Source organism: Lygodium microphyllum, chromosome 25, assembly GCF_053477565.2.
Source record: "Lygodium microphyllum isolate KBCC chromosome 25, Lygodium_microphyllum_v1.1.10, whole genome shotgun sequence".
In the NCBI taxonomy this organism is placed as follows: Eukaryota; Viridiplantae; Streptophyta; class Polypodiopsida; order Schizaeales; family Lygodiaceae; genus Lygodium; species Lygodium microphyllum.
This window is the reverse complement of record NC_141159.1, coordinates 99,132,709-99,204,797: the sequence shown is the minus strand read 5'-3', so window position 1 is coordinate 99,204,797 and position 72,089 is coordinate 99,132,709.

Genomic DNA, 72,089 nt, shown 5'->3' with positions numbered 1-72,089 from the left:
TTAATGCTGTTAGGAAAAGTTATTACTGGCAAAAAATCAAGGGCGATGTACTTAAGTATGTCATTGAATGTCTAAATTTCCAAAGGGTAAAATATGAATGTGTCAAGTTACCAAGAAAACTCTAGCCACTTGACATTCCCCAGATGAAATGGAAATTTATTAGCATGAACTTTGTAGATGGGTTACCTTCTATATAAGGAGGATATAACTTAATAACGTTGATAGTAGACATGTTAACAAAGGTCGCTCATCTTATTTCAACAAAATCCAATTACAAAGCTTTAGATATTGCTAGAATTTTTGTAAAAGAGATTTTTAGGTTACATGGGTTACCTAAAAGGATCATCAAAGATAGTGATTCTCTTTTCACATCACACTTCTGGAATAGTTTATTTGAAGCCATTGGAACCCAACTTTGTTTCAGTACTGCCTATCATCCACAAACTGATGGGTAGGATGGAATGAGTTAATCAAGTAATTGAGGATATTCTGCATGCATATTGCAGCAAGGAACCTAAAGGTGGATTTAGTATCTATCCTTAGTGCAATTTTCCTATAATGCCTCCTATTATCGAAGTATTCAGATAACTCCATTTCAAGCACTATTCGATCAAGATTGCCGTATGGCACTTAATTTTTCCGATCCTACTCTAAGGGTAGAAGCCTCGAGAAAAATGTTAGAAGAAATGGATGATCAAATCAAGATTATTAGATAGGATATTCAAGCTGCCAAGGACTGACAAAAGGCGTATGCTGATTTAAAAAGGCAAGAACGAATCTTCAAAGAGGGATACATGGTCTTCATCCGTGTCCATCCAAAAAAGAGTTCTTTGTCTTTAGGAGAATTTAAGAAGCTAAGTCCAAGATATTGTGGACCCTATAAGATTCTCAAGTGCTTAGGACCAAGTGCTTACAAGATACAACTCCTTGAGAATATAAAAATCCACAATGTATTTCATATTAGCTTATTGAAAGAATATGTAGCTAATCCTAACCATATCCTTGATGATCAACAAGTTGTAATACCTAGTCAAGGAGTCCTTGAGCTACAACCTGACAGAGTAATTGATGTAAGGGAGAGAAAATTGAGGAGTAGAACCCTTAGAGAATACCTTGTCCAGTGGAAGGATTATCCTAAAGAAGACGCTTCATGGATAGATGAGGATGCTCTCATCAACAGTACCCACGGTTTCTCTCTAGATGCGGACATCTCGATTTCTCTAAGGGGAGGAGGATGCAATATTTCCAGGCAATAAAAGTTAGTTTGTTAGTTTAAAAGTTAGTTAGTCAATTAATAAGTTAGAAAGGTTACTAACTAAAGTAAAAAACTTAACTAATGTTAATAACTAACTAATATTATAAATAAATAAATAAATAAAATCGAGAGTCATAACTCGATATTTTTATGAATTAACAAGGACTGTAGCCACCCTTCACGAAAATTACAACGTGAACAAGAGAGATGAGCTATATTAATCACTAATGTTAATGTGTATAATAAGGATGGTCTAAAAATATTACATTTTTGGATAATACTAGAATATTTTAGATATTTTAGATATTATCCTTTAAAAAAAAAGAGATATGGATATTTCTAGAACTAGATGTCATTTAAAAGAAAAGACAAGTGATGTGTTAGTTAGTTTGAAGATTTTATTAAAAAAAGAAAAGAAAATATAAAAAGAGAGAGATTGGCAAAATCACGCGCCACGATCGCAGTCTACAGACAGAAAACAACACTTCGAATAGAGAAAAGAAGGAGTGAACTGAGAGCTTTCTAAGCAGGTGTTTTAGAGTTTTACCCCCCTTTCGAAGCCAATGGAACCATCAGATTTATGATCTGAGCATCAGGTCATTGGTCCAAGATCCCCCTCCACAAAGAGCTCATTTTCTCAGCCACAATCCTTCTTCTCCAATTCACTATAAGTAAGAGGCATGGGGGACAGTTAGGGAGACATAAGGAGACCCCGAGAGGCTACGAGAGAAAGGTAGCGAAAGAGAGGTAGAAGGATACCCCTTCAAGAGGCTGCGAGAAGAAGCTAGAGAGAGAGAGAGAGAGAGAGAAAGGAAGAGAGGAAGAGAGAGTTAGCTCAAATCCCTTGTCTCGATCTTTAACTAAGCCATATTCTCTTATGCTCTCTCATCTCAAATCTATTCCACCTTCCCTATCTCTCGAACCACTTGTGGATGATGGCTCCAAAGCGACGAAGTGGAAAAACCATGGGAACCAATGCAACCGGCGGGTATTTCCAATGATACGTGAGTGCCCGAGGTTGCGGGAGTTGCCACTACCAACGGAACATCGGGTGTGGCTAATGCAAGTGCAAGTAAAGACGAAATTCCTAATGTCATCATGCTGCCAAACCAGGTTATTCATTACTAGATTATTATTTTGATATATAAGATAATTACATAATATATTAGCTTCCATATTCTTCACTTACACAAATTGATAAGTCATCTAGAAAACATATTAGTACAAGCATAAACAATTATTCACTATGATTTGCAGCTAGATTAATTGAGATTCCAAGTCATAGAATCATGTTAGAATTAATTCCCAAAGGTTATTGTACATATGTCTTTATGCCCATTCGATGTAGTTATGTCAAATGTGACAAGGTTAATAGTTGACTAGAGATGGTTATAGAAACCGATTGTCTATTTAAGAGTCCTATAGGTCATCTCGTTGAGTTATTGGCACAATATATTTCTTTAAGGAATTTTTCTTACATTGGGTAAGATAGCCCAAACTGAAAATTCATGCCTTGCTTAACATGTTATAAGAGATGTACTCAACACTTCTTTATGGGGAGGAGAATCCTCATTAGAATGTAAGGTTACCTTAGGATAAGGTCTACCTTGGCTATGTGAAGCTGTGAAGTGCACGATGGGGTGATTGTCATTACATCATTTGATATACATTTGAAAGGACTGTTTATGTTTGCTAGAATCTAGATCTCTGATTGAAATTTTGTTAAACAGAATAAAAGGAACGATCGCGCTAGGCTACTCCCAAGCTAGCGGCGAGACCCTACTCCAAGGGGGTCATGATTATCGCTACGAGAGACTTGGACCGGCTCTGTAGTAGGCGAAAGGTCAGTCAATAGGGATAGTCTCAGAAAGTAGGAAATGTAGGTGCTAGAGGGGGCTTTGGCTTTAAATCTTGCATTGTTTCTAGAATCTGATGAGCCCCTTCATGACCTAGGATGGGACCTTGGAACCCTAAATACTAGTTATGAGGGTGGAATCTTGGTGGAAAAAATATCCTTATGGAATTCTGTGTATCTTCCACTGGGATGGAAAGATGCAAATTGTAATAAGCTTCCAATATAATAAATAAGTTTGCTTTACTATTTGAATTGTATGCGTGTCGATGAGATAAATTTTGTGAAGGAACATGTGACTTAATGGACTAATTAAGGAAGATGGTTGTATATGTTCTAATAAATATGTTGTAGGTAATTAAAAAACTAAAGATGACCCATCATCAAAGGAAAGTGGGTCGGTGTAACCCCCAACGGGTCTGTCTAATGGTAGGGTGGTCTTGGTTAGCTCAAATCGGCAATAGAAATAGGGAGACGGCAACTAGTCGTTAGGTAGAACCGCCTTGCATTGTTTTAGGGGATCGGAATGGGATTTTGCCTTATGGGCAGGAGGGTTGATGTGCTGCACTTCCCACCGTCTCCCATTCTCTTTGAAGCAAGTGCAATGGCAAGTCCGCTTCAGATCGAATAATCCTATAAAAGTGGGACTTGAAATTACTGATGCTAGCTGGCTGCTAGGAGACCCATCCGATTTTAGGAACCCAAAACTTTAGGTCAATCCTAGTGTGTTTGGACCGAACTCTCCTATTGCAAAGCAGACTCAGTAGGGCCTAAGTGACAAACCCCGTGATGTTCCAAGGGAGCACTGGGCGGCATCATTTTCAGAAAACCTACTGATGGACTACTAAAAGGTGTGCCATGGATTGAGACTAGGGGACACCTCATATGTATGTTGGGGCATTGCATAATCCAAAGTCATAATATGATATGCAAAGGTACCAAATATAGTGATAAATGTCATTTTCAACTTATCTTCCTTTGCAATATCCATTTGATTGTAACTAGTGAAGTACTCCATGAATGAATAGATATCCCTATCTACAAATTGATCTAGAATTTGGTCAATAAATGGTAGTAGATAGTAATCTTTAATCGTTTGTTAATCAAGCTCCCTAAAATCTATGCAAAGCTAGATTTGATTATTCTTCTTTTTATTGATAACTACTGGCAAGCAACACTCTATGTATTATACTGGAAATATCAAGCCAGCCTTATGCAATTTTTGTAGCTCCTGGCCCTTATCTTAAAAGGCTTATCTTAAAAGGCATATGCTTCTGTTTGTTCAAATAGGATGGCTATGTTCTTTTAGGGGAATAGTATACATGGCTAAACTAGGAGAAATATCCCTTAGCTTATCATAGTTCTAGGCAAAAATTTTCACAGAATTCTTAGATCAAGGACATGTAGTCCTTCCTCTCTTCTGAACTATCTAGCTCAATCACACCCGTATCTCTGATTCTATCTTGAGATTTTATCAACTAATTCAGAGTCACCTAGTAGACATCTTCTGTGGACCCCTCTCTTGATTCATCACTTAATGAAGCCTCACTGCCAGAAGGATCCTCGTGCATCTAATTCTATCAAAGATAAGAGTACTCTCTCACTTTGAGGAGACTCAAGATATGCATCCACTATTATTGTTTGGAACCTCTTCCAAAAATCAGATGACCAACAAGTATATCAACTTGATAGTTGGATTGCAAAATCCTTGGCCTTCCTAATAACACTTGATAGCCTGGCTGCCCTGCAAACCTAATAATCCTAAAGTCCAAAATGCATTCCACATTAGCAATAATCACATGGAATTTGGTAATACAACCTTCTAATTGCCTTTAAATTGTCATCAACCATCCAGAGAATTGTCGAGGCACCCTTTTGGATTTCCAATCCTAGTCTTTTCATGAATTTTGAGCTCATAATATTGATGAAGGATCACGTATCCAAAATGGCATGATCTAATAATATGGCATCAACATATATTGCCACCCTTGAGCAATGCTTTTTAGCATGTTCAAACCAGTTATCTCCCGCATGGGCTATTCCTGAGGGTTTTGACAATATCCCCAGTATGAAGGATCTTCTTAAGATTCTTATGCACTCTTGGAGATAACTTGATCAGCTACATGAGATTCATAATAGGCTTTAACTCCAAAGAGAACTCACTAAGTCAAATTCACAATCATTAGCAATGGTTCTCTTTTTTTGCCAAACCATTCATTCTCTTGGTCGTTGAACATGCTTAGGTGCCTCTTTCTTGGCTTTTACCTTTTTCTTTGACAATGCCTTATTGGAGTTAAACTTTACCATTAGCAAATTTTAGAGGATCGGATTCCACATTAGGGTTAAGGACTTGTGTCCCCTTATCATTCTATTTAGGGTTTGCCTAAATAAATAGGTTTACAATATCCCTATCACCTTCTTTAACCTTCTATCCTCTTGCAATGGCTCGTAAATTGAAAGCCTCATTGGTATTGACACACAACTTTGATAAGGCTAACACCACTACCACTCGAGAGATTTTCCTCTATGTAATATTTACTTTTTTCTCTCATCTTGTTCAAGGTAATTACCTTGTGCTCAATGATTAATCGGACCCAATTTCCTATCCCTTGTTAAAAAGAGATGATCTTACTCCAGTAAATACTAGCTAGATGGCCATACTTTCCACCTATGTCACATTTGATATTAGGATAGTTTCTCAAAAAGTGTTGACCACCACACCACTTAAAGCTAAATCTTTATGGACCACCCTCTTCAGGATGTCAACTTCCTATCAAGTTTTGTTGCTTCTTTAGGAAATTAACATCTACGGCTATTTGTCTATATTGTTTTTAAATCGTATTGGTATAATGGTTCATTATGTTCTTGACTTTGCCAAGAACATTTGATGCACTAGACTCATAACCGTGATCATCTATTTGCCATTCAACTAGCCTAATCACGTGATTAGGGCTCAACCATTGATTAGTCTGCATAACATTAGGGTTTATCATTTGGCTTCCATTATTTACTCAAACCATTTGGTTAGCCATTAGCATAGCAACATTAGGAGGAGCTAATAGCATGGGTACATTCTGCATTATGCTTCTTGTCTTGGGGACATAAAATAGGCTCGACACTAGCTCTAATGCACTACCTGGGCCTTTATGCTCAACCAAAACACCCCATGGCCTTGTGGCAGCTAGGAGTGTGTCCAAAGGTTACACACCGATCTAACTTCTAAATTAAATATTTACATTTGTATGACTCGTAATACAATGGATAACCCCTCCAAAACTCCTCATAGGGAGCCCCTACACGTGTTGGTGTTGTCCACCATGTAAAAGAGACACAAGGAGCACCCCTCAGCTAACTGCCACGGCCCCACTATGGCTCTCCTACACCTTAGGGATTGGCCTCGAGATGTGCCGTGAATACATAAAGCATGTACGATACATAATCCTCTCTTTTAAAAAATCATTCCATGAGATAAAATATAATCCTCACTGAACACTTCCCAAAAGAAACAAATATCTAGCCCTACGGCTTGGGACACCTCTTTTTCTCAACATGGGTCAATGTTTATGAAGACAATTGCCATGCATCTAAGATAATACCATGTGTTGAATACAATACAATTGTGAATGATTCATAGTTCTCAACCATTTTTATTAATTTAAAATGGCATTGTGACAATGTGAAATCATTTCTTTTCATGCTTTCATTCTAAGCGTAATTGTTGTGTTACATAGGGTCAACCGAGCATGCTCATGCTACTAAACCCTTTTGATTTTCAAAACACACATATCCTTTATGCAAAGTGCATTAGAAAAAATCAAATTCAGCATGTAATCAGGACTTATTGCACTCTCCTCTTCCTACCTTTAAAGTTGTGTATTCGATAGTAGGATTAGAGAGCATTTTAATGTTTTTTTTTTCATAAAGAGCAATAAATACTCTAACATAAAGATAGAGCTAAATTGAGGCTAAAACTCATGCTTCAGCCATATAATACATCCACATATTATTTTTTCCTATTTTCTAAACACAAAAAATCTATTTTTTATTTTCTCTATTTTTATTTATTTATTTATCAATAAATATTGACATTTCTTGATTTTTTTATGTGACTTGATTAGAATTGTTGAAATTTATTTTCATATCTCATTTCATCCCATGCAAGCACCATTATTACATCAAAAATCCCAAAATAAGAGATTTATCCTAAAATTCTAATTTTACACGTTTTGCCTATTTATAGAAAAATTAATAAATGACTAATTCTTTCTTATTTTCTTAATATTTCTCATAAAATCAATCATTGACTATTGAGAACAACCTTTTCCAACCTTTTGCAACCAAGATTTATCATAAAACGATAAAACTTATCACTTACTCATAAAACTGCACTTTATTCCACATGTATCTCACATTTGGAAAGCTGCTGATGCTTAATAATACCTGCTAATGCTCCTGCAAACATTGATCTACAGTCCATCATGTCTCAACATCATATCCCAATCGAAATCACTCAAATCAGCCCACTCTCTCTCACATAAATTGAGCCATGGGAACAAGGTGCAAAGAGGAGAGAGAGGGAGGAGAGAGAAATACCAAAATCAAAGATTTTAATTACTCACATCATATCGCCCGTGCATATAGTGAGATCAAAGCCCTCAATGTGTAGATTGGGAATATGTCTTCCATCTCTGATCAGTCGGCTTTGATTGAAAAGCCATCAACATTCCAATTGATGAGATGAAAAAAAAAGTGCCCCCTCTCTTCTCCATGCTAAAACAACGGTTTTTTATCAAGCCATTAGCTTAATCATTAACCTTATAAGTTAATTGATTCAATTTTTGCATGTTCATACTGCTCGATAAGTGGTTTCATCTTCGTTGAGGGTGTAAACGGCCTTGGAATCATACTCCGATTAGACCGTCAAACTAGCAAATGGGTGAGAAATTATTTGCACTATACAAACTACTAAGGTGGAATTTCTACTCGAAAAAGACTCTTCTTCTTCCTCCCTCTCTCTCTTCCTCTTCTTCTTCTTCTTCTTCTTCTTCTTCTTCTTCTTCTTCTTCTTCTCCTCTCTCTCTCTCTCCTTCTCCCTCTCTCTATCCCTCTTCTTCTTCTTCTTCTCTTCTTCTCTCCTCTCTCTCTCTCCCTCTCTCAATGGCAGGGGGGGGAAGAAGTGGTCCCTCCTTACACACTTAAGGAAGGGGGGGTGGGGGGAGAATAAGGTGGCCTCCTCACTCTCCTTTGGGGGGGTTTTATGGGGGGGCATGGTGGAGTGGTGGTAGTGGTGGTGTTTACTCCACCCACCACCTGTTAGCATGGCAGAAGGGATAGTGGGGAGGGGAGGGAGGTGGCACACGTGTGCCCCTCCTCCCCATCATCATTGTCGTCTTTTCCTTCATTGATGCTATTTGCCACTCCTTATCCCCTTCGTAGTTGTCATCTTCCTTGTTATCATCGCTTGCTCCCCCCTTGCCACGTCGTCTCCTACTTCCACCACGTCGAATGCAGCTCCCTCTCCCTCATCGTCATCATGTTGACTCCCCCTTGATGTCATCCTCCTTTTGCCATCACCGTCAAGTTCACCATCGTCTTTTTCCTCCCTTTCCTCCCACCTATTCGGTGGCGACTGGGGGGGAAATGATAATATTTTAAAAAATTCAAATATTTAAAAAATAGGGGGTTCCTGTAGGCCATGGGACATTACAGATAGTCTTGATAGTGAATTGGGCATATTGTCAGTTTATGACGCTTGGTATAAGGTAAAGCAGGTATGTGCCGCTTTATAAGAGGAAATTGCATAGTGAATTGTATCTAAGAAGATAAAAAAGGGCCAGGATACCAATTGATAGGCTAACATATAGTGGGTATTTAGCCAGACATTATGCATACATGGGGTACAAAGAGCCTACGAAGTTCAATGAAGCAATGGAGATAAAAGTTGGTATGCTGCCAGATGAAGAATACACAGCGTTGGATGAAATGACACATGGAAATTATTAGTCTACCTGAGGGAAAAATACCCATTGGCTATAAATGGGTGTAAAAAGTGAAGTGCAAGGTAGATGCTTCATTGGAAAGGTATAAAGCCTAGTTGGTTGCAAAGGAATATGCACAATAGTATGGCTTAGACTATGAGGAGACTTTTAGCCAAGTCACAAAGATAGTGACCATGAGAATAGCTATTGTATTAACATCTTTTAAGGGGGATGGAAGCTCTAGCAAATGGACATAAAGAATGCTTTTCTAAATGGTGACTTGATTAAGGAGATATACATGGAATAACCTAAGGGGTATGTATATCTTGACTATTTGAAGCATATATGTAGGTTGAAAAAGGCCATGTATGGATTGAAACATGCATCGAGAGTGTGGAATGCACACATTAGTACATATTTACAGCAGCTTGCTTTTCAGATGGGTCATGAAGACCATAGTTTGTTTACAAAGAAGACAGAGAAAGGCTATGTTTCCTAGTGATTTATGTGAATGATTTAATCATTATTGGAGATGATGATTGTGGGATTGCTAAAATTAAAGCAATGTTACAGGATGAATTTAAGGTGAAGAATATTGGAGAGCTGATATATTTCCTTAGGATTCCTGACTTGAGTTATGTAATGGGGCTAATTAGCTAGTTTCCCATAAGCCACATTCAAATGCTGCTAGGAAAATCATGTGGTACATGAAGGGTACTACTGACTATGGACTGTTTAGAGCATGGGAAATCACTTAACTTGATATGTTATATAGATGACTAGTTATGCCAATGAGACGAAAGATCAATTCGTGGTTATTCTTTTAGCCTAGGTAGCACTATGATAAGCTTGAGTCATAAGAAATAGCTGATTATTGATTTGTCTAGCATAGAGGTAGAATACAAGGGTGTAGCCTTAGTAGCATGCAAAGTAGTTTGGCTTGTGAAACTTGTATGTGACTTAGGTATATAAGTGGGCAGCAAGGTCACATTGCATTGTGACAATTTGAGTAGTGTGATATTGGCTAGTAACCACATCTATCATGCTAGATCCAAACACATAGAGGTTCATTACCATTTCATTAGGGAGATGGTACTTGCTAGATAGATTGATCTACTCCATGTGAAGACAAAGGACCAAGTAGCATACATATTTACTGAATCATTTGGTAGGATAAGTTTGTCCACTTTGGAGAGCTACTTGGATTTCAACAGTTAGCTTGAGCTTGAGGGTGAGTGTTGAGATTTGTTGTAGACCTATCTTTTACATGATTTGTTGTAGACTCAGTGGTGTGTTATAGATGAATGAATAATGAAGAAGTAGCATGAGAGTACTTTTCTCTTTAATCTTGCTCAATGTTTGTCTCTCTCTCCCTCTCCTTTTACAATATATATGCATATTGATAATGTATTGAGTGTCATTGCTCCTTACTTAGTTGCGTATTTGGAAGATCTTTACAGTTACTCTTGAGATTTTCCACATGCATGATGTGTATGCTTATGGGATGTACGGTTTGCTAATACTTTGAGTTCATGACAAACTTTGGTACCTGTGGTCTATGCTCAATCACTGCTAGTTGCATTCTTTGTATCCTAGTACCTGGATATCCTTGGTAGTGAGAGCTTGCTTTCTTGGTTATTTGCCCATAGTTGACATATACTACAATGTTTATTTCAGCATTGCTATTTTTAGCATTCTTTTGGAGAGCACATAGTCTACTTTGGTACTCTTTTGCTAGCAATTTGTAGACAACTTTAGTCTCATTTGTTCTTGTCCTTTTGACTATCCTTTTGGATTAGTTTTGTGGCTATTTTGTAGAATTTACATTAGTCTTGATACTCTTGTTATTTTCAGACATTTGTAGTCATTATGGTAGGTTCTTTAATCGATAGTGCTATTTTCAATATCAAAAAATTTGATGGGAATAACTTCCAATATTGGAATATGTAGATATAGAAAGTCTTGGTGCAAAAGAGGCAGGTTAAACCATTGAAGTTAGAGGGCATAAATCCTGAGCTTTATAATGCAGAGGATTAGGAAGAACTTGATGAGCTATGAAAATCTATTATCATTCTATCATTATCAAAGCAGTGTACTTTAATATAATTGACATTGAGGATAGTGCTTATGCATTATGAAAAAAGATTTGTAATCTTTATGATAAGAGCTCATGCATCTCAGTTGTACTAGCTAAAGAAGCTTGTGGACCTTCCCATGAAGGATGGTATGGCTATGTTTACTCATTTGAATAAGTTTCATTCCATTTTCAGCCATCTTGTATCGTAGCACATTCAGTTTGAAGATAATATCAAGTTTTTGTTCTTGCTTGTTACAATACTTGAATCATGGGACACATTTCGTGCTACTACAAGTGATCATCCCCTTGAGGGTGGTTTTAAATGTAATGATATAGAGAGTGCTCTATTCATAGAAGAAGTGAACATAAACAACATTGATACAATATCATTGCTATCACTAGCAACTACCGAGACCCCACGGGCTGCATATCAAGTCAATTGTTTCAAGTGAGTGGCAATGGCTACCTCTCACATAGCCATGTACATGCTCTTCCATAAGGATGTAGTGAGCTTACCATTGAATCTGATTGTTGTAGTCCTCTTCCTTGAATCCTTTGATGGCTCCATGATTCAAGGCACTAGCTCAAGCAAGCTTCATCTCCATGCTCCAAGCTTCAACCTCCATACCTGCATGCATGAGAAAAGAAAAGAGAAGAAGGAGAATAGGAGAAGAGGAGAGGAAGAGCTTCTCCATGGTCCCTCACTCTCACACCCTCACATTATCCCTCTCTCACACTCCCTCTCTCATGCACAAGCAAGAAGCAAGAAGCAAGAACAAGAACAAGAAGAGAGCTAGTTTGCACACACACCAAGAATGAGCCTATCCATTCACATTTTGGCTTTTATACATGCCCTTCTTCCCTTGGGAACCCAACCCATTTCTATGATCGGACGTATGGGCTTGGTTTTCTTTTCCTATATTTTCCTATTCTCATGGCTTCTTTACATGCGCCTTTTCATTTACAATGTGCATAGAGGGAGTCTAGGGCGAGGACTTAAATGCGCTTTATCCCTTGTGTGCCTTGTTCTTGCTCTTAAAAATTTTCATGTGCTTCTTGGTATTCTTTTTCCATCAGGATGTCTTCTTATGCTCCTTCTTAAGCCTTCGATTAGTCCCCTCCTACTTGAGCTCCAATTTAATGGCACTAGATGGTATGGATTGGAGTGGTTGAGGGTGGTTTGTGAAATGGTACTTGGGGCTTTTGGGAACTTGGTCATGTAGTATAAGCTTGTGACATGTGATTGGAGATTATTGGCTGTGCTGAAGATATGCTGACTGATCGAAAATGGCCTCCCTATCAAAGTCTACTTTGAATCTCCTTGGGTAGAGCATGTAGATCGGATTATCCCTTTCATATGGAAATGTGTTGCAAAAATCCATCCATGCATTCTTATTGTCATCCCATATATTCCTTCTTCACTTTACCTTTATGATTTAGCTATTCTAGGCTCATCCACACTTCATCCTCCTAGTATCTGGCTAGTCTCCTCTGCCACAATGTTGGTTGCCTTGCCCTTTCTTCTAGCTACCTTTTTCCCAGCCACATTGACAGCTTGATCACCTCCTCCACCACCCTTGGTGATAGTACTCAATCAAGAGATCGGGGGTAGAAGAAGATGAATTCAATTGAGTTGTTGTAGCTTTCATATTGCTCCCATAGGATCAGTTTTCATGCCTGGTTGACTGGAAAGCACTCTTCATGTTGAGGGGTAGGGGCTTCAGGTACACTGGTGGCTGAGGCTTGGTACTAAGCTTTCTTTGTGATGATAGATCCACCAATTCCCTTCTTTTGCACCTCATTTCCACAATTATCTCTGTCATGTGTCTCTGCTTGTGACTCTAAATATAGGAGTGGACTTGGCACATTAGGCTTCTCTTCCTCATCATTGTCTTGCTCAAAATCAGGCCCTTCTTTAAGATTTGGCTCTATAGGCTCATGAGAGTAGGGGGCTGTGCTCATTGCTCTTGTTCCCCAAATCCCAATAGTTCAAGCTCTTGCCTAGACAACCTTGTCTTGATTAGATGTTGCCTTTTCTCTTTCATACTTAGGCTAGTGTTGGCTCTGGGTGTCTTTTCATGGAGGCCTATCTTAATGCTCTCCTTGTGAGTTCTAATTTCCTTTTGAGCCCATCGATCATTTCTTCTTCTTCTTTCACCTAAGTGATATTGAGCATAGTGTTTAAGAAAGTCTCTTGATGTGCTAGCATCCCCGTCTTTATCGCTTCCACTTTTCCATCAACCACCATACACTCACTTTTTGATAGCGTTAGGTGCTCTACTAAATTCTTGATTCTAGTATTATTCCTTTCTGCCCATCCTTCAGCTTTTTTTTCATATGTTCGAGACTTTGGTTTTGGTTTTGTGAGAGGATGGTTACCAACTGCTCTTTCTCTTCCCATATTGCAAGCACCTTCTCTTTGTCTTGGCCTTAGCATTTCACCTACTCCTTTAGGATGCCATGCTCATTGAGTGCTACTTGCCTAGAGATTTAGTAGCTCACCCATCTTTTTCATAGCCTCTTCATCTCTTTTCATCTTTGTGGCCTACAGCTCTTGTCTCAATTACCATTTCAGCATTTTTTTCTAACTCTAGGTGTTTGTTTCCTTTGGAGTTAAAGGCACATAGTTGCTCTAATGCCATGCGTCGTTCCCTTTCTTCCTCGTATAGATCCAATAAATTCTCGTCACCCATCTTGATTTCAAGGCCTCTTTCAACACCGTTACTTCCATTGTGAGTATTGTCATTTGCCTTGTCTTTTCTAGTCGAAAGGCTGCAAAAGCATCCTTTTTCGCTTTTAGCTTGGCAAGTGTGGCTTTTCTCTCCTCATTCATTCTCTCACACCAACTCTAGAGCTCTTTCACTAGCTCATCATACTCCTTTGTGTTTCATAATACTGAGAGTACCAAAGTGGTTGATACCTCAAGGCATGGCATCTTAGGACCTTGGCAGGATTCTGTATTAGCTATTGTTGCTGGTCTCTTGGCTCCTATTATTGGGGCCCCTTCTAATGCTATTGGTGCCAGCTCATGCACTTTGCCTGATAGGTATTGCACCCATGCCATTATGTTACTTTCATTGACTACCACTTCTATGGATACATGTGTCAGGGTGGTTGTGGTAGCCATGACTAATGGTGTCGGGACCAAAAAATGAGTGTAACACTAGCTCTAAGGCTCTAGTCGAGACCCTATGCTCAACCAAAACACCCCATGGCCTTGCAGTCAAGAGCCTTTGGAGGCTAGATAAATCGATTTAACTTAGATACACATTGATATTGTTCATAGTCCAATGAGTCCCTTTCCAACTCCAAGAAATTGGAGTTCCTAAACAAATTGGTCTCTAGCACCTCATATCACATACACAGGGAGCACCCCCAGCAGACTGTTGCGGTCTTACTATAGCTCTCCTACACCACCTTGGGGAGTGGCCCCTAGATGCACCGTCTAAACATATAGCACATGAAAAATATAGTCCTCTCTTTATATTTGTTCTAGGAGATAATTCAATCCTTACCAAATTAGGCCGCAAAGGGAATGAACCTATTATCCTATAGCATGGGACTCTTTACTCTCTCAACGCGGGTCAATAATTGTAACAATAAAGTGCAACACACCTAGAATTTTTTTTTCTGACACCATATGTATATGTAATTTAATGCAAAGGTGAATGCTCTTAAGTGCATAAATATATAAACTTATAGATCAACCAATGTGAATTGTGCATAAATGATTCTTTTCATGATTTCACTCTAGCACAATGCATCATTGCTAAGGTAGCACTGAAGTAATTTAGGTTATTGCTAGCTTTTAAAGACTTTAGAAAAATGAATTCTATATGTCAAGATATGCATAAAATTAGATTTCAATGGATTCTTAACTCTCCACAACTGTTTTCCCCTATTGTTTATGGTTTTACATTCGTTGTTAGGTGTAAAGAGTATTTTTAATATATATCTTTCATATAAAAATCAATAAATACTCACTTTAATATAAAAATGGAGATACTCTAAGGCTAAACCTCATGTCCTATTTCCACCATACATCCAGAGACACATTCATAAATTTTTGTAAATTTTTGGAGCATAAAATCAAAATTTCTCCATATGAAAATTATTTTTCTTACTTTATTGATTTATTTTATGTATATATATGATATTTTCTAAGTTTTTGGATGTAAAATAATTAGGAATACTGATACTTGTCATTATTTAGCATTTTATACCACAGGAACATGATATGACACCACAAAACCCGTAAAACTCATGATTTATCATAAAATTGTATTTTGTGGGTTTTGCATCTTTAGCATACAATTATTAAACTATTAATACTTGCTATTATTTATGATATTTCTTGATAGAACAAATCATTTGCAAGTAGTGTCAACCATTTCCAACCATATGAAACCAAAATGCCCCATAAAACTATGAAAAATCCCACTTACACATAAAATCACATAAAAATCCATATGTATCTCATGCTTGTGAAGTTACTGATGCTCATCTATGGCTATTGATGCCTCTCCAACCATCGATCTACACTTCATAATAATGCTTCAATATCGTCTCACATTCAAAATCTTTCATCTCATCCCACCCCTCTTTCACATGGAATCCATTATGGAAACAAGCACTAAGAGAGAGAGAGAGAGAGAGAGAGAGAGAGAGAGAGAGAGAGAGAGAGAGAGAGAGAGAGAGAGAGAGAGAGAGAGAGAGAGAGAGAGAGAGAGAGAGAGAGAGAGAAGAAGAAAGACTCAAATCAAAGATTTTGATTTAGTACACCATTTTGTGCATGGTCTATGGAAAAATAGGGCAAAGAAAATCTTCATCTCAGTCTCCCAAACCATTCCTCTAATCTCCAACAGTTGCAAAATCAGGAAATCTATGGATTTGAGGGGTGGAATTTTTTTAAAAATTTGCCCTCCCCTTCATGTGAGAAAAAACGTTTTTTGTTAAGCCTCTAGCTTATTAAAAGTGAACCGGTTTAGTTTTTTCATGTTCACATTGTTCCTGAAAGTGGTTACAGCCTAGATGGAGGGCCAAATGAGCTTAGAATCACAAATGGACTGGACACCTAGCTTCATAGCATCGAAATCTATCTACCTAGCCTCCGACATGCACTTTTTGACTCTTAGATCTAGTAGTTGCTTTATAACACAAAACCTTGTGGGGATTAAATGGGAAGTCAAATGGACTCCAATCAACGAATGGAGACCTCCTTGGGTTCCAAGTGTCAAAATATATCAACACCATATTGGGGAATAAGGGAATTTCCCATAAGTTTGGGACATGTGGTCAAATCTTTGGTTTAGTCATAACTTGAACACTATAACTCCAAATCGAGCGCTCTATAGCTCAATAGATTCCATTTTTCAAGTGCTTTCCAATGATGGGCCACATAATATGGTTTTGAGAAAACTTATGGCCATGTTATCCAGGTGCCATCTTTTTAGTATTCAAAAAATGGGAACCGGGAATCCCAAACTCACTAATATTGTGTTTATCTAGAAAAACTCCGACTCATCGATTTGCACTTGTTTTATTTTTCATGAAAAATGACTCTTTTATGTCTCCAAGGTCTTTTGCACTCAAAAAGTGGGCCTTAAAATCTAGCTCTCATTGGCAACCATGGAATAGGCTGACTCAGTGTGTCAAACCCATAAATTAGCTTGCACATCCAACAACATAAAGAGCATCAAGATGCTTCAAAGAAGAAAGCACAACAAAACACAAGAAGAGCTCTCATCTTACCCCTTGACAAAATCAAGACATGAAACGACAAGGGATAGGCCAAGCATAACATGATAGAGATCTAGAGCTAGTCGCTAACAAACTGCTGCAACACAGATAGACTAAAAAGAACTATCAAATGAGTCATCTTGAGTGGTGGTCTAAACTACCTATCTACCCTAGGATAACCAGACTAGGAATTCCTACTAGGTGAAGACTCTTATAGCCTGGTTTTGCATTTTTAGATATTTTTGATTCATCTTTTTTTTTTGTACTTCAGGACTAGATACTTGGGCATGTAAAAAGGAGGGAGTTGACTATACGGTGTCCCAAGGAGAACATGGCATTGGGCTCAAGTCCTGTCTCGGTATCCAAGAATCTACCAAGTGTAATGAAGGAGACCTAGGAGAGAGAAGGAGAGAAGGGAGAGATTGTAGAGAGGAGAGAGAAAGAGGAAGAAGATGAAAGAAGAAGAGAGAGAAAGACTAGCAGAAGAGAGAGAAAGATAGGAAAAGAGACAGAAAGAGGAGGGAAGCCATGAAAGCTAGAAGGAAGGATAAAAGAGAGACTTGATTATTGATAATAACTGATGCCCTAATTGGGTCTCTCAACACCTTATATACCCTGTCCAGTATAACTGGGGTCCTACCCGTCTATCCCCACTCTTTTACATTCCATACCGACCCCGAAGGTTTTTGCCCTCAAAAACAAAAAGAGGACTTATGGCTCACAGTGAAAAGGGATGGCGATTGCAGAGTAGTACTCTGCTCAGCATTACAAAGGAGAATATAGGAGAATCTCATGTGAAATTGGGGCATAGAATTGTGTATATGATGTATATGACATGTGTAAGTTGATAGCATATGAGTTTGGCCTCCAATTCTTGACAATTAGGGGCTAACAAACAATGAACAACATGCTGTCCAGAACAGGCCTTGTGGAGAAAACTAGTCATAACTTCCTATGGGCATCTCCGATTGAGGCGTGTGACATGTCAAAACAAAGCTTGTTGAGGGTACTTTCAGCCCAGGTAGGTCATGCATGGGTGCACTTAATGCAGCCCAAAACTGTTCAAAAATAGATGGTTGTCTGCTGCAAAACAGGCCCAAATCGAGTCGTCTTCAGCCAAGGTTGCCGCCTCAAGGGGAGGGGACTACACCGGGGGAGTGCTGATGTAGATAGAGCTTTCTTTCAACCCTCGAGATCAATTGGATAACCTGCATGGTAAGCATCACCAGGATACAGGTCATCCATGCAAGCGAGGATCTCTACACTACCACTAGGGTCAAATGGAAAGTGGTTATCCTTTCCATGCATTGGGTTAACATCCATAAGTAAAGCTAGAATGGTCAGTACCACTACTTGTTGCATCGAGTTTGCCATAAGCATCATAGGATTAAGCTCGGTCTGTGCTTGGATGCTGTCAATAACACATGGGGTTGCATAAGCTGAGAAGTGTACTACATCAAACATTATATGTGACATGTGTACAGACTAAAGGGTCTCCTGAAAGGACATGTTTTCTTGATCCGTAATATGAGCATGATCTTTAAGATCTACACGATCTTCTTTCTTGAATGAAAGTTCGTCTTGCTTTGGACCCACATCAAAATGGTCTTCAGCAAGATCTATCCTATCCTTGGCATAATGATATTCGAATACAAAAATAGGAATTTTGCATTCTATGCTCTACATTTATCTTGATGTAAGAGCGGAGTTTAAAATTTACCAAAAAATCCAGAATTTAGGGGAAAAATATTCGACATTGAAGGTAGCAGCTGCAGCTAGGACGATTTTAAGCACCAAGTGAAAGACGGCTTTTAAAAGGCACCCGAGTGACACTTTGTGGATTTTTGATAATTTTTCCAACTGCCATGCGGGATGCTAGGAGTTGCCAGTCAATGTGGGATGTCAAGACGGATACACAAGATTTTTTAGAGGCTGAAACGGAGCCCGGATGCGAAAGAGGCCAAAAATTGGCCAAGATATGAAAGGGTGGACAAAACTTAGGACCAAAGGGGGGGGTGCCCTTTGGGACCTTGACCCCCCTCCCTCATTTTATCAAAAATGTGGAGAAAGCGTGAAGATGGCATGATCAGGAAAAACGACGCAAATTTCGCCCCCTCCCCCTCCCCCCCCCCCCCCCCCCCCCCCATGAATCATGATTGGAGGCTAAAAGTACCCCATGGAACAGAGATTGGGCATCAACTTCTCCTTCTTGCCTGACTATATCGCCGGTCTTCGTGCGAGATATGGCTATCTAGATGAAGAGATCAGAATCTAGTCTTTCTCTCTCCTCCCTCTCTCTTCCCTCTATGGGTTGTTCATGTGCACCATCTTGAAGGAGGAATCGGGGAGGGAGAATGAAGAAAATGGTGATGGAGATTGATGGAGATGCCAAAGATTGAGGTGCAGCATTGGATTGAGAGCAATGGAGGCTCCATCTGCTGGTTATGCAGTCATTCAAGGCATCTCGAGTTGTGTAAAAACACGGTATGACCATTTTTATGAAGAAAATGAAGGATTTTTGATAGTTTATGATGATAATTATGTTCTTATTGGATGAAAATTTGTTTGTGTGCTGGTTGCATCATGAGTAATTGTTGTTTATTAGAAAATTTTGATTTTGCAATGATTTACATGCTCTATTTAATTCCTGTAAACCCGAAATGCGGTTTTTTAGCAGTAAAATGGTAGTTTTTTCATTTCGGGTGGGTAAAATGTGTTCCCATGGGGGAAAAATGGAAGATAAGTTGAATGTTAGTATGCTAAAGTGCTTGGAACAAGAAAAATCAGAAAATAGCATATTTTATTGCTACATAAATCAAGAAAATAAAAAATAAGGAAAAAAATAGAAATACGTCTCACAAAAATAAGAAAAAATAAATGATTGTTTGTGGATGTGTGGTAGTGGCGAAGCATGAGGTTTAGCCTCATTTTGCCCTATCTCCTTGTCAAAGTTTGTGATTTATCACTTTTTATACATTAAAACATGACAAAATGAACCTCTATACCTATGCAACGAAAGCAATACCTAAACGTAGGGGGTTGGGATGTTTGAATGGTACGATTTGCATGTTGATTGTTGCTGATTTTCTTATGCATATCATGACATAGAGTTTGTGGTATTTTAATTAAGAGGACAGTAGCACGAGTGTTGTCTCGGTGCTATCCTTACATCGCCACAACGAGTTAGTGAATGAGCATTAGAAAGCCTGGTTGTGCACACCACGTGTCTCATTGAAAATTATGTTTGAGCACTTTAGGATCATTCACTTTGCATGTGCATGTCAACCATGGTATTAGGAAAAAGAAGGACTGGATGCATAGCACCTGTTTTCAATGACAATGACCCACGCTTGGGTGTGGAAAGGCATCCTAAGCCGTAGGATAGACATTCGTTTCTTGGGGGATTATTTGGTAAGGACACATGATATCTCCTGGAATACTTTCAAAATGAAAGAGTGGAGTTTGTTTGTTTATTCTATATGTTGAGCAGCGCATCAAGGGGCTAATCCCTGTGATGTAGGAGAGTTGCAGTGGGGCCAGGTGATTCCACCGAGAGGTTGCCTCCCATGTATGTGATTATCATGGCATTTATTGCCAATATGTAAGGGTTCTCCCTCTGTGGAGTTTATAGAAAGGGAAACGTTGGACTACAAAACTATAAATGCATAGATTAGGCTTTCGGATAGTTCGTCCTTTAGCAGCAAATAGACACTCCTGGCCCACGAGGCCATGAGGGTGTGTTTGTCTGTCATGAGCATGAGGTCCGACTAGTGTCATAGCCAGTGTCGGCCCATTTGAGGTCCCATCAGTGGTGCGTCTGCCAGGAGCTGTTTGGGTTACATAAAAATACGGTATGACCATTTTTATGAAGAAAATGAAGGATTTTTTATAGTTTATGATTATAATTATATTCTTATTGGATGAAAATTTATTTGTGTTCTAGTTGCATAATGAGTAATTGTTGTTTATCAGAAAATTTTGATTTTGCAATGATTTACATGCTCTATTTAATATCCGTAAACCCGAAATGCGGTTTTTTAGCGGTAAAATTGTAGTTTTTCCGTTTCGGGTGGGTAAAATGTGTTCCCATGAGGGAAAAATGGAAAATAAGTTGAATGTTAGTATGCTGAAGTGATTGGAATAAGAAAAACTGGAAAATAGCATATTTTATTGTCAAATAAATCAAGAAAATGAAAAAAATAAGGGGAAAAATAGAAATACGTCTCACAAAAATAAGAAAAAATATAATGATTGTTTGTGGATGTGTGGTAGTGGCGAAGCATGAGGTTTAGCCTTAGTTTGCCCTATCTCCTTGTCAAAGTTTGTGATTTATCTCTTTTTATACATCAAAACATGACAAAATGAACCTCTATACCTATGCAACGAAAGGAATACCTAAACGTAGGGGGTTGGGATGTTTGAATGGTGTGATTTGCTTGCTAATTGTTGTTGATTTTTTTATGCATATCATGACATAGATTTCGTGGTATTTTAATTAAGAGGATAGTAGCATGAGTGTTGTCTCGGTGCTATCCTTACATCGCCGCAACGAGTTAGTGAATGAGCATTGGAAAGCCTGGTTGTGCACACCATGTGTCTCATTGAAAATTATGTTTGAGCACTTTAGGATCATTTACTTTTCATGTGCATGTCAACCATGGTATTAGGAAAAAGAAGGATTGGATGCATAGCACCTGTTTTCAATGACAATGACCCACTCTTGAGTGTGGAAAGGCATCCTAAGCCGTAGGATAGACGTTCATTTCTTGGGGGATTATTTGGTAAGGACACATGGTATCTCCTGGAATACTTTCAAAATGAAAGAGTGGAGTTTGTTCGTTTGTTCTATATGTTGAGCATCGCATGAAGGGGCTAATCCCTGCGATGTAGAAGAGCTGCAGTGGGGCCGCGGTGATTCAACCGAGAGGTTGCCTCCCATGTATGTGATTATCGTGGCATTTATTGCCAATGTGTAAGGGTTCTCCCTCTGTGGAGTTTATAGAAAGGGAAACGTTGGACTACAAAACTATAAATACATAGATCAGGCTTTAGGACAGTTCATCCTTTAGCAGCAAATAGACGCTCCTGGCCCGTGAGACCGTGAGGGTGTGTTTGTCTGTCATGAGCATGAGGTTCAACTAGTGTCATAGCCAGTGCGGGCCCATTTGAGGTCCCATCATGATGCTCACAAGATGTCGGCTTAACACATCGATGGCATAAGCCCGCAACATGTAGTTCCCGTATCGTATCACTAGTAAGGTGTCTAATGCGTTTAGCCTTAGATAGCAATCTACACACATGCTCATCACCATTGGTCAGCTCAGTAATAGTTCTGACATGCTACTCATAGTCATCTTGCTACTCATGTACAACAGATGGATGCCCATGACCATAATGCTCATACTGTCCATATGAAGGGTCATGACAATGTGGTTGCTGCTCATAATGATCCTCATGATGTCCACACGTATGCTCATCACCATTGGTAAGCTCAGTAATACATGCTGTTCATAGTCATCTTGCTGCTCATGTACAATAGATGGCTGCCCATGACCATAATGCTCATGCTATCCATATGGAGGGTCATACCAACATGGCTGCTGCTCATAATGATACTCATGCTATCCACATTGCATATGGTGATAACAATCCTACTACTCATTTACATCTATTTGCTGTTGACTATTACCAAAACTTTGGTCATATTGTTGCCCATAAACATGCTGCCCAAGATTGCATGATGATTGCCCAACATGACTACAATGGTGTCCTTGCATCCTAGGCTAACCATAAATATGATGAGTAGCAAGTCCATGAGCATAGGTAGCAATTCCATGATGATTGTCCAACATGACTACAATGGTGTCCTTGCATCCTAGGCTGACCATAAATATGATGAGTAGCAAGTCCATGAGCATAGGTATCGGCATGATGCTGGTCATAATCATTGGCTTGCTGCTCCTGCATCAGATAAGAATCTCCATATGCATGCTGCTGACCAATGTTGTATGAGCTACCATATACATGTCCATGATCATGACTTGCATAAGAACTATGTTGCTGCATAAAGGAGTGCTTGTAAGTGTAATCATGCTGTCCATATTGGCCATACTGTCGATCAAATCCATTGGAGCATGATCCACCATCATGACAAGGTACATAGCCTAGGTGTTTCCCAAAGTCGTATTGTACAATACTTTGGTTATCAAAATTTCCCATATGTGATTTAGCTTAGCACTGGCAATTGACCTATATTTTTTGCCACATCAGAGCATCAAAAGATCCCTAGTGTTACTACTAAAAATCAAATCTGCACATTGCTCTTTGCTATTGTATATTGCTCACTCTATCAAAATATCTCTGACAATAAGTATTTAGAATATTCTACAATTGAGCTTTCAGGACATTACAAAAAGTTATTGCTGCTTGTCCCACAAGACCCTTAGTGACAAAAAGGGTTGTGTGGAGATGGCCGCATTACTAGACCATGTAAGCCATTATATTATGATGGACTTTATTTGATGGAAGTTGAAGTGCAGTTTTGAATTCTCTGATTTCATCAAAATCTGTTGTCCTTTGACATTAGCAGCCTTCTCAAAAGTTGCATTCAGTAGAAAGTCTAGTTCTGTAATTATGCCAGTACAACAATTGCATGTAATGCATCCTTAGTCAATGCAGTGTGATTCCAGACAAATGCATTAGTCTTAGGACTCTTCTATAATTATGCCACACAACAATTTCCTATAATGTATCATTTGGCACTACTAGCTGAAGAATTGTTAGCCATGTAACTTGTACAATATGTTTCGTTAGCCAAGATACTTCAAACTGACAAAATCCACCAACATGCTTGAGCTTGTGAGCTTGTTGCTTTAGACAATTGGTAAGGATACAAGATAGTATTAGCCACTTATGAATCCAAATGCTTTCCCTAGTTTTGATAGAAGGAATTCTGCATGTTCTGTTCCTTTTTCTATTTTGTGTAAAAGTCCCTTCCAACTATGCTTTCCAACACCAAGACTTTGCCCAAAATCTTGCCAATCATCTGCACAAGACTGGCTTGATTTATTGGCATAAGAAACTTTACTTATCTGTAGAGTTCTGAAGGAATTGAAATTTCATGTACTTCTGAACATCTACACATTCAGGTTGTTCTTCCACTTCAAACTTTTCAATAGTGTCCTCACCGAACTCATCATGGTTGGAAGTGGCTTGAACAACAGTCTCTCTATTGTCTTTTGAAGACTCATGCCACAATCCACAATAGTATGAGGAATGTCCTTCCTTCAAGTAGGATTGCCTCCTATCTACTGGAAATTATCTCTGAGTTGAGCTACAGAATGCATGCATTACTGGAAAGCCCAGTGCCCAGTTGGCGACTTCTTTAGCTGAGCTTTGAAGCTCCATCATTCAATGCTATAAAGCACATTGGAATCAGCTTCTGCAGGCTTTGTATTCTCTTGGAGCACCTTGAGAGAACTTCTATCTTATGTGTCTTTTCTCCAGCTGTGTCATTGAGCCAACTACTACTACTTTCTATTGGACAAAGGAAAAGGTCTAGATGTAGTGGTAGAGGATCTCCTCTTGACATTGGCCTTCACATTTTTTGATCCTAATGTACGATCAAGCTCATTCAGTGAATTGCATTGTTGAGATATCGAGCTCCACTCATGATATGCCAGGATGACCGTTGTGCATTTATGTCACCGACTTGTCAGTTGCAGATGCGGTTGATACACCATCCATGAATAATAGCTAGATGACAGCTATCCTTATCTACTCTAGTTCGTGGCTCAGTTAGTATGCCACCTTAGCTAGTTGAGTTTGGTTTGAGACCCATATATAGGGTTCTTCTATTTCTATGTACTAGAGTTCTTTTTGGCTTACACAACTAAGAAGAGGAAAACTATTTTCAGCCTCCACCTCTGTGTGTATTCCCCCATTGTGCAAGCAAGAAAGCTACAAGTGAGACTCCTTCCTTCTCTCCCACAATCGTGACATGGTATCAGAGCCTTGTTCATGGTAAGGAGCTCAAGAAAGCAAACCAAGCTCGCAGTGTTCTGGTAAGAGGACCAGTGTTGCTTTCATTTTTTTGTTTTGGGAGCAAGTCTCTGCAGGTAGCACAATCGAAAAGTGCAAGAGTGCATTGTCTCAGATTGAGACACCCTTCGCGGTGTAGCAAGAGGACAATATATGCTACGGGATAGGGCTTTTGCTCTAGGTTGCCCTGTTTTTTTTATTTGAGGCCATTTCGGGGCCTGTTTTGGAGGTGGAAGTTTTCTGCACGCACTCAGGAAAAGGCCCTGTTTTATGCTGTGCGACCACTGTTCTACAGGTCGGTGAAAAGTTACCACAAAAATTGCATTGTATGTTTGTGTGCAGAGACATTGGGAGTTACAGAATCATCCTCGTTTTTCTGTTTATGCAAAATCGTCACTAGAAAGTGACTATGTGGTCAAATACCACTTTCGCCAGTTTTGCAGATTTGCCCTTGTGAGGGTGAAGCTGTGTTTTTTGCAGTGATAGAATTTTCTGTAGTGTTCTGTAATGGCGTCTGATTCTCTTTCACAGATTGTAACTGAAAAGCTTGACAAGAACAACTTCCAAGCATGGAAGTTTAGAATGACGAATTTCCTTATGGGAAAAGGATATTGGGAATTTGTTACAGGAAATGAAGAAGAACCAGTTCTTCCTAATGTTTCCAATCAACAGCAAATGCAGGCATTTAAAGCATGGCATAAGAGAGCCAGGAAAGTTATGTACTGACTGTCTATCATTATTTCAGACTCTATGATTGTGCATATTCAAGATGCACGTACGCCAAAGGAGGTATGGGATACTTTGTCAAAAATGTAAAGCACAAATACGCAAGCCAAGAAAATGCAGCTCAAGCAAGAGTTGCACAATGTGCAAAGAGAAAATATGAGCATCAATGACTACCACATGAAGGTGAAGAAGATTGCAGATGCACTTGCTTCCATTGGGTCGCCAGTGGAAGATGATGATTTAGTTTCTGTGACCTTGAATGGTCTAGGAAAGGATTATGCACAGTTCTGAACATCCATTTCCATCCGTGAAAGATTTCCTGATTTTGAGGAGTTGATTGGGCTTCTAATCTCTGAGGAGCAGAGAAATGGTGGTGCATCTTCTTCAGGAGGAACTTCAAAAGAAGCTGTCTTCTACTCAAATACTGGAAGAGGTAGAGGCAGAGGTAGAGGAGGCCGATCTGGAGGCCGTGGTAGAAATCAGAATATGCAGCAAAATCAAGAAAACCAGTCCTATGGAGGAGGACATGGTAACTCTAGAGGCAGGGGAGCCAAAGAGGTTGTGGTGGATGGCAAAGAGGCCAAAATACAAACAGTAATGTTGAATGCTACTACTATGGTAAAATGGGTCATATGGTTAAAGACTGCTATAAAAAGCAAAATGACATCATGAATGGAAAACGGCAACAAGGGAATTATGCATCTTCTAGTAGACAGGGTGATGACAGAAATGAGCATTTGTTTATGGTGCAGCACATGACCAATTATGTGACAAGTGTAGAAGAAAGTAACGATGTGTGGTATGTTGACTCAGGTGCATCAAACCACATGACAGGTCATGCAGAATGGATGGAGGATGCAAGGAAAATGGAAAAACCAGGATTTGTGGAGACTGGTGATGATACTGCATATCCTATTGTGCAGATTGGAAAAATTCCTTTGTCTATGCAGGATGGGAAAAAGAAATACATGTCCGATGTATTTCATGTCCCGAATATCACCAAGAATCTGGTTTCTGTTGGTCAAATGGTTGAGTAGGGCTTGCAGGTCAGATTTAATCCTCATGGATGCTTTGTTGAGGATATGAAAAATAAAGGTCGCTTGATAGCAAAAGGAAAGAAGAAGGGCAGAATGTTTACGTTGGATGCAGACATGCCTCAACTGAGTGCAGCAATGTTTGCATATGGGACCGGTGTAGTTGCAGATATTGATATCTGGCATAAACGCATTGGTCATGTTAATGTACAGTGCCTTAAATCAATGCATGCCCAAAATATTATTGCAGGATTGCCTAAATTCAAGGTTGCAGAAATGCATAAGGTATGTGAAGCCTGTCAATTTGGAAAACATGCAAGGAAACCATTTCCTAGACATGTTCAAGAGAGTAAGAAGCCATTGGAATTAATCCACTCTGATGTGTGGACTACTAAAGCTGCATCTCTTGGAGGCTGTCATTATTTTGTCACTTTTATTGATGACTATAGCAGAAAAGTTTGGGTGTATTTTATAAAAAAGAAAAGTGAAGTTTTTGGGCATTTCAAAACTCTTAAAGCTATGGTTGAAAAAGAAATAGGCCTGCAAATAAAATGCCTAAGGTCAGATGGAGGGGGAGAGTACCTCTCAAATGAGTTTGCAAGGTTCTTGTAGGAGCATGGCATAAAGCAGCAATATTCATGCAGTCATACCCCACAACAAAATGGAATTGCAGAAAGGAAAAACAGGCATATTGGAGAGGTATCTTGTGCCATGCTCAATGAAAAAGACTTGCCAGATTTTTACTGGGCTGAAGCAGTTGCTACAGCAATCTACATAACAGCAATACATGGGATGACTCCAGAGGAGAGGTATACTGGTAGGAAACTAGATATTTCTCATTTGAAGATTTTTGGTTGCATCGCCTATGTTCATGTGCCAGATGAGTTGAGATCCAAGTTGGATCCAAAAGCTGAGAAGTGCGTCTTTATTGGTTACTCTCTGCAGAAGCAGAAAGGGTATAGATGCTATAACCCTTCTACTCGTAAGTTTACAGTGAGCAGAGATGTTGTTTTTTATGAGATGAGTAGCTGGTATAAACCAGTAAATGTGATTGATGATGTAGATGCACATAATGGTAATGCTGCACAGAATTCACAGCAGCAGTCACAAAATATTAGTGGACCTGGAGTGTCCTCTAGCAGTGGTTCACATTCTTCGCCATGGACAGGCAGATTGAGATCAGGAGAATCTCCTCAAAACAATGCAGATAGTAGTATGCAGGTTTCACAAAAAGGAAAAGAGAAGGTAGATCAGCCCATGTTTGATGTGAATGCAGGTCACTCTTATGTGGATGGTGAATCCAGTGGCTCAGAACAGAGCATTGATGATGAGTTGGGTATTCCTTCTATTGTTACACCTAGAGTAAGGAAGACCAGGGATGTTTTGAGAGCACTTGGGAGTGAACCTACCTTGCGCAGGTCTACCAGAGCTAGATATCTTGTGGATAGGCTGAAATATGATGGATTTATAGCCATTCACTATGCCTATAAGGTCAAAGTGATACAGGAACCAGAACCCACTTCTTTTGAGCAAGCCATGGGAAAAGAAAAATGGGAGAAAGCCATGGATGAAGAAATGGATACCTTGGAAGCAAATGCTACATGGGAATTGGTACCTTTGCCTAAAGATAAGAATGCAATTGGTTGTTTTATAAGGTGAAGCACAATGCAGATGGTTTTGTAAACAGATACGAGGCAAGATTAGTAGTCAAGGGGTATGCACAAACATATGGCATTGATTATGAAGAAACATTCAGTCCGGTTGCAAGGATGGCAACCATAAGAGCAATCATTGCTATGGGTGCGTCAAAGGAATGGTCTTTACATCAAATGGATGTAAAGAATGCCTTCTTGCATGGTGATTTACAAGAAGAGGTCTATATGGAGCAGCCACCAGGTTATGTGCATGCTGTTCATCCTGAGTTTGTTTGCAGGTTGAAGAAAGCCTTGTATGGCTTGAAGCAAGCACCTAGAGCATGGTCTGACAAGATAGGACAGTATCTTGTCACTATTAGTTTTTAGATTTCCAAGGCAGATTTCTCACTTTATGTGAGAAAAATAGAGAAAGATATTATGCTACTTGTCATTTATGTTGATGATTTGATTATGACAGGTAACAGTGATGAAGATATCCTTCATGAAAATGCTACTGAAGCAGAAGTTTGAGATGAAGGATTTGGGAGAGCTGTGTTATTTCTTGGGCATTGAGGTGATTAGATCACCAAGTGGGATACGGCTCTTGCAAAGGCAGTTTGGATTGGACATGCTGTCCAAATATGGGATGACAAGCTGTAAGCCTATTTCAGTTCCTTTGGAGCAGAATGTGAAGCTGAGCACAGATGTAGGTGAGCTTTTGGAAGACCCTACTATGTACAGACGTATAGTAGGAAGTTTGATTTATATGACTATTACCAGGTCAAATTTGAGCTATGCTATTGGATTGGTAATTCAGTTTATGCAGGCTCCAAGGAAACCCCATTTGGATGTGGCTAGACGCATACTCAGGTATGTCCACATTGCAGTATGGACTACTTTATGAGACTGGGGTTCATATACAGTTGCATGGATACACTGATGCTGATTGGGCTGGTAGTATTTCTGATAGACGATCTACCAGTGGATATGTGTTCTCTTTTGGGAGTGCTGCAGTCACTTGGAGCAGCAAGAAACAGCCTACAGTTGCCTTGTTGAGCACAAAGGTTGAGTACATGGGTGCAGCAATGGCTGCATGTGAGGTAGCTTGGTTGCATAAGCTACTTTATGATATGCATCAATCTACAAATGGGCCAGTTGTCATTTATTGTGACAACATGAGTAGTATATCCTTGGCAAATAACCCAGTCTATCATGCTAGAGCAAAGCACATTGAGGTGCATTATCACTATGTGCGGGAGAGGGTTTTACTAGGTCTTATTGATCTAGTTTATGTCAGCACAGAGGATCAGGTAGCTGACATATTCACAAAGGCATTGGGTGCAGAGAAGCTGTGCAAGTTCAGAGACCTGCTTGGTGTGCAGGAATTGGGATTGAGCTCGAGGGGGAGTGTTGAGATATCGAGCTCCACTCGTGATATGCCAGGGTGACCGTTGTGCATTTATGTCACCGACTTGTCAGTTGTAGATGCGGTTGGTACACCATCCATGAATAATAGCTAGATGACAGCTATCCTTATCTACTCTAGTTCGTGGCTCAGCTAGTATGCCACCTTAGTTAGTTGAGTTTGGTTTGAGATCCATATATAGGGTTCTTCTATTTCTATGTACTAGAGTTCTTTTTGGCTTACACAACTAAGAAGAGGAAAATTGTTTTCAGCCTCCACCTCTGTGTGTATTCCCCCATTGTGCAAGCAAGAAAGCTACAAGTGAGACTCCTTCCTTCTCTCCCACAATCATGACATGCATTGCATCACTTCTTGGCTAATTCTATCACATCGTAGGAAGGAAGAGCTAAAGTTAGGTGTACATCCTTCCATCTTTATCATATCCAACCTTCTCTCAACCCAGCATCATATTTGCAAAACTTCTTGGCTAATTCTGTCACATCGTACGAAGGCAGAGCTAAAGTTAGGTGTACATCCTTCCATCTTTATCATCTCCAACCTTCTCTCAACCCAACATCATATTTGCAAAACTCTAGATAGGATTTCATCCCACGTATTCACATGAAAACTTTGAGTTATTGATGTGAGCCGAAGTGCATTATGCCTGCTCCATTTTTGCATTTGACATTTCCTTCCTAAGCTTAGCTACCTCGTCCTAGTTGCAAGCTGCAGCATAGATGTTAAAGAGCACGACATGTGCCCCAAATATTTCAGGACTTGTTCAAAAGCATGCCTCTACATGGCTATACTTTGATGCTTCCTACAAGCACTAAGCAAGGAAAGCCACATTGAAGCACCATGCTGACTGCTTACCCCTATAACTTTGTCATTGGCTTCATTTAGAAGTCCTGCCCGACCCAAAATGTCAACCATACAGCAACAATATTGGGGTCTTGGTGTGGTATGATGATCTTAGCACATTAGCATTGAAATAGTGGTGACCTTATGATTAGCCAAGGACATTGAATGCAGAGATAACACACTTATCTGTCATTCAATTTCACGCCAGCACATAGCATTCCTTTGAAGAATTGGAGAACCTTGTTTCAATCCCCTACTGAGCAGCCATTGTTGCAATTCCAAGTGGTGTTGGTGTCTCGTCAAAAGACTTGATTATAAGTTTTGGTGCAAACTCCATCTGCCGCATTTTGCATACATCCCAACCAGTGCATTACACACATCAGTATCAGAACCAAAAGTCATGCTTCGTCACTTCGCATACATCCCAACCAGTGCATTACACACATTAGTATCAGAACCAAAAGTCATGCTTCATCACATCTGCATGAATTCTTTTGCCCTGCTCCTCTAGAGTGATCGTAGGGTTTTGACAAAGATTTGCATGCCACCACGAAGCCATAAGACAAGGTGCAGAGTCCAAAGGAGCACCTGGTGCCTAAGGCATATCAAGATTAAGACCGAAAGTTTCCAACTCAGGTTCGCTTCCATATTCACAAAGATTTGCATGCCACCATGAAGCCATAAGACAAGGTGCATAGTTCAAAGGAGCAGCTTGTGCCCAAGGCATATCAAGATTCAGACCAAAAGTTTCCGTATTCACAAAGATTTGCATACCACCACGAAGCTGTAAGACAACGTGCAGGGTGCTTTCCTTCTGAATGTTATAGTCGGAAAGGGTACATCCATCTTCAAACTGCCGACCAGCAAAGCTTGGTCAGCAAAGATCCAATGATCAAGCTATTGCGAGATGATTTTAAGGCAGTAGGAACCCCTGCAGAAACGTTTTTCCACCCTGATTTACACCTTCATCTATCACAGCAGGAACACTTGTTGAGAACACAAACTCTAGGAGAAAGAAACAGTTATTTGACATAGCTGAAGAAGCGGTCCAAGCCTATGATGTTGCTACTTGAAAGATTCCTTAACTCCTGTTATGGGTGATGCAGAAACAAAGAAGATTTCTCCCTTCTTTCGTTGGACTGAGAATCCATGGGAGCTTCTCAAGAATGAAGAAGAAAACTCTCCTTTGAGAAGTAACTGCAGTCAAAACTCTCTCCAAGTCATGTGGCTCTTATGAGATTTCCAAGAAAGGCTGCCAACACAATGTGGTACTCCATCACTACTTCTTACAGCTGGTGTACCTATGTAACTAGTTTTTTTTTGTGAAATATAACTGCATCATATGAGGAAAGAAGAAGAAAAAGGGACCAAAAACCTAAGCTCTAATACCAACTGTAATCCTTTTTCTTCCGCTCACTTTTATTTTCTCTACAACCATCCTTATCTATTTTTCCAGAGGAAGACAAAGATTGGCCTCACATCCTGACTCGTCCCCAAGAACCTACTAGGCCTTCGCAAGGTGATGATTATCTTCTCTTTGATTTTTTTTTTCATTCACTTTTCTTATTTAGGGTTTAAAACCCATTTTTACACATCTATGTATACTATAGTCTTCAAATATGCCCATTGATTTTTCTCTTTCTTTTATTTAACATGCTTCTCTATCTGCCTCACAACTAACAAAAACTCCTAGAAATAGTTGCCTAGTAGGCTAGCAGAATAGGGTCACTAGGAATATCGTCTAAAATAGCACTTAGAGTGCCCAACAATGTCTTTATAGGAGGCAAACAATTGCTTGGACCTCCCAAAACACACCTAATCTAACCTTGGAACTCCATGCCTTGAATGCTGGTCCCTAACAAGATAACAACCCCCACATATACATAACCTTTCAACATAAAGGGAAAGAACTCATAAAGGAAGGATATCACATGGACTTCGTTGTAATAAAATTTTGCACAACAAGAGGCTACCTTTAGGCTCTATCAAATTTGTTTAGTGTAGTACTAAAACAAAACCCATTAACCACACCTGCACCAAACAACCAAATGGCCCTCTTGGCCTAATGAGATAAAAAATTTATCTACAAGAACAAAGGGTTGTCTTGGCCTAATGAGAATCAAGCATTAAGTTTAAAAGAAATGGTCCTCTTGGTCTAATGAGATAAAACCAAAAACTGCATTATTCAACCGCTTACTACTAAAAACAAACCCTTGGTCCCCACGTAACTCTATTGAAGTACGAAATCAGACAAAGGATATGGGCTTCTCAAGCCCTACCCTAAGTGCATCAAATTATTGGCTAACCCCCTACATAAATGGCAAGGGGTGTTTGACAAAGACAATGTTGAATGATCCTATGCATCCATGACAAAATAGAAACGCGATTAAGTGCTACTTGACTCATTACCCAAACTAGCCAATCGGCAGCCAAAATATGATGTGCCAGCAAGAAATCCCCATAGTAGTCCTTGGTTGATATCTTAAGACAATTCTAAGAGCCTCTCAGGACCACAATTGAAAAAAACATCTTCAATAAAAGCATAATTGGCCAGGTAATCTGGAAAGCGATTCCACTATCGAGAATCAGTTGGTAAGTCATTGTCTAAAAAATACACAATATATCCAAAGCTGCATGATGGGTACGTCCACAAAATAGGATCCCTCAGACTATAGGTCCCATTCAATTGGTTGTTTACTAGTTGCAAGTCGCCTTTCACTAATAAATGGTGGATACCACCATGTCACGATATATTCAGCCCATGATTATATTTTGCCATATTATTAGTAAAAGAGTTTCCTAAGTATACTCCCATTTTCATAACAATTCTATACCAGGGGTCTTTAATAACCATTCCAACACTCGCATGATTAGCAAGCTCTTGTGAAGTTCCCTAAAAATACAAAATATAGGCCCATTCTTCATTGATAGGCCATGTCATACCGATTAGCCTACTTATACTTATGATAGTCAAAAACGATCCAAGAGAGAGGATGTATAATAGGTACAATCCCTCCTTCCTCACCAAACTCAGTAGGGATGCTAACAAGAACCCTATGACAATGGTGGTAGTAGATCTTAATATCCCAAGTAAAAGATCCGTCTTGCCACTCACTGATATGATAACCTTTACCTCACCAGATCACTCAACCTTAGTGGTAACACTACTCTAAATATGAATGTTCAAGATTTTGCCCATTCAAATGCACCTATTACAATTTAATATAGATCATATAAGACTTGCAAAGGCACCAAGTTTGTAATGTGCCTGCCTACCAGCCACGTTTTAAGCCGTCCATCGAGAGACGAATCTAAGCAATGCTAACTGACACTCCCATGGAATATTACAGGGTTTGTTGCCTAGGGTTTCTCGAGTCTGCCTCGCAACGGAACGTTTGCAACCAAACCCACTGGGATCAACCTGAATTTTGGGTTCCTAGTGGTCAAGGTCTCCTGACAGCATTCTAGCATCGGGTCTTGGACATCCTACTTTACGCAAAGATACCCAAGCCGAAGCAGATCCATGCCACAATTGGTTCAAAGAGAATGGAAAATGAGAGGGATGTGATGCTCAACCTCTCTACCCATAGGGTATAGTCCCATTCTCATCCCCTAAAATGACATAAATCAGGGTTCAAACCTAACAATTTCTAAGGGTCAATGTTGATAAAACCTTGTGAGAAGCCTCCCAGTTCTCTGGGACCACCCTGCCGTAGGACAGAATTGTCGGGGGTTCTACCCATCGGCTTCCCTCAATAGGCATTCTTTACTTATTTAATTAGGTCCTATCACATTTATGTGTGACATTTAAAATAAGATTCCTTAATTAAGCCTTTTAGGGAACATGGTTCATTCGCATAACTTATAGCACTGACATGAAAACAGAGCAAGCAGTCCTTTTGACAAACAAGTTTCTTAACTTATCTTCAAGTTAATATTTGCCTCCTGCCCATACAGGAGAAATTATACGTCCCTTTTTCCCTACAGAAGTAGCTGGTCCAAATCACATGGCACCACAATTTCCTTCCTTTATCTGGAATAGGATCTTCCAATGCCATAGACGTTGGGGCCATGGAGGTCGAGCATTTTGGATGATTGTTTAGAACTGCAGTCAACAACTAGTTTGGAATCACAACTATTATGGCAGATGCTTGATCAACCATCAAGACCAATGCATTTCTTCAAAAGATGCGCAAATAAGTACAATATCACTTTTCCCTCATCTTCACTCTCCCCCTTGGGATGCAAGAGCAATACTATTCACAATTTTAATTAACACGCCCTTCCTTTGGCTAAGATATATGATAAGGTCTCAAACACTATACAAGATGAAATAGGATTTACTATTATTTCAATCAAGCAAATGGATGCAGATGTATGAAATCTATCTGGCTTAATAGTAGTTTAATGTGTATTCTTGAATCTTTTCATATATATACATATATTAGCATAAAATTTCCATGCAATTTATGTGCAATTAATTAAACGACTTCTAAGTTCAATTTTGATTGATAACTTGAGATGAATGCGATGAGCAAAATTTTCCTACTACGCTCATTATCTCGAAACATGCAACCATTATATATATACATATATTAGCATAAAATTTCCATGCAATTTATGTGCAATTAATTAAACGACTTCTAAGTTCAATTTTGATTGATAACTTGAGATGAATGCGATGAGCAAAATTTTCCTACTACGCTCATTATCTCGAAACATGCAACCATTCTTTTCTCCCAATTTCTTTTTCCTAACACAATGGGGTGTACATGATTCATGACGTCGTTCGGGCGGGAGGAAGAAAGGTGGACTTGATGGGGGATGGTGGCAGCGTGATGGCCTATGGCGGAGCTGGTGGTGATAATCGGCGGCCTGCGGTGAACACAACGACGGCCTCTCCTCTTGCGGTGATGTCGCCAGCTCTTGATCCTCACACAGCCTCCCTCTCCCTTCTTACCCCCATAGGGGGTTTTTTATAGGTCATGGGGGGGGAGAGGAAGCCTCCCCCACGTGGGCTGTGCATGCAGCCCACGACTCCCCCTTGTAACCACCTCTCCCACCTAGCCATCCCCTTCCCTCAGCCACGCATCGGCTGGGGGAAAATTAGTAAAGAAAATTTGCAATAAATTTCACCTTATCCACTTAACCTCCTCCCAAGAGGGTGTTTCCCCGCGGTTTAAGCAATTTTAAACCCTCGGTTCGTTTTGCCAATGTGGAGGCCTTGATTTCTCACGTGCGGGTTACAAACTAACTCTTGGCACAGAAGATAACCTTTGCACGAGTTTTACACAGTGCGTTGGAGGTCGAGTTTAATAATATTTTTAAGTGAAAATATTACAGATATCGTCGTCTTCCACATTCACTTTCAGGACATTGTCTTTGCCCACGTTCCTCTTGAATTGCCCTCCAATATCTTCAGGTTTCTCTCCAACTGATGAATATGAAGAGCCAAAAGATCTTCTCTAGACATAGCTTGGGAGCCATCGTCTGCAAGTAGATTCAAGAGATAAAGAAGGCATAATAGATTCAAGATAGGAGAGCATAAGAGAAGATGGGTTAGTCGACGACCAAGATAGGGGGAATTGACTAGTCTCTCCTCGTAGCCTCTTGGGGTACTCTCTCTCTCTCTCTCTCTTAAGCTCCTTCTCACAATCTCTTGGAGGGGTATCCTTATACCTCCCTCTCTCTACCTCTCTCCCATAGCCTCTCGAGGTCTCCTTGTGTTTCTCTAACCACTTCCCATGCCTCTTATTTATAGTGAATTAGATAAGAAGGGTTGTGGCTGAGAAGAAGAGCTCTTTGTGGAGAGGATCTTGGAAAAGTCAGTGATATGATGCTAAAACCATAAATCTAATAGTTCCATTGGCTCCGAAAGGGGGGTAAAACTCAAGACACTTGATTAAAAACCTTTCTGAGCACTCCTTTTTCTTCTTCCTATTTAAAGTGTTGTTTATTGCCTGTAAACTACGATAGCAGCGTGCAACTTTGCCAATCCTTTTTTTTGTGTTAAATTCTCAAAACAGGCTGAAAAAAACCACTTGCTTTTTTTTTTCATGACATCCTGTTCTAAAAATCTCCATAGCTTTTTAGGATATTTACAATAAGTAATATCTAAAATATCTAAAATATGCTAGTTTTTGCCCAAAAAATCTAATATTTTTGGACAATCCATACTATACACATTAACACTAGTGATTAACATTGCTCATAACTCTCATTCATGTTGTAACTTTCATGAAAGATGGCTTCAGTCCTTGTCAATCTAGGAAAAATGTCAGATTACGACTCTCGATTTTTTAAATATTTTTAATTTCCTAGGATCCTTTTAGCGGACCAAAGTGGTTCTTTATCTTGGAAACTCTGTTTCGAAATTGTCCTCTTTTTAGATTTGGACTGAGATCCATGGACAATCGGATTTAGTTGTAATACTAAAGAATACTCCCAAGCTTCGACATTCTGGTAAGACCCAATCTATATTAGTTGAGAAGAAAACAACTTAAGAGAAATTCATTGTAAGTTATAACTATCATTTCTTGCTAAAGTATCTTTGATCACTCGTAAGTTCTAGGCTCAAAATTGATGCAACTCATATTACTCGGGTTAACTGTAGTTACAAGAGTAAGGTTTATTCCAATACAAGTTGTATTACATGTCGCTAAAATTTTCTAGGATTTCTAGTCATCTTGAAGAGATGTAGTGGGTTCTAGGTCTTCATCTTCATCTGATTCCTCTATATATCTGAATACTACGCTTGTGGAGCTTTGCTTTCTTGGGGGCTCAATATCTTCTAGAATTAAGTCAGGGCAATCTGCTTGGACGTGCCCTAGCTCATTACAGTGGAAGCATCGACAATTGGGACATCTCTTACAAAAGTGCCATAACTCTCCGCACGTGTGGCATCTCTTATTTTGATCTTGGAAATCATCTTTGTCACAATTGTCCGATTTAAGTTCTTGGATGATTGGCTTCACTCAAAGTAATGCATCTTGCAAGTTTATTGGGCGCATTGCCTTAAGGCAGTGGTTCAGAGGAGTGTTCAAGCCATGGCAAAACTTGGATACTTGCCGCACAATATCCATAGGTGGTGTGTATTTTAGTAGGGTTACAAACTTTGAGTAATAAGCTTCCAAGGTTAATTCCAGCTGCTTTAACTTGAAGAATTCATTCATCCTCAAAACCAGGTAGGTCAGCGGAAGGTATCGTCTACATACAACATCTTTCAGCTCAATCAAGTCATACCACTTAGGTTATTCTGTTTAGGATATGTCTACGAACCATACATTAATCAATCACATATCATTACGAAGTTTTGCTCTAATACCAACTATAATGTGCCCACCTATCGACTATCCAGGCATGTTTTTAGTGGTCCGAATCTAAGCGATGCTCCTCGGCACTCCCATGGAATGTTACGGGGTTTTTCGCCTAGGGTTTCTCAAGTCTGCCTCGCAACAGAACGTTCGCAGCTGAACCCACTAGGATCGACCTGAATTTTGGGTTCCTAGTGATCAAGGTCTCCTGACAGCATTCTAGCATTGGCGGGTCTTGGGCATCCTACTTTACGTGGAGATACCCAAGCTGATCCATGCCACACTTTACATGGAGATACCCAAGCTGAAGCAGATCCATGCCACATTTGGTTCAAAGAGAATAGGAAATGATAGGGATGTGTTGCTCAACCTCTCTACCCGTAGGGCATAGTCCCATTCTCGTCCCCTAAAACGACATGAATCGAGGTTCTAACCTAACAATTTCTAAGGGTTGTGGGCATCAATAAAACCTTGTGAGAAGCCTTCTAGTTCTCTGGGAACACCCTGCCGTAGGATAAACCAATCGGGGGTTCTATCCACCCGCTTCTCTCAATAGGAGTTCTTTACTTATTTAATTAGGTCCTATCACATTTATATATGACATTTAACATCATCTTCCTTAATTAAGCCTTTTAGGGAACAGGTTTTGTTCACATAACGTATACCACTGACATGAAAATAGAGCAAGGAGTCCTTTTGACAAACAATTTCCTTAACTTATCTTCAAGTTAATTTTTGTCTCCTACCCATACATGAGAAATTATATGTCCCTTTTGGCCTGTAGAAGTAGTTGGTCCAAATCACATGGCACCACAATTTCCATCCTTTATCTAGAATAGGATCTTCCAATGCCATAGACGTTGGGGCCACGTATGTCCTCAACTCCATTCTGGACTTGGCAAGGGGTGTCCACAGCTTCACTTGACCTACAAGCTGCCTAGGAGTGAAATATTATTCCCGTTGTTGGCCTTTTCACCACTCAACCGTTGGCTCATGAACCTAGTAGTGCCCTTTTTGCGTTGTTCTGCAGTGCGATCATGGAGGTGATCCACCCGTGCTAAGAACCTTTCCTTAATTTAATCATTTAAGAATCAAGCACAATCAAGGTAGTCAGTCCTAATATCATCTTCCAAGAAAACATTCCTTTATCCCCATGGCAATTTTTCATGACAAACCCTGCCACAAAATTATATAACTAATTAAGCACTTTGGACGATTGTTTAGAACCACAATCAACAACTAGTTTGGAATCACAACTATTATGGCAGATGTTTGATCAACCATCAAGACCAATGCAATTCTTCAAAAGATGCAGAAATAAGTACAATATCACTTTTCCCTCATGTTCACTCTCCCCCTTGGGATGCAAGAGTGATACTATGCACAATTTTACTTAACACTTCCTTCCTTTGGCTAGGATATATGATAAGGTCTCAGACACTATACAAGATATAATAGGATTTCCTATTATTTCAATCAAGCAAACGGATGCGGATGCATAAAATCTATCTGGCTTAATTGTAGTTTAATGTGTATTCTTGAATCTTTTCATATATATATATAAGCATAAAATTGCTATGCAATTTATGTGCAATTAAACGGCTTCTAAGTGTAATTTTGATTGATCACCTGAGATGAATGCGATGAATAAAATTTTCCTAGTACGTTCATTATCTCCAAACATGCTCAATTAAGTTGTGAAATTTAATGTAACCATTCTTTTCTCCCAATTTATTTTTTCTAATACAACGGGGTGTACCTGATTCATAAGAGATGCATTTCCCATAGTTGCGGTCCCTTGGTTCATAGTCGCGTTGGTCGTGGTGGGAGTTTCAATGTTTGGAGAGATCTTTTGCTTGGGGGCCATCGTCTGCAAGTAGATTCAAGAAATAAAGAAGGTGGAATAGATTCGAGATAGGAGAGCGGAAAGAAGATGGGTTAGTCAACAACCAAGATAGGGGAAATTGAGCTAACTCTCTCCCTCGCAGCCTCTCAGGGTAACTCTCTCTCTCTCTCTCTCTCTCGCTCCTTCACGCAATCTCTTGGAGGGGTATGCTTCTACCTCCCTCCCTCTCTTAACCTCTCGGGTTCTCCTTGTGTTTCTCTAACTACTTCCCATGCCTCTTATTTATAGTGAATTAGAGAAGAAGGGTCGTGGCTGAGAAGAAGAGCTCTTTCCAGAGGGGATCTTGGAAATGTTAGTGATCTAAATCTACTCAAATAATAAATTTGATGGTTCCATTGGCTCCGAAAGGGAGGTAAAACTATAAGAAACTTGGTTAGAAACCTTTTTGATCACTTCTTTTTCTTCTCCTTGTTTGAAGTGTTGTTTACTGCTTGTAAACTACAATCGTGGCACATGACTTCGCCAATCCTTCTTTTTTGTGTTAAATCTCCAAAACAAGCTGAAAAAAACCACTTGCTTTTTTTTCATGACATCCTGTTCTAGAAATCTCCATAGCTTTTTGCCCAAAAATCTAATATTTTTGGACCATCTAATACACATTAACATTAGTGATTAATATGGTTCATAACTCTCGTTCACGTTGTAACTTCCGTGAAGGGTTGCTTTGGTCCTTGTCAGTCTGGAAAAAAAAGTCAGATTATGACTCTCGATTTTTTAAATATTTTTAATTAAATAAAAATTATTATTTATTAGTGTTAGGTAGTTTTTACTTTAGTTAGTCCTTAGTTAGTAACCTTACTAACTTATTAATTGACTAACTAACTTTCAAACTAACCAACTAATTTTTAATTGCGTGGAAATATTATAATGTTCATTAGCCCTTACACATAGTAAGGCTTCAACTTATTAAAGTTCACTTTATTTTTAAACTCCACCCCTTGCAAATCTACTAAAAGAACTGTATAGCCATTATTTCCTATCCGAATGATCTTATAAGGACCATCCCATTTAGGTTCTAGCTAGCCAGGGAATATATCACACGATGAGCATCATAATATAGTACCAAATGACCCTTCATGAATTTATATCTTTTAGCTTAAAGGTCATGGAGTGCTTTTATCCTCTTTTTTCCTACTTCTTGATGTGATAGAGATTGCAATCATATTTCATCAAGATGCGCAAGGGAAGTGAACTTTTCTTGCAATGCTTCTATCTCACCTAATGAATGATTTAGAGAAAATTTCACAGTGGGTAACTTGATTTCCAAGGGTAAGACACACTCCTCCCCATATACCAACTTGAATGGGGTGTGACTTGTTGCTCTCTTGAATGTCATGTTATAAGGCTAGACATCCACATGAAGTTTCTTATCCCAATCACACTTACCCTATGATACTATCTTTGATCAAATCCCCACAAGCTATTTGTTGGTACTCTCTATTTGTCCATTCACTTGGGAATTACATGGGGTACTTTTATTATGTTTAATTTTTAGAGCTTCCATCAAGGCTTCTATGACCTTGTTCAGAAAGTGTGTCCCATGATCAGACATTAGATTCACGTGCCAAAGGTCGAGTGGTGAAAAGGCCAACCATGAAAGTTGTCTCTCGCTCCTAGTTCGCTTGGGGTTAGGGGAGCTCTGGACACCCCTTGCCTAGTCTAGAACAGAGTTGTAGACTGTTGTGAGCCCAACGTCTAGGGTGTTGGAAGATCCTATTCTAGATACTGGATGGAGATTATGGTGCCATGTGATTTGGACCGAGTAATTCTATTGGACGATAGAATGGATACATAATTCTCATGTATGGGCAAGAGACAAAGATTAACTAGAAAATAAGTTAAGAAACTTGTTTGTCAAAAGGATTGCTTGTCTGTATTTGTGTTTGTGCTGCAAATTATGCGAATGAACCATGTTTCCTAAAAGGCTTAACTAAGGAAGTTGGTTTTAAATGTCGCACATAAATGTGATATGACCTAATTAGAAAACTAAAGCTATCAAGGGAAGCGGGTGGGTAGTAGAAACCTGACGGGTCTCTCGTACGGCAGGATGGTCCTAGAGAATTGGGAGGCTTCTCATAAGGTTTTACGGCCATTTGACTTTTAGCTATTGATAGGTTAGAACCCTATTCATGCCATTTTAGGGGATTGGAATGGGACTATGCCCCATGGACAGAGAGGTTGAGTGGCGCAGCCCTCTCATTTTCCATTCTCTTTGAACCAAGTCCGGCATGGATCTTCTTCAACTTGGGTATCTCTGCGTAAAGTAGGATGTCCAAGACCCGACACTAGAATGTTGTTAGGAGACCCTGATTACTAGGAAGCCGGATTTTAGGTCGATCCTAGTGGGTTGTTTGGGGGCCATGAACATTCTATTGCAAGGCGGACTCGAGAAACCCTAGGCGAAAAACCCCACATCATTCCATTGGGAGTAATCTTTAATATTACAAGCAAAGTCAATTGACCATGGACCTCAGTCCATATCTAAAAAGAGGACAATTTGTAAACAAAGTTTCCGCGATAAAGGACCACTTCAGTCTATTGAAAGGATCCTAGGACAATTTGGTTTAAAGAAGAAAATCCTGCCAAGGATGACCAAAAATCTTATGATTCCAAGTGATAAAGCTTCATGTTGTTTCTATTGCAAGGAGCTAGGTCATTTCAAAAGGGAATGTCCAAAGCACCCTAAACATCGATGCTCTGAATGCCACAACATTGGGCATAACCATGTCAATTGTCCCAACAGGACTCAAGGAGAACTTGAACTTACAAGGAATGAAATTGTACAAGCTCCAGTGATGCAGATTATACCAGATACTTAGGAAACACCTAGAAGATATCCATGAGATATAACTACAATACACTCTTCTCTTATAATCCAGACTCGGACAGATCTAATACAATAAGTTGTGTTTCAAAAGATGGTATGCTTATGAGTGATCAGAGTAGCACAATGGACTCATAGTGGGTCCTAACACACAAGCCTTAAGCCCTACTAATGCTTGTCTTCCCTAGTTCATCCGAGATGAGGACATCTCAAGTTCTCTAAGGAGGAGAGGATGTAATGTTCCCCACCCGCATTGCATAACACCCCCTAATTTTTAATTAAAATAATAATAATAATTTAAAAATTTTTAGTTATTATCCCTCCTATCATCACCAACAAGAGGAGGGAGTGGTGTTGACGGGAAGACGACGTGACGTGGAGGCAACGAGATGATGGCGAGAAGGAGGAAGATGATGACGCGAAGATGAAGGCGATGATGGCGAGGGAGGAGGCCACATGGCCTACACCCCTCCCCCCCTAACTCTTGACCAATTTGCCATGCATGCTGACAGATGGTGGGTGGGGGGAAAACACCACCACCACCACCACTTCACTTTGCCCCCCCAAAAAAATACCACTCTTCCTCCTATAAAACACCCTCCCCCATTGTCAAGGGAAGGAAGCCTTGGAGGAGGCCTCGACCTATTACTGTAGTGAGAGAAAGAGAGTCCCCCTTGGTGCCAGAGAGAAGAAGAAGAAGAAGAAGAAGAAGAGAGGGAGAGAGAGAGGAGAAGAAGGGAAGAAGAAGAAGAAGAGAGGGAGAGAGAGAGAGAGAGAGATTGAGAGAGAGAGAGAGAGAGAGCGAGAAACCTCCAGAAGGTTCTCCTCCTCTTCCCCTCCTCAAAGGGTGGCCACACGCAGCTACTCCCCTTTTTCGTGAAATTATCTCCCACCACAGTTTATTTCTCTTCCCAAATTGGGCCCGATAATCAAGAAAAGGGCACGGAAGGCTTGTGCGATTCACGTCCAGGGAAGACGAAGATCGAGAATGGCCCCCAAGCGAAAAATGTCACATGTGAATGGCAATCTTGCAATGAAGGCATCGAGTGAGGACATCACTGCCCATCCAACAGCGGTACCGATTGTAAGTAATATATTTTCAAATTGATAAATGCTTACTTTGATTCCTGCATGAGATGCATTAGAACCGTATTATGCCATACAAGAATAGGACATTAAAAAGGATAAACTGCATCGCAAGTATTCAAAGGATTGAATTCCCCAAATGCGTGTATCAAGAGGAGTCAATTGTATTTAGATGCTATGTGATGAATTCATAAACAACATATAAGGCTTCGACCATTGTCAACTCCGTCCTCACAATAGTAACTGCGTTTTCATCACTTCAAAGGTATATGTTGCAACTTGCATACCTGAAGGATTGCATGGCAAGAAACTTACTCTAGAAGAGAGTCATTTCAAACTTCTAGACCTTTGCCTAAGCTCTTGCTAATATCTCAAACTATTAGTTCATTGGAAGTCTTGATGTTGTGCGGAGTTAACACAAATAGCAATCATAAGGATTAAAAACTGAGATGCCTTGAGATCCGTCCGATAGCGACTATGTTTATCAATCCTATTCAGGGATTGGAATAGATACAAACAACTTCAGGCCTCAAAGGCAAGTAGAGAGCTCAAGGGGCTAGGAAAACCCAAGGCAAAGGAAAGATAGATGCTTTTGTACTTTTTGGGAAGAAGACTGGGTTTTCGATCAATGTAAGTGACTAATAGAACTTATGACTCGTATAGTGTTTGAAACCTTAACATATGCCTTAGCCGAAAAAGGGGTGTGTTAAGAAAATTTTACGTAGAACCGCTCATGATCCCGAGGGGGAGAGCAGATACATGATGGAAAGGTTATCATGACTATTCCTGCAATGTTTGGAAAAGGATACCATTGTTTTTGTTGATTGATTGAATAATGTCCTAAATGCTTTTACATTCAATTGATTGTTGCATTGTGGTTTGGATGATTATTCCAAGTCCTTGTGATTGCTAGAAAATTCATGGAAGGGGTCTGTGATGACAAGTTGCCATCGAGAAACAAAGGAATGCTTTCTTGGAAGATGATATTAGACTGATTGCCTTGATTGTGCTTGATTCATAATTGGATTAATTAAGGAAGGATATTTTATGCAGGTAGATCATCTCCAAGGTCACGCTGCATTTCAACCCAAGAGGGCGCTGCTCGATTCACGGGCCGAAGGTCGAGTGGTGAAAAGGCCAACCACGGAAGTTGTCTCTCACTCCTAGGTTGCTTGGGGTCAAGGGAGCTCTGGACACCCCTTGCCTAGTCTGGAATAGAGTTGTAGACTGTTGTGAGCCCAACATCTAGGGGGTTGGAAGATCCTATTCTAGATACTGGATGGAAATTATGGTGCCATGTGATTTGGACTAGGTACTTCTATTGGACGACAGAAGGGATACATAATTCTACTGTATGGGCAAGAGACAAAGATTAACTGGAAAATAAGTTAAGAAACTTGTTTATCAAAAGAATTGCTTGCTCTGTATTCGTGTTTGTGCTGTAAATTATGCGAATGAACCTTGTTCCCTAAAAGGATAAATTAAGGAAGTTTTTTTTAAATGTCGCACATAAATGTGATATGACCTAATTAGAAAACTAAAGCTATCAAGGGAAGCGAGTGGACAGTAGGACCCCAATGGGTCTCTCCTACGGCAGGGTGGTCCTAGAGAATTGGGAGGCTTCTCACAAGGTTTTGCAGCCATTTGACTTTTAGGTATTGATAGGTTAGAACCTAATTCATGCCATTTTAGGGGACCGGAATGGGACTATGCCCCATGGGCAGAGAAGTTGAGCGGTGCATCCCTCTCATTTTCCATTCTCTTTGAACCAAGTGCGGCATGGATTTGCTTCGACTTGGGTATCTCTACGTAAAGTAGAATGTCCAAGACCCGATGCTAGAATATTGTTAGGAGACCCTGATTACTAGGAACTCAGATTGCAAGTCGATCCTAGTGGGTTCATCCACGAACATTCCATTGTGAGTTGGACTCGAGAAATCATAGGCCACAAATCCGGTGTCATTCCATGGGAGTGCCGAGGAGCATCGCTTAGACTCATCTCTCGATGGACCGCTAACAACATGTCTAGGTAGATATGTGGGCACATTACAATCTCTTATTTCAAACTTAGAGCTCAAAGTCTTTCGAGTCTAATGGATCATATTTTGATAGTCACTTGCAATAAAAAGGTTGTCTACATATAGGATAATCACTACATTTCTCCATCCTTGTAAATTGACAAGTTGGCATCTGAGGCATATCTTTTAAAATTCAAGCCTAAAAAGAATTTGTATATCTATTAGTACATGCTCTAGGGGCTTGTTTTAGACCATACAATACCTTCTTTAGCTTACAAACTTTGTTCTTAGAATGGGGGGTCTCAAACCCCAATGTTGATTGAGCCACGCACACACCTCCTCGTTGAGGTCTCCATCCAAGAATGCTAATTTAATATCCATTTGATAAGTTGGCCACTTGTGAATGGGTGCTTCAAGTATTGTGCGAATAGTGGTCATTCTAGCAATTGGAGAAAATAATTCTTGAAAATCAATCGTTTAACCTATGAAAATCCCTCTACAACTAATATGGCTTTGTACTTTTCTAAGCTACCAATCAACCTTGTACTTGACCTTTCAGAATCACTTAGTGTCAATAACCTTCCTCTTTTTTTGGGTGATCCACTAGCTCCCAAGAATCATTCTTTATTATATTTTCATAATCAGCTTGCATAGCTACTCTCCATGTTGAATCAGCAAGTGCTTCTTCCAAAAATGTTGGCTCCTTTACTTTTCTCATAGTTTCAATCTCCATCAGGGCCATATTGACTATGTGAGTAGAAGCCTTCTTTGCTCCTCTATTCTCAAAGACCTTCTTGGATCATCTACCTTTTCCTCAACTATGGTAGGCATAGGATTATTGTGATCATAGATCTAGTTCATCCATCATTGCAATAGCTTTTTCGATGGCATGATTGCATGTTGTTGAACTTTTTCCTCATCATCCAAAGATGATGCTTCCTCCTCCTTGAGGGTAGGGATAGCTCTTGGGATACATTCATAGTGGACTACTTTGGTGGATGATAAAGTGGAAGAACTTATATTCTTCTCCTCTACTATAAGTGGTTTCTCCTTGAACACCACATCACGGCTCACTCCGATCTCCTTTGCCTCTTGATCATACAATTTATAAGCATTTTTCTTATCATTATAATCCAAGAAAATATATTTTTTGCTTTTTGGATTTAACTTGTTTCTCTTATCCTTTGGAATATGTGCATACCATTCACATTCAAAAGTTCTTAAGTGTGAGATAGATGCTTTCTTACCAGAATAGACCTCATGAGAAGTTTTGCCCTTGAGAGCCTTTGTGTAACTCCGATTGAGAATGTAGACTATAGTGTTAATAGTTTATCCCCAAAACTGGTTAGGCAATCCCTAACCCATAAGCATACATCTTGCCATTTCCAAAATAGTGTTATTTTGGTATTCAATAATGCCATTTTGCTAAGGTGTATGAAGCATCATCAATTGATGCTTTATCCCTTTGCTCTTGCAAAAATCTTGAAACTCCATTAAGTTGAACTCATTACCACCGTACACTCTAAACTTCTTCACACTTTGCCCTATTTTATTCTCAATAAGTTTTAGCAATTCTTTAAACTTACCAAAGCTTGAACCTTATCGCAAAGGAAGTATACCCACATCTTCCTAGTATAGTTATTGACTATTAACATAAAATAAAAAGATCCTCCCAAGGCTTATGTAGGTATTTTACTATACACTTAGCATGCACCAACTCTAGAGAAGCCTTCACTCTATTCTTGCTTTCTTGTGGAAATGCCTAAGTTTCTCTATTCCTTGCCCATCATAAAAGCTTCAAATAGTTCCTTCATTGTAGTTACTGCAGGTAGGTGAGCAACCATACCTTGCTTATGTATCTTCTTTAATATTCTAAAACTAATGTGACCAAATATTTTGTGCCAAAGTTTACTTGTGCCCACACCAATGGTGGTTGTAAGAGCACTTAGCTCATATAGTTGTTTCTTCCTTCTCCTTTTTGATAAATTTTCCAACACTATCGATAATTTCTGCACGTGTCTTAGTGAACCTCACCTTATGTCCAAGATCAGTTTATAGAAGCCATTGATAGCATATTTATCTTAATCTCTAGAATATATAACACATTTGAATGATTTTTGAGTTCACCATTTACAACAACAAAACAAATAGCACTTGTACCCTCAGCAAGGCATTTTGCATCATTCCCAATTGTCACAGTGATGGATTCTTATAGAGGCTTCATAGAAGTTAGTGGTAGATATTTCTTAAGACAAAGAACACACTTCCTCAATGGTCAGCATGAATAAGTCCAACTCTGCTTCACCCATATTAGTTGTCTCCTTCTCTTTAATCTTTCATCTGTCTTCTTGACACAACAATATGAAAGTGCATGTTCTTTCTTCTTGAAGTAGAAGCACTCTCCTTGAAACCTTTTCTTACCACACTTCTTCTTGTCACCATTGGTAGAGGAACCACCTTTTCCTTTCACATTGGTAGAGAATGCAGTGTCTCCACTACTCTTACCTTCTTGAGCTTTAAGTCACAACTCCTCCTCCATTAATAGTGCACAAAATTCCTCAAATATCAAAGCTTGGGGTCTCACCACTTGAGTATTTAGGACAATCACCAATCCATCAAACTTTGGTGGACAAATCCAAAGGCATCTCTGAGCTAGCTCCTCATCACTAGTCTTTTGTATTCCAACGCCAACCATCTAGTCGTGCATAATTTTTATCTGAGTGATGAATGCTTCAACTATCTCTCCTTTAGGAAACTTCTCTGCTTCTAGTTGATTCTCCAAGTTCTTAATCCTTGTTTGATTTCACGTTTTGTACTGATTTCTGAGTACATTCCAAGCCTTGATGCCTTGGTTGTATGCTAAATCAAGGTTAAAACACAATCAAAATATCTTGTAACTAAGATACACAATGTATATGCATTCCTTCATTTCCAAGATTGTAGAAAATTTGGATTTAGAGAAATCATACTACTCAAATTTGATGGGTGAAGGGTGGGTTGTGGTTCTAGGTCAATCCCCAGCACTATCTCCAAAAGCTCACAAGAATAAGGGATAGCTGTAATTTTAAACTTCCGCAAAGTGTAGTTTGTACTATCTAACTTACCTTCACTGAAGGTTCGTGAATGAATCCAACTCCTATGTTAGCACCGCTATCTGATGCACTCGATGACATATCTCCTCCTTGCTATTGAAGCCCTTGCCTCTCATGTACTCTTTACTCCTTAAAGCCCCCTAGGCTTTGATACCATATAGAAATTATATCACACAATGGACATACTCTGAGCAAGGAGTAGAGAACACACAAAACATATGAGAAGAATAAAAACTGCTTTAATCTCAAACTAAATGATATAAAGATGTCTTTGTCCACTCATGCACTTCCACTATGAATCTTAGATGGAAATCTAGACAAATGATAGGCAAAGAGCTTAAGGATAGCTAGAAGAACTCTGATCACGTGAAAGACAGATTGACAATAGCTTTGGAGGGGTCTTCCTTTTATATCTCAGGAAGGTAGTTTGGTCAGTGTGTCTAAACATTATGGACCTTCCCTAGTCGATCATGGAATATTTCCTTTAACCACAAAGTTCATCTTTTTGACATCTAGTCACATAGATCTTATCAAATATACAAGTCAGGACCCGTGCTTACACATGGCTTCTCCTCATTATGGGGGTCTTACAATTTAGAGCACCATGGACTATCAATGGTGTTGAGATATCGAGCTCCACTCGTGATACGCCAGGGTGACCGTTGTGTATTTATGTCACCGACTTGTCAGTTGCAGATGCGGTTGGTACACCGCCCCTGAATAATAGCTACATGATAGCTATCCTTATCTACTCTAGTTCGTGGCTCAGTTAGTATGCCACCTTAGTTAGTTGAGTTTGGTTTGAGACCCATATAGAGGGTTCTTCTATTTCTTTGTACTTGAGTTCTTTTGGCTTACACAACTAAGAAGAGGAAAAACTGTTTTCAGCCTCCACCCTTGTGTGTCTTCCCCCATTGTGCAAGCAAGAAAGCTTCAAGCGAGACTCCTTCCTTCTCTCCCACAATCTTGACATGGTATCAGAGCCTTGTTCGTGGTAAGGAGCTCAAGAAAGCAAGCCAAGCTCACGGTGTTCTGGTAAGAGGAGCAGTGTTGCTTTCATTTTCTGTTTTGGGAGCAGATCTCTGCAGGTAGCACAGTCGGAAAGTGCAGGAGTGCATTGTCTCAGGTTGAGACGCCCTTCGCGGTGAAGCAAGAGGGCAGTATATGCTGCGGGACAGGGCTTTAGCCCTAGGCGTCCTTGTTTTTTTGATTTGAGGCCATTTCGGGGCCTGTTTCGCAGACGGAAGTTTTCTGCATGCACTCAGGAAAAGGCTCAGTTTTATGCTGTGCAGCCACTGTTCTACAGGTCGGTGAAAAGTTACTGTAGAAATTGCATCGTATACTTGTGCGCAGAGACATTGGCAGTTTCAGAATCATCCTTGGTTCTTGTTTATGCAAAATCGTCACTAGGAAGTGACTGTGTGGTCAAATACCACTTTCGCCAGTTTTGCAGATTTGCCCTTGTGAGGGTGAAGCTGTGTTTTTTTGCAGTGACAGAATTTCTTGCAGTATTCTGTAATGGCGTCTGATTCTCTTTCACAGATTGTCACTGAAAAGCTTGACAAGAACAACTTCCAGGCATGGAAGTTTAGAATGACGAATTTCCTTATGGGAAAAGGATATTGGGAATTTGTTGCAGGAAATGAAGAAGAACCAGTTCTTCCTGATGTTCCCAATCAACAGCAAATGCAGGCATTCAAAGCATGGCATGAGAGAGCCAGGAAAGTTATGTACTGGCTGTCTATCAGCATTTCAGACTCTATGATTGTGCATATTCAGGATGCAAGTACGCCAAAGGAGGCATGGGATACTCTGTCAAAGATGTATAGCACAAATACGCAAGCCAGGAAAATGCAGCTCAAGCAAGAGTTGCACAATGTGCAAAGAGAAAATATGAGCATCAATGACTACCACATGAAGGTGAAGAGGATTGCAGATGCACTTGCTTCCATTGGGTCGCCAGTGGAAGATGATGATTTAGTTTCTGTGACCTTGAATGGTCTAGGAAAGGATTATGCACAGTTTCGGACATCCATTTCAGTTCGTGAAAGATTTCCTGATTTTGAGGAGTTGATTGCTCTTCTAATTTCTGAGGAACAGAGAAATGGTGGTGCATCTTCTTCAGGAGGAACTTCAAAAGAAGCTGTCTTCTACTCAAATGCTGGAAGAGGTAGAGGCAGAGGTAGAGGAGGCCGATTTGGAGGCCGTGGCAGAAATCAGAATATGCAGCAGACTCAAGAAAACCAGTCCTATGGAGGAGGACGTGGTAACTCTAGAGGCAGGGGGAGCCAAAGAGGTCGTGGTGGATGGCAAAGAGGCCAAAATGCAAACAGTAATGTTGAATGCTACTACTGTGGTAAAATGGGTCATATGGCTAAAGACTGCTATAAAAAGCAGAATGACATCATGAATGGAAAACTGCAACAAGGGAATTATGCATCTTCTAGTAGACAGGGTGATGACAGAAATGAGCACTTGTTTATGGTGCAGCACATGAACAATTCTGTGACAAGTGCAGAAGAAAGCAATGATGTATGGTATGTTGACTCAGGTGCATCAAACCACATGACAGGTCATGCAGAATGGATGGAGGATGCAAGGAAAATGGAAAAACCAGGATTTGTGGAGACTGCTGATGATACTGCACATCCTATTGTGCAGATTGGAAAAATTCCCTTGTCCATGCAGGATGGGAAAAAGAAATACCTGTCCGATGTATTTCATGTCCCGAATATCACCAAGAATCTGGTTTATGTTGGTCAAATGGTTGAACAGGGCTTGCAGGTCAGATTTAATCCTCATGGATGCTTTGTTGAGGATATGAAAAATAAAGGTCGCTTGATAGCAAAAGGAAAGAAGAAGGGCAGAATGTTTACATTGGATGCAGACATGTCTGAATTGAGTGCAGCAATGTTTGCACATGGGACCGGTGTAGTTGCAGATATTGATATCTGGCATAAACGCATTGGTCATGTTAATGTACAGCGACTTAAATCAATGCAGGCCCAAAATATTGTTGCAGGTTTGCCGAAATTCAAGGTTGCAGAAATGCATAAGGTATGTGAAGCCTGTCAGTTTGGAAAACAGGCAAGGAAACCATTTCCTAGACATGTTCAAGAGAGTGAAAAGCCATTGGAATTAATCCACTCTGATGTGTGGACTACTAAAGCTGCATCTCTTGGAGGCTGTCATTATTTTGTCACTTTTATTGATGACTATAGCAGAAAAGTTTGGGTGTATTTTATGAAAAAGAAAAGTGAAGTTTTTGGGCATTTCAAAACCCTTAAAGCTATGGCTGAAAAAGAAACAGGTCTGCAAATAAAATGCCTAAGGTCAGATGGAGGGGGAGAGTACCTCTCAAATGAGTTTGCAAAGTTCTTGCAGGAGCATGGCATAAAGCAGCAATATTCATGCAGTTATACCCCACAACAAAATGGAATTGCAGAAAGGAAAAACAGGCATATTGGAGAGGTATCTCGTGCCATGCTCAATGAAAAAGACTTGCCAGATTTTTATTGGGCTGAAGCAGTTGCTACAGCAGTCTACATAATGAACAGGACTCCCACTGCAGCAATACATGGAATGACTCCAGAGGAGAGGTATACTGGTAGGAAACCAGATATTTCTCATTTGAAAATTTTTGGTTGCATTGCCTATGTACATGTGCCAGATGAGCTGAGATCCAAGTTGGATCCAAAAGCTGAGAAGTGCATCTTTATTGGTTATTCTCTGCAGCAAAAAGGGTATAGATGCTATAACCCTTCTACTCGTAAGTTTACAGTGAGCAGAGATGTTGTTTTTGATGAGATGAGTAGCTGGTATAAACCAGTAAATGTGATTGATGATGTAGATGCACAAAATGGTAATGCTGCACAAAATTCACAGCAGCAGTCACAAAATATTAGTGGACCTAGAGCGTCCTCTAGCAGTGGTTCACATTCTTCGCCATGGACAGGCAGATTGAGATCAGGAGAATCTTCTGAAGGCAGCGCAAATAGTGGTATGCAGGTATCACGAAAAGGAAAAGAGAAGGTAGATCAGCCCATGTTTGATGTGAATGCAGGTCACTCTTATGTGGATGGTGAATCCAGTGGCTCAGAACAGAGCATTGATGATGAGTTGGGTATTCCTTCTATTGTTACACCTGGAGTAAGGAAGACCAGGGATGTTTTGAGAGCACCTGGGAGTGAACCTACTTTGCGTAGGTCTACGAGAGCTAGGTATCCTGTGGATAGGCTGAAATATGATGGATTTACAGCCATTCACTATGCATATATGGTCAAAGTGATACAGGAACCAGAACCCACTTCTTTTGAGCAAGCCATGGGAAAAGAAAAATGGGAGAAAGCCATGGATGAAGAAATGGATGCCTTGGAAGCAAATGCTACATGGGAATTGGTACCTTTGCCTAAAGGTAAGAATGCAATTGGCTGTAAGTGGGTTTATAAGGTGAAGCACAATGCAGATGGTTCTGTGAACAGATACAAGGCAAGATTAGTGGTCAAGGGGTATGCACAAACATATGGCATTGACTATGAAGAAACATTCAGTCCGGTTGCAAGGATGGCAACCGTAAGAGCAGTCATTGCTATGGCTGCATCAAAGGGATGGTCTTTACATCAGATGGATGTAAAGAATGCCTTCTTGCATGGTGATTTGCAAGAAGAGGTCTATATGGAGCAGCCACCAGGTTATGTGCATGCTGTTCATCCTGAGTTTGTTTGCAGGTTAAAGAAAGCCTTGTATGGCTTGAAGCAAGCACCTAGAGCATGGTCTGACAAGATAGGACAGTATCTTGTCACTATTGGCTTTCAGATTTCCAAGGCAGATTTCTCACTTTATGTGAGAAAAACAGAGAAAGGTATTATGCTACTTGTCATTTATGTTGATGATTTGATTATGACAGGTGATAGTGATGAAGATATCCTTCATGTGAAAATGCTACTGAAGCAGAAGTTTGAGATGAAGGATTTGGGAGAGCTACGTTATTTCTTGGGCATTGAGGTGATTAGATCACCAAGTGGGATACAGCTCTTGCAGAGGCAGTATGGATTGGACATGCTATCCAAATATGGGATGACAGGCTGTAAGCCTATTTCAGTTCCTTTGGAGCAGAATGTGAAGCTGAGCACAGATGCAGGTGAGCTTCTAGAAGACCCTACTATGTACAGACGCATAGTAGGAAGTTTGATTTATATGACTATTACCAGGCCAGATTTGAGCTATGCTGTTGGATTGGTAAGTCAGTTTATGCAGGCTCCAAGGAAACCACATTTGGATGCGGCAAGACGCATACTCAGGTATGTGAAGTCCACATTGCAGTATGGACTATTTTATGAGACTGGGGTTCAGATACAGTTGCATGGATACACTGATGCTGATTGGGCTGGTAGTATTTCTGATAGACGATCTACCAGTGGATATGTGTTCTCTTTTGGGAGTGCTGCAATCACTTGGAGCAGCAAGAAACAGCCTACAGTTGCCTTGTCGAGCACAGAGGCTGAGTACAGGGGTGCAGCAATGGTTGCATGTGAGGTAGCTTGGTTGCATAAGCTACTTTATGATATGCATCAGTCTACAGATGGGCCAGTTGTCATTTATTGTGACAACATGAGTAGTATACACTTGGAAAATAACCCAGTCTATCATGCTAGAACAAAGCACATTGAGGTGCATTATCACTATGTGCGAGAGAGGGTTTTACTAGGTCTTATTGATCTAGTTTATGTCAGCACAGAGGATCAGGTAGCTGACATATTCACGAAGGCATTGGGCGCAGAGAAGCTGCGCAAGTTCAGAGACCTGCTTGGTGTGCAGGAATTGGGATTGAGCTCGAGGGGGAGTGTTGAGATATCGAGCTCCACTCGTGATACGCCAGGGTGACCGTTGTGTATTTATGTCACCGACTTGTCAGTTGCAGATGCGGTTGGTACACCGCCCCTGAATAATAGCTACATGATAGCTATCCTTATCTACTCTAGTTCATGGCTCAGTTAGTATGCCACCTTAGTTAGTTGAGTTTGGTTTGAGACCCATATAGAGGGTTCTTCTATTTCTTTGTACTTGAGTTCTTTTGGCTTACACAACTAAGAAGAGGAAAAACTGTTTTCAGCCTCCACCCTTGTGTGTCTTCCCCCATTGTGCAAGCAAGAAAGCTTCAAGCGAGACTCCTTCCTTCTCTCCCACAATCTTGACAAATGGCACCTTACGAGGGTGGGTTATTGAGTATATCTAACAATTACTAAGAATTCTACATTGCATTCGGATTCTATAAGTGCTATTTAGTGGGCAAGAAAAAGCTTGAAAGTGGAGATTGTATGTATGCTCTAGTGTATTGAGAAGGGGTTGAATGTATGGTATGTTAGATCTACTCTTTAAAAGTTGCATAGTGAATGTATGCTACAGTGTATTGAGAAGGTTTTGAATGTATGGTTAGACTCTTTATGAGTTCTGTAGTGAATTGCAAGGAGTTGCAGACCATGTATGGGATTCATTGCATGATTGTAGTGATATCTATGTCACACAATGGGACTTGTAGTGATTTCAGCCCATAAGAAGGTCAAATAGTGAAATTTTGGTCCAAGACTAGTAGACATGGTATAAAAATTTCTTGATAGTTACAAAAATTGATTACAGATTTTTTTGTATTATCTTTCTCAAAGAGCTCTATATCTCATTACGAAGAGGGTATCCTCCCCTTCAATTTGAAATAGGAAGCTCCTCAATCAAAGTTACAACTAAAAGCTATTGTTGTTTTATTGCAAGGACTTGTGGACTGTATTAAAAATGACAAAGCATAAAGGAAAAGGAAATGCATAAGAGGAAATTTAGAGGGCAGTAGGAGACTCCTAGGCTTGTATAAATGATCCTAGCTCCAAGAGTACCATGGAGAGGTGTAGGAAGAGGTACTTGAAATGGATCCCTACAACATGTTAAATCATACCCTATGTAAGCATAAGATTTTCTATTTTAAGATACATAATGACATGCTCTCTAAAATGGATGAAATGATTGAAAAAATGGCCCTCTCCGAATATCAAACTCAACAAACATTTGAGTAGCTTGCAACTCTTATCACTCAATTAGCCACCATTCAAGTATTAGAGAAAGCGAACAAGTCTAAGATCAAGGCTAGTCGATCTCCCCCATTGTAGCATGTACATAGCTTGTAGGGCATTACTAGGGCTAGAGGTATCCATGTAGCACCTATGAAGTCAATCAACCCTCACATAGAAATGGAGAGCCTATTTTGGGCTCTCTTGCTATAATGCACCAAGCCTCCTAGTGAGACAGCCACTAGCTCATTACTAGTCATTAGCAAGAGCCCACCCACTTATTTAGGAGCCCTTCAAATAACTAAGTGGAAATTATTTGTCTCTCCAAAATCATCGCCATCATGGTACTAATGGGCATCATGGCATTAATGGAAGGCATGCCATTAATAGGAAAGATAGTATGTGCCACATGGCTTTCATGGGTAGCATGTATAGGTAGAAAGGATTTAATGGGTAGCAAGGCCCAAATGAGCTATGTGATAAGATCATTCTCACCAAGTACAATGGAAAATCACCATGCCTATCTACCTTAAAAGAATGAATCTCTAAGATGGTGTCTTACTTTAATATTTACATGCATCTCGACGATTAGAAGATTCTCTTTAATTCTCTTCATTTGGAGGGATTTTTTCACACATGTTGGCATGATATATATTGAAAAAATCAATAATTCATTGATTAGGGGAGCTACCAAATGTAAATGGTGCAAGTATCTATGTCTCAAAGGAAAACAATAGTTGGTAAGAAGGTGGTTCCAACTTGACCAATGGAACCTCACAGTGATAGAGTACACAAATTAGTTTACGAATATGACAATGTATATTAAAATCATCAATGAGGATACAAAGTTACATAAGTATATCTATGGGCTAGAACCACACCTCTTTATTTATCTAATGGCTTAGAAAACACTCACATTTTTTGATGCAATAGAATTGGTTAAAAGATATGCATCTAAGTACCATAAGAATGATAGTTTGTAGCAAGGCTTTTGGATAGCAAAGAGCTCTCATAAGACATGGAAAATATGGAGGGATTTATAGAGGAAACAATATGCCCAATACCAGCCCATAAGTCCCTACTTGCACTACCTCTAATGCTAAAAAAAAGAAGTTTTGGGACAACATTCACATCAAGAGGAGAAAGTAAGTATGCTAAAAATAGACTAAGAAATTACTTAGTCCTAGGTGGATAATATAGTCAAAATTTTATTTTATCGGATTTAGTATAGAAAAGAAAGAAACAAGGTCTATGTTTCAAGTGTGGGGCAAGTATATATTAGATCATGTCTCTAAATGCCCTTATAAGACAACCAAGGTTAATATTCATAGCTTGTATCTCATGGAAGATCGGGAGAATAAGAATGAGGACTAGAGTGCTATGACTGCTATGGTATATGATGAAAATGATGAGTATGAGGAGCATTTTGAGCAAGAGAAATTCTATGACTCAACTGATGGTTTCCCATTTGAGATGGGTGGATGTTTGGTTTGTGACCTTGGTGGGATGGCTTCTATTATACCCTCACATGCTACCATTTGCATTTGCTCCATATCTATGGATGCATTGACAGGGTCTAGGAGCCTTAATACACTAGGAATTCAAGGGAAAATCAATAAGAAGAATGTTTTCATTTTAGTGGATGGCGGCAATACCCATGATTTTGTAAATAAATTAGCCATGGATAGGATAAAATTATTCCCCATGGATTTACAATTTCCCCTCAAAGTACAAGTGGCTAATGGTAATGAGGAAATCAAACTCAAATATTCTCTAAGGTACCCCTATGTTTTGCTAAAAAATATTTGGCATCTGTGGATTTGATTGCATTAAAAATGGGAGATCTTTGTCTTACACCTGAATAAAGAAGTCACTGGTCAGTCCTCAAAATTACCCAAGAATTTAGTATTGAAAGCTTTGTTATTAGAAGAGTACAAGGATTTGTTTCAGATATCTACAATCCTCCTCCTAAGTGGTAATGAATCACCCCATTGATTTGGAGCCCCATTCTAAGCTATTGATGAACAAGCTACCTTACATGCTCTCAAAATGTGAGTGTGAAGAAGTTATTAAGTAAGTCAGAGAGTTACTAGAGACGGGGTTAATTGAGCTTAGGTCTTCTCCTTATGCATCCAAAGTCTTGTTACGTAAGAAGAAGGATGGTTCCTTCAGAAAGTGCATTGACTAAAGAGGCCTCAATAAAATTATAGTCAAGAACAAGTATCACATTCCCATGATTGATGATTTGCAAAGAGGCAAAGTACTTCACTGAGATAGATCTAAGATCATTCCTATGATTGATGATTTTCTTGATGAGCTAAAAGGAGCAAAGTACTTTCCTAATATAGATCTAAGATCTTGCTATCATCAAATTTGCATGAGAGAGGACAATGAGATAAAGACAACATTCAAGACTGATTGTGGGCTTTACTATTATCTACTGATGCCATTTGTCTTGACAAATACCTCAACCATGTTCTAGAGCCTCATGAACAAAATCTTATATCCTTTTCTCTTCAAGTTTGTGCTTGTATTATTTTATGATATTTTTATTTATAGCAATTCACTGAAAGAGTGTGATCATGTCCAAGCATCACTGCCACAATGTAGAGTCTAGTCATACTTAGAATCGTTATAGGTGGACACCAATATCCTAATCTATATCCTTTAAGTGCATATTAATATTTGAATTTGATACAATGGCCTCAACAAAGATGGGGCTAATAGTATTTGAATACTCAATAACAATATGTGATGATAGTATAACCACATAGATTTAGGGACATAGTAATATAACAAAGAATGGCAGTACTATTGCCGATGATCTAGACTCACAACATACAGAGGAACCAACTCTATTACTATTGTCATAGCACATAGGATGCTAGTCAAAGAATGGGTCAAGTGATCCAATAGATGAACTAATAAGGATGAACCAAAAAGACACTCCCTCTTGCTTGGGCGAGCCTTTTCCTCATGTATCTTGCTACCAACTAATGTATTCTCTTTGCCCTTGTGCCATGTGCATGGCCATAACTATTGTTGCACTAATTTTCTCATCAATGAACCATTGGCCACCTTTCTTTAAATGCTATTAACTATTTTTTCCCTTAACACCAACACACATAGTGGAATTGGACCTAGAGAGTTATCTGTTGATGTCATCTTCATCCTAGGTGGTAAGTACATCATCTTGCTAGATTTGATCTTGGGATTGAATTGAGGCAATGGGTGTCAAACCTAGAGGAGGGATGGTAGGAAGTAAGGGGTAGGTGGGTTGGGGTTTGGGGGAGGCTAGAGGCGGGGTGTTGTCATATTGGGTGATTGGGGTCAAAGAAGTAGGGGGAACAAGTTATATTGTAGATGGTGTTGTTGCAACTATAAATCCATACGGGTCCAAAGAGGTGGTGGTGACACATTGTGGAAAAGTAGCTTAGATATGAGATTTTCCAAGTAGATTGCTCCTAGCTAGATTTGTTGTTGGAGTTGGTGATGGTCAAATGTGACTTAGTTGAGGTAGGCTTGCATGCCATCCTATTCTTGCATGTGCATAGGTTTAGCATTCAAAAGGGCATGGATGTAGTATCAACATTTGAGGGATAGGGCTTTGAACTTGAGAAGGCAAGCTTGGAGCTAGTTAATGTTTGGTCAATTGCATGGTATCTTGGTTCGAAGCAAAGGGGTCTTCAAAAGGTGGATCATTAGGGCTATTATCTCTGCCTCTTTGATCCTTACTTGGATCATTAGGATTTGGGGATTTGGGGATTCTTCTCCTTGATCTAAGACTGGATCTAAGACCATGGTTCTTTCTTAGATTTGGCTCTAGATTGGAGGTGAGCATTTTGATAGCATTTTGGTAGGGGATATGGGTCAATCAAATCTTGAACAGGATGGAAAATGCCATCCTTCTTCCTTTCTTAGGCCACTTTGTCCCATTGTTTCTTTGAAGGTGCTACTAGAAAAGGTTGGATTTGGCCTTTCAATCTCAATTGAGGTCTAGCAGTACTTATTGCAAGACCTACTCATAGCCTTTGCTGACACATCTTTATCACTCATGGTGGTGTCGAGTCCTTGTATGGCAAGCTCCTTCCCTTTCCCTGAAGACAAAGGCATGCGATACTTGGTCGCTCTTCCTTGATCCCTAGGTGGCTAATTGGTGAGGATTTGGAGAGTGGGTAGATCGTTCGGGGTAGGGCCACAAGTTTGAACTTGGTAGTAGAGCTAGAAGTAGAGTGTGAGTGAAATGGGGCAAAATCAATAGGGGCACTCTCACCTTGCTATAGTAGGTGGATGTATGGAGTGGTAGTTAACTCAGAATGGTGGATAGAAGGAGTGGAGTTGGCATCTGGGTCAAATTCATCTAATTTGTTGAGGAGGGATGGGATCTGGGAGTAGGAGCCTATCATGTTAGCCTGGAATCCCTACTTAAGCTTTTCCTAATGGTTGAGCCACTCCTTGTCATAATCCCACTAGAGTTCCTCATTGGTCTCCACGCTGAGTGAGGTTGCGCCATTTGGGTACTATGCTCCCACTACACGTGCATGAAGGAATAAATTTTTCTTCTCCATCTACCACACTCTAGTGCAGATATCATGTGCAAAGATTAGTTGTGCCTATTGGCATGCCTCCAGCCTTTGCCAATGTTCATGCAATGTAGTATCCTTCTGTCGGATCTATTTGGAGAGGGCATTGTTGGCCTACTATAGGTAGTCCACTTAGGTGGTGAACTCTTGATGCTAATGTTATTGTTGAGTCAAGAACCCATTAACAACATTAAGGAACTAGTGCACCATTTCCCACCTAAACTCCAGAGGGGATGAGAATGAGTTGCTTGAAAAGAGTCATGAAAGATGGGGTGGTAGCAAAGGAGGTGCTATTTGGACTTGTGAGAGTTGTGAGAGTGGGGGCAACGGGGAACTTGTTGGAGGGTTCTTCCTCCCATTGGAGCTTTTTTCCTTGAGTTTTGAGGAGGGGGAGTTTGGCAAAGAGACTAGTGGTAGAGATGGATTTCTTATGTGAGTTGGGGGGTGGCTTTCCTAGGGCAGTCCACTATGTTTTGGTGCCGAATCTGGTGCCGGCTTGGTTGTGTTTGTTTGTCCTCTTTTTTGAGGACTTGGTCTTCAAGGCTCTACCCCCCTAGTCCTGATGATGGTTAAGGCTTGGCTTATGTGAGATTCTAGCCTTAAGTTGAGATTGGTCCACATCTGCGTCATGGGTGGTGAAAGCAGACAATGGAGCAAGGAGAGCAGGTGGGGGAAAGAGCAAAGTAAAATGTTGGCCACACATTACCTTTACTATTTTCGTGCTAGTTGTTTTATAGACTAGTCATTTTGCTATTGATGGAGAGACAATCATAGAAGACATGGGCCCAAAAAATAGGAAGAGCTGAAGGAGAGAAGAAGAGAGAAGAAACCTTTTTGGATACACTAAACACCTTGACTTGCAGATACAAGGGTTTCACAAGGAACTTCAAGATATCATTCTAAGATTTGTGGGGATTGAGGAGACTAGTCGTGTGTATTCTTTGTGAAGAATTGGATCAAAGATCTCTTCGATGGCTGAGGTGGAAAGCAATGGAGGATCTAGGTCGCCATGACTGGGTAGACACAGCTTTTCCTAGACTCACTTGGTTAATAAGATGTACTTGCGACCCTAGCGTAGTTGTTTGAGCTTGAGACAAGTTGCTCCAAGATAGACTATGTGTCACTGGGATAGTGCTTCAAAGCTAATAAAGTGTTTGAGTTCTAGGGAGTCAATCCAAGGCTATCCTTTGACTATAGTCTTTGGGCTAAGAGGGCAAACATCCTCTATTGTGAGTTGGAAGGTAGCCATGGGAGTGAGGATAGAGAAGGTAGATACACAAAGAACACAAAAGAAGTGAAAGAACATTGATGAAGCATGGCAATGAACACAAGTGTAAGATAATAAATAAGGGTGATGAGAGGAAGAAACGTCCTTGAAAGGCCATTGAGTTAATGCAAATGTACTATGGCCAATGCATGCTCACTATATCAACAAAATAGGCCATAAAAGGGCATGATGGAGATGATATTTTTGGGATACCATGTTGCCATTGGGGTATCATCAAATGTGTGGGCTTCATAAATGAATGCTATGTCACTTAGGGTGACTATTGGATCCAAGTCAAGGAGCAACTAGCAGAGTGAATTGTTCAAAATTTAGTAGTGAAGGTGTAGCAAAGGTAGTTGAGGATTCCAGCTTGATGAGGAATCAACACTAGAAGCCATCAACATGATAATGGTGCAGCCAAGACCTATTGACGGGATTTGGTAATAACTTTCCATGTAAGTCAGTCCAATAGAAAGAGTTAGTACCAAAATCATGGAATATTGTAACACGCCCACCTATCAGCTATCCAAGCACATTTTAGTGGTCTATCAAGAAACAAATCTAAGCATCATTGCCTGAAACTCCCATGGAATGTTCCAGGGTTTGTCTTCCCGAGTCTACGTCGCAACGGAACGTTCACGGCCAAACCCACTAGGATCAACACCTAAAATTTGAGTTCATAGGGCCAAGGTCTCCTAACAACATTCTAGCGTCGGGTTTTGGATGTCATACTTTACGCAAAGATACCCAATCTGAAGCAGATCCATACCGCACTTGGTTCAAAGAGAATCGGAAACGAGAGGGATGCGCGCTCAACCTCTCTACCCGTAGGGCATAGTCCCATTCCAGTCCCCTAAAACAACATGAATTGGGTTCTAACTTAACAATACCTAAAGTCAAATTGTGATAAATCCTTGTGAGAAGCCTCCTAGTTCTTTGGGACCACCCTACCATAGGACGGACCCGTCAAGGATTCTGCCCACCTGCTTCCCTTGATAGCTTTAGTTTTCTAATTAGGTCCTACCACATTAATGTGTGACATTTAAAATTATCTTCATTAATTAATCCTTTTAGGAAACAATGTTCGTTCGCATAATTTACAGCACAGACACGAAACAAAACAAGCAGTCCTTTTAACAAACAAGTTCCTTAACTTATCTTCAAGTTAATATTTGTCTCTTGTCCATACATGAGAATTATGTATCCCTTCTTTCCAACAGAAGTACCGAGTCTAAATCACATGGCACCAAAATTTCCATCCTTTATTTAGAATAGGATCTTCCAACACCCTAGACGTTGGGCTCACGACAGTCTACAGCTCCGTTTTGGACTCGACAAGGGGTATCCAGAGCTCCACTGACCCCAAGCGACCTAGGAGTGAGACACAACTTCCGTGGTTGGCCTTCTCACCACTCAAACTTCGGCTCGTGAATCAAGCAATGCCCTCTCGGGGTAATCCGCGGTGTGATCTTGGAGATGATCCACGCGTGCAAAATATCCTTCCTTACTTAATCCAATTAAGAATCAAGCATAATCAAGGTAATTAGTCCTAATATCATCTTCTAGGAAAACATTCCTTTATTTCCCATGGCTGCTTGTCATTACTGACCCTTGCCATGCTTTTACCATCAAACACAAGCACTTGGAATATTTATCTAAATCACAATGCAACAATCTCTTGGAGGGGTTTGTTCACGTAATTTACAGTAGAGACATGAAAATAAAACAAGCTGTCCTTTTGACAAACAAGTTTCTTAACTTATCTTCAAGTTAATCTTTGTCTCCTGCCCATACAGTAGAATTAGGTATCCCTTCTGCCCAATAGAAGTACTCGGTCCAAATCACATGGCACCAAAATTTCCATCCTTTATCTAGAATAGGATCTTACAACACCCTAGACGTTGGGCTCACCACAGTCTACATCTCTGTTCTAGACTCGGCAAGGGGTGTCCAAAGCTCCACTAACCCCAAGCAACCTAGGAGTGAGACACGACTTTCGTGGTTGTCCTTTTTACCAGTCAACCTTCGGCTCGTGAATCGAGCAGTTTCCTCTCGGGGTAATCTGTGGTGCAATCTTGGAGATGATCCATGCATGCAAAATATCATTCCTTAATTAATCCAATTAAGAATAAATCATAATCAAGGTAATCAACCCTAATATCATCTTCTAGAAAAACATTCATTTATTTCCCATGGCTACTTGTCATTACTGACCCTTGCCATGCTTTTACCATCAAACACAAGCACTTGGAATATTTATCCAAATCACAATGCAACAATCAATTGATTGAAAAAAAAACATTTAGGATGTTGTTCAATCAACCAACAAAACTAATTGTATTTTTCCCAAACAATACAATAATAGACGCGATAATAATTCGATCTCATATTTGCTCTCCCCCTTGGGATCAAAGAGTGATTCTATGCAAAATTTACTTAATACTTTCATGCATAATTATTAATGTTATTCTTTTTATGATTATGTTATTGATAACCCCTAATCGATTGCTCTATCAGCGAATAAGCCATACGCAACTAAGTGCAATTAACTTTCCTTAATACATGCACTTTGCAAACTCCATCTTTCAAATATGTGAGAAGAGGCCTATCCCTTCGCATGACCTATTCTCATACATCATAGTATGGAGCCTAATGTATCTCATGCGAGAATCAAAGCAAGCATCTATCCATTTAGAAATACATTACTTATGACCGCAAACGCAGTTGAATTGACATTGATGCCTTCCCTCAAAGCTTCATTGCTGGTTGTAGGATTGGCATCCGCACGTGCCATTCTTCGCTTGGAGGCCATTGTCCGCAAGTAAACTCAAGATATTAAGAAGGAGAAATAGATTCGATATGGGAGAGTGTAAGAGAAGATGGCTAAGTCAAGGATCGAGATAGAGGGAATTGAGCTAACTCCCTCCCTTGCAGCCTCTCAGGGTAATTATATTCTCTATCTCTCTCTCTCTCTCTCTCTCTCTCTCTCTCTCTCTCTCTGAGGGGTATCCCTCTCTCTCGTAGCCTCTCGGGGCCTCCTTTTTTTGCTCTCTTGTGCCTCCCTATGCCTCATTTTTATAATGAATTAGAGAAGAGGGGATGAGGCTGAGAACAAGAGTTCTTGGTGGAGGGACTCTTAGAAAACTCGGTGATCTGATGCTTAACTCAAAAATCTGATTATTCCATTAACTCCAAAAGGGGAGTAGAACCCTAGGACACTTGATTGGAAAGCTTTTAGATCACTCCTTCTTTCTCTCTTTGTTCGAAGTGCTGTCTACTGCCTATAGACTGCGATCCCGGCACGTGCGATTTTGCCAATCACTATCTTTATCTTTTTTTTTAAAATAAAATCTCCAAAACTAACTAAAACATCACTTGTCTTTTCTTTTAAATGACATCCAGTTCTAGAAATATCCATATCTTTTTGGGATAATATCTAGAATATGCTAGTTTTTCCCAAAATCTAATATTTTTGGACCATCTAAACTATACACATTAATACTAGTGATTAATAAGGCTCATAAGTCTTGTTCTTTCACGTTGTAACTTCCGTGAAGGGTTGCTATGGTCCTTGTCAATCAGAGAAAAATATCAAATTTATGACTCTCAAAAATTTTTCCAATATATTTTTAATTAAATAAAAATTATTAGCTATTAACGTTAGTTAGTTTTTACCTTAGTTAGTCTTTAGTTAGTAATCTTACTAACTTATTAATTGACTAACTAACTTTCGAACTAACCAACTAACTTTTATTGCATGGAAATATTACATCCTTCTCCCCTTAGAGAAATCGAGATGTCCTTATCTCGAGAGAAACTGGAGAAGACATACATTAATGGGGCTTAGGACCTGTGGGTTAGAACCCACTATGCATCCGCGGCACTACTCTTAATTTTTCAAGTAGTGCACTCATATTATTCCAATTAACCATAGGTACAAGAGTAGGATTTATTCTCAATTATGTTATATGTTGATTAAGCTTCTAGGATTTTTTTGACATCCTGATAAGGTGTAGTGGGTTCTAGGTCTTCTTCTTTATCTAATTCACCTATATATCCAAAGACTGCACTTGTGTAGCTTCGTTTTCTTGGAGGCTCAATGTCTTCTGGACTTAGATCAGGTCAATTGCTTGGATGTGTCCTAGCTCATTACAATGGAAGCATTGATGGTAGGGACATCTCCTATGAATGTGCCCTATCTCTCTGCACGTATGGCATCTTTTACCCTGATCTCGGGAGTCATATTTGCTACAATTGCCCGATTTAAGTTCTTTCATGATTGGATTTTCTTAGAGTAATGCATCTTGCAAGTCCGTTGGACGCATTGCTTCAAGACGGTGGTTCAGAGGAGTGTTTAGGCCATGGCAAAACTTGGATAGTTGCTGTGAAATATCTATAGGTGGCGCATATTTTAGTAGGGTTACAAACTTTGAGTAGTAAGCTTCCAGGGTTAATTCCAATTGCTTGAGTTTGAAAAATTCATTTTCAAAGTCTGGTAGGTTGGTGGAAGGTATCATCCACGTACAACATCTTTCAGCTGAGCCCAAGTGACAGCGGCTTTAAAAATACCTTGATCTTTGCACCATTGCTTCCACCATAATTGAGCCTGGCCAACTAGCTTAAGTTTGGCTATCATTGCTTGATTCATGGAGGTAGTTTCCAAAGCAAAGAAATAGTCATCTATCGACTCAATCCATATCTCCGCCTCTGATGTGATGTCTATCCCTTCTCCATCAAACTCGAGTGCCTTAATTTGCTTGAGAAAAAATTTCTTCTCTTGTATGTTAGCATTTGTGGGTGCAGAAGGTGCCTGACAATCAAGCCATACCACTTAGGTTATTTCTGTTTAGGATATGTCTATGAACCATACATTAATCAATCATGCGTCACTACAAAGTTTTGCTCTCATACTAACTGTAACGTACGTGCCTATCAGCTATCCAAGCACGTTTTAGTGGTCCATCGAGAAACGAATCTAAGCGTCCCTGCCCGGCACTCCTAAGGAATGTTTCAGGGTTTGTAGCCTAGGTTTTCCTGAGTCCGCCTCACAATGCAACGTTCATAGCTAAACCCACTAGGGTCGACCTAAAATCTGGGTTCCTAGGGCCAAGGTCTCCTAACAACATTCTAGCGTTGATTTTGGATATCCTACTTTACGCAGAGATACCCAATCCGAAGCAGATCCATACCACACTTGGTTCAAAGAGAATGGAAAACGAGAGGGATGTGCGCTCAACCTCTCTGCCCATAGGGCATAGTCCCATTCCAGTCCCCTAAAATGACATGAATCGGGTTCTAACTTAACAATATCTAAAGTTTTCTAATTAGGTCCTACCACATTTACGTGCAACATTTAAAATTAGCTTCATTAATTAAGCCTTTTAGGGAACAGGGTTTGTTCGCGTACTTTACAGCATAGACACGAAAACAAAACAAGTAGTCCTTTTGACAAAAAAGTTCCTTAACTTATCTTCACGTTAATCTTTGTCTCCGGCCCATATAGGAGAATTATGTATCCCTTATGTCTAATAGAAGTACCCGGTCCAAATCACATGGCACCAAAATTTCCATCCTTTATCTAGAATAAGATCTTCAATGCCCTAGACTTGGGCTCATGGCAATCTACAGCTCCATTCTGGACTCAGCAAGGGGTGTCCAGAGCTCCACTGACCCCAAGCGACCTAGGAGTAAGAGACTTCCATGGTTGGCCTTTTCACTACTCGACCTTCGACTTGTGAATCGAGTAGTGCCCTCTTGGGGTAATTGGCAATGCAATCTTGGAGATGATCTACTCATGCAAAATATCATTTCTTAATTAATCCAATTAAAAGTCAAGCATAATCAAGGTAATTAGCCTTAATATCATCTTCTAGGAAAACATTCCTTTATTTCCCATGGCTACTTGTCATTACTGACCCTTGCCATGCTTTTACCATCAAACACAAGCACTTGGAATATTTATCCAAATCATAATGCAACAATCAGTTGATTGAAAAAAAAACATTTAGGGTGTTGTTCAATCAACCAACAAAACTAATTGTACTTTTTCCAAACAATACAAGAATAGACGTGATAATAATTCCATCACATATTTTCTCTCCCCCTTGGGATCAAAGAGCGATTCTATGCAAAATTTACTTAATACTTGCATACGCAATTCTTAATGTTAATCTTTTTACGATTATGCTATGCATAACCTCTGATCGATTGCTCTATCAATGAATAAGCCATATGTAACTAAGTGCAATTAAATTTCCTTAATACATGCACTTTGCAAACTTCATCTTTCAAATATGTGAGAAGAGACTTGTCCCTTCCCATGACCTATTCTCCTACATCATATTATGGAGCCTAATGTATCTCATGCGAGAATCAAAGCAAGCATCTATATCAATTTAGAAATACGTTACTTACAATCGGAATCGCAATTGGATTCACAGTGATGCCTTCACCCGAAGCTTCATTGCTGGTTGTAGGATTGCCATCTGCATGCGACATTCTTCGCTTGGAGGCCATCGTCCACAAGTAGATTCAAGAGATTAACACAACAGAATAGATTCAAGATGGGAGAGTGTAAGAGAAGATGGCTAAGTTGAGGATCGAGATAGAGGGAATTGAGCTAACTCCCTCCCTTGCAACCTCTTAGGGTAACTATCCTCTCTCTCTCTCTCTCTCTCTCTCTCTCTCTCTCTCTCTCTCTCTCTCTCTCTCTATATATATATATATATATATATATATATATATATATATATCTATCTATCTCTTGGAGGGGTATCCTTCTCTCTACCTCTCTCTCGCATCCTCTCGAGATCTCTTTTTTTTACTCCATTGTGCCTTCCCATACCTCATATTTATAATGAATTAGAGAGGAGGGGATGAGGCTGAGAACAAGAGTTCTTGGTGTAGGGACTCTTGGAAAACTCAGTGATTTGATGATTAACTCATGAATCTGATGGTTCCATTGGCTCCAAAAGGGGGGTAAAATGCTAAGACGCTTGGTTAGAAAGCTTTCAGATCACTCCTTCTTTCTCTATTTGTTCGAAGTGCTGTCTACTGCCTGTAGACTGCGATCGTGGCACTCGTGATTTTGCCAATCATTATCTTTATATTTTTTCTTTTTATAAAATCTCCAAAACTAACTAAAACATCACTTGTCTTTTCTTTTAAATGACATCAAGTTCTAGAAATATCCATATCTTTTTAGGATAATATCTAATATATATATATTATGTTAGTTTTGCCCAAAATCTAATATTTTTAGATCATCCAAACTATACACATTAATACTAGTGGTTAATAAGTCTCATTCACGCTATAACTTCCGTGAAGGGTGGCTACGGTCCTTGTCAATCTGAGAAAAATATCGGATTTATGATTCTTGATTTTTTTTAAATATATTTTTAATTAAATAAAAATTGTTAGCTATTAACGTTAGTTAGTTTTTACCTTAGTTAGTAATCTTACTAACTTATTAATTGACTAACTAACTTTCGAACTAACTAACTAACTTTTATTGCGTGGAGATATTACAAATACCTCGAAGGGATTACTCCATCGAAATTTTAGTTTGCGCGGGAGCTTACTTGAGCTATCCGGTGTGCCACTAATATTGAATTACTTAGAAAAAAATTTTATCCGGATAGCTTCTAAGAAAAATTTTTCTAAGTACCCAATTTATCTTTTTGCCTTATGTTGTGCTAATCTTCTTTCTTGTTTTTTGAGCTTAAGTAGAGTTCTTTGTTCTTGGGGACCTTCCGGCACTCGCTACGTACGCATCCAGCATCAGTTTTGTGTAGGTCCAGTCATATCATAGCAAAGTTGAGATCAAGGGCTTCCAATCACTTACCATCTCGCTCGAAGGTGAAGCTCTTGGAACGAATAGGCTCTACAGTCGAACTGTCAACACCAATGTATTCCTGGCATTGAAGAACCCCCTGCTGTACTATTGGATCATGAAGGACCACTCTTTATTTGACGAAGGACCACTTGGGAAGTTCCTTTATTAAGACTTTTTTTTTTAAGAGAACACAAAAGAAAGATTATTGAATTGAAGAACATCAAGCCTAATAAGCTTTAAAAAAAGAAGCTTAAGCCCATAATTTCAAGTGGCGACAGGACGTACTGACTGTCATTGAATCCGACGTCAACATCCTCTCGTCCTGCATGTTTGATTACGATTTGAATAAGCTTTTTATTTAAAAAGATTAAAGCTAAGCTTTAGTAAAGCTGAAGTTTCATTAATAATCTCCTTCTCAGTCCTGGTGTTCACATTGAGCTCTTCCCGAATCAATCTCCAAAACTCTAGCAAGCCCTTGTTTGTACCTACACTCTGACAGACACAATTTCCAGCAAGTAAACTGACACACATAGTCTATTTTTCGCTCGAAAGAAGACCTTCATCAATTTCCATACCCGCAAAAGAAGAAAGATCAAAAAATGCCATTTTTTTAAAAAAAGAAGCAAGCCTTGTAATCCCAACCTTGAGCTACGCTCATCCCATTAACAAGATTTCAAGTGTGTGAGGTTGTTTGAAATTTTGCAGGATGTCCGATCAAAATATGAAAGATTTTATGGCCGAATGTGATTTACCAAAACCAATGGTGGAGTAAAAATTGGACCTAATTATGATGCAGCTTCAAGAGGAATGAAGAGCATGTCAAACTTTGCAAGCTCAAGTGGCTACTCTTCAACAATCTACTGTTGATCAAGATGGACCGCAACTCGAAGATGTTATACGACATACGATCGATGTGACACTTGAAGCACAATCTATCAGGAAATAAGCCAAGATAAGTAAAAGAAATTTTAAATTTTGTACTTTTAATGGGCTACGTGATGGAAAGACTATTCTCACTTTTATCAGTCAGTTTGATGATTATTTCCATGAAGAACAGTATGCCGAAAAAGACAAACTCAAGTGTGTCACTAACCATTTAGTGGACAAAGCATTGTTATGGTGGACTGGACTGTTGTCCACAAAAGTATTGATTGTCCTATTACTTGGGAGGCTTTTCAAAAGAATTTTTTGTAGAATTTTCTTCCACCTCAAATTTATGAAAAAGCAATCAAACAATGGGATCTTCTGCAACAAAGAGATCGTGAGCCTATTTTGCAATACACTGAGCATTTCTGGAATGCCTTGTTGCAACTTCGAATGCTTGAAGACGTACCTGAGGCAATCCACAAACGCAAGTTTATGTCTAGTCTGCTTGGTCACTTCTATGCTGAGGTGAACATGTTCAAGCCAATGACTCTTGAGGATGTGATTTCTTTGGCCCATGATGTTGAGGACAAAATTCGAGGATGAGAGAAGCGACCACAACAATTTCCAACTAACGATAACTTTGGTACAAAGTAATTCAGTTCTAACTTTCGAAGATTCAATGAACATCACCTTGTTCCATCTTCTTTTCGTAAATCCTGGACACGACCCCCTGCTTTACCATCAAACATAAATTCAAATCCTAAGCCATCTATCCACAACCAAATCCCAACATACCTAAACACCCGGCCATTATCAATAATGTTTCCAAAGCCAGGCCTGTAGTCTACTACAAGTGCCACTAACCTGGACATCTAGTGGTGAATTGTCAAACCAAAAAGCCAATTGTTCACATCAACTACTTGGGAGCGACTGAAGATGAAGACCATGAAGAAATGCCAGATTTCATAGAAGACGATGATGATATCGGTACTACTTCAGATACTTTACCAGGTATGCCAAATCCTCATTCATTATTAACAATGAAATGTCTTATGCATGGTAAAGAAAAGATTGTTTTACATGATGATGGGAGCACACATGATTTTATTTTTGCAAAATTGGTCAAAGAATTTAATTTACATACTGTTCCAACTCATTATTGCATCAACGGTACATTCTTAGGTACTAGATACAATGGTACACAATAAGTTCATAATTTAGAAATTAAAATTGGTGATTATGTTGTTGAGCGTAGAAATTTCTTGGTTGTGCCTTTATAATCTAGTGATATTATTTTAGGAATGCCTTGGCGTCATAAATATAATCCCGATATAGATTATTCCACACATTCAATGAAAACTCATTCTAATGGGAAACAAATTACATTACATGGTACGCACACTTTTGATAATTTTCCATTGCTTAGTCACACACATGCTAAACATGCATTAAGAAAAGATAGAAAATCATACTTAGTATCGGTGAATGAAATTGAAGCTCAGGAAAATTAGATGCATCCTAGGCACGCACAATTTCTTTCACAATTTAGAGATTGTTTTGCTGCTGATTTACCACCTGGTTTACCACCCATACATCTTGAAGATCATAAAATAGACTTAATCCTAGGTTCTTAACCACCA